Source organism: Spinacia oleracea, chromosome 2, assembly GCF_020520425.1.
Source record: "Spinacia oleracea cultivar Varoflay chromosome 2, BTI_SOV_V1, whole genome shotgun sequence".
NCBI lineage: Eukaryota > Viridiplantae > Streptophyta > Magnoliopsida > Caryophyllales > Amaranthaceae > Spinacia > Spinacia oleracea.
The window spans coordinates 97,428,096-97,500,184 of NC_079488.1; the positions used below are offsets into that span (position 1 = coordinate 97,428,096).

Genomic DNA, 72,089 nt, shown 5'->3' on the forward strand with positions numbered 1-72,089 from the left:
GTATGGTCCTTGATCTTCCCTTCAAAAAAAAAAAAAAGTTGCGAGCTTAGCTAGTTAGGCTCATTATGACCGGAAACACCAACACCCCCTACTATTTTTCTTTTTTCTTTTCTTTTCCAAAAGAGTTACAAGCACCGGGGAACCAAAAATTTTAAGGCGGGTTATCGGCAGGTAAATAAAATAATTATCTAATTCGTATTAAAATGTATAAACATTTTTTTGTAAAAGATGGGGTGGTCAGCCAGCCACGCAATTTAGATGTCTCGTAGTAGCTTCGTCACTGGTCACAAAGATATTACAAATAAAAAATGAGATTCGAGCTTGTGACATAGTATACACATACCTTCGATTTTAGCCATTACAACAAGACCTTATTAGGGTGAGTTTATCCCTAGTCTCGAAGGGAGTCTCGAGTTGAGTCTCAAGCCTAAATCTTGGAATAATGTGGTAAAAGATTACACTAAGTCTCGAAGTGAGTTTGAAAATCCAAGACTCACTCAAGACTCACTTAAGACTCCACTTTTTTTATTCCTCCAATCAAATCATGCCACATCATCAAACTTAATTTATCTTATTTTACCCAACTAAATTATTGATGGTTTATGTATTATTTTATTTCATTTGCCTTTAAGTTTATGTTCTACATCTTTTGAATTTAATACTATGTTGTATTATTGTTTCTAATTTGTATAGAACATATGTCAATTTCGAAATTAACATTTTCTTTTATTTTTTCATTTTTTTCTCGAATTATAAAGTACTTTGTTTTAGAGCCGATCAACATGGGCTTGGCCCGCTGGCCCGGCCTGACCCGATCCGAAAATTGCCGGGTGTTGGGCAGAAGGCCCGACCCGACCCGATTTTTTAAAAAATATACGGTCTTTGGACAACGCAATACAACAATTTTTGTTATAAATTTGGCCCGGTCCGAAATTGGCCGGAAAGCCCGCTATTTTTAGCCCGAAATAGCGGGGTTTGGGCATACAAAATTTGCACGAAGCTTGGCCCGCCCGCCCCGACATAATGGACAAATTTTTATGTTCTCGACCCCGCCCACCTTTTGATCGGATCTACTTTGTTTATATATAAGAAAACATAGTTTCAATATTATTTGGGAAATGTACCAAAAAAAAGATCACAAATTCTTATTTACAATGGGTGTACAATAAATATTGTACACCGGAGTAAAAGTTAACTCAAAATGCTTAAAAGTTAAGCTTATATATATGTAAAAGTTATGTATTTTTTAGTGATAAATTTTTTAATTTTAGTAAAACTTATTTCTTTAAAATGACAAATAATGTATAAAATTAATCATTTAACCCTTTAAAAAGTTTATCTATCAATTTTTTTTATTATTAATATAAAAGTTAATTAAAACTAGGTTAAAGTTACAAAAAATTAGGTAAAAGTTATCTTGGTGTACAATAAATTTATTGTACACCTAGTGCGTGCAAGACCTTTTGAAAAAAGATATATACATAAAATATTTTAAGAGTTAGGTGAGTCTGAGGTGAGTCTGGGGATAATGTGTAAAATTAGGGTGGGTTTTGTGTGAGTCTGGATAATGAAAAAGTTAGTGGAAAGCTGATGTGGCAGAGTCTGAAGATTGAAGGTGAGTCTGAGGATAAACTCACCCTTAGTATCGGGGTGCTGCACCACTATATAACAAATATCATATAATTACGTGGCAAGCGTTTTAATAAGGAGACGAATATTATTTCAGTTTATCTGCCAACACATATAGTAGTATAGTACTACACACACATGCTATCCTATTACACAAAGCACTGTCTATTTCACCTCACGCCAATTAACTCTCACATAACATTATAACACCCCACCCCCCCTTTCTCTCCTCTGTCATTCAAATTTAATTTAATTTGGGGGCTTTCATTCATTCAATGTAAATAAGCACAAAACTATGGCAAACTACCAATGTGATCTCCAAATCCATGTCAATGGCCAACAAACATTCTTCCTCAATCAGGTAACTTAACCCCCCATCATTTAATTCGATTTCCAGATAAAATCTTTGGGTTTCATGTAGGCTACCCCATACTATCCTATCGTGTTAATTTAAGGCCTTTGACATCATTAATTGTTGTATCAGAAGAAAATCATTAATATATTATAACATCGTTTTTAATTTCCTGCAGAAAATCCTTTCATCATTCTCAGGGAAGCTGAAGAGACTGATCAAACAAGAAAAGAAAAGAAGTCATAGCAAGAATTTGAGCTTTACCCTTGATGGTTTCCCAGGAGGTTCAGATGGGTTTGAGCTTGTTTCAAGATTCTGCTACAACAAAGGCCGAATTCCGATCACAGTTCATAATGTTTCTCAACTCTATTGCGCTTCGATTTTTCTGGGTATGACTGATAAATTCTCCAGTTGTAATCTTCTGCAACAATCTGAAACTTTTCTTGAAGAAATGTTTCATTGGTCGTGGGGTGATGTGCTTTTCTGCTTAACAACTTGTGAACCTTTCTTTTCTTTGGCTGATTCTAGTACCCTAATTGATAAGCTTATCACCACTTTGCTTGCTAAAATTGCACAAAACTCAGATATTTCCCTAATATTTTCTTCGAATTCCTCCTCTTCGTCTTCTCCTGATAACACTATGTCACGAAGAATTCGGCTTTCAAGTTCATCAAATAAGACTAATACACCCGATTTGAGCAAACCACTGTCAGGTTCAAGCACCAATTATACAAGCAGTAACACTAAAGCATGGTGGTTTGATGACTTAGCAACACTATCACCCATGGTTATAGAGAGGGTAATAAGGAATTTGGGTGCTTTTGGAAGTGACAATAACAGCTTATTACTCACCAAATTCACCCTTCATTACCTTAAAACCGCGCTGCAAAGCAAGAAAAAGAGCTTAATTTACTCGAAAGCTGATTACAGCGGACTTGCAGATACGGCTGTGTATGGGGTGATTCTGATGGGAAGGACTGCATTCTCTTGCAGAGCATTGTTTTGGGTAATGAGGCTTGTAACAGGATTTGGACTTAGCAAAGTCTGCAGCAGTGGATTGGAGAGACTGATTGGAAGTATGCTTGATTCGGCGAAACTGGATGATTTATTAATATCTGGTGGTCATAGTAGTAGTAGTACTGATGGGAGTAATAATGTTGGAGGAGTTTATGATGTTAATCTTGTAATAAGATTAATTAGAGTGTTTGTACATTGTGAAACTGTTTCATTACCAAGAATGAAGAAAGTTGGGTGGTTGGTAGATCAGTACTTGGCAGAAATTTCACCTGATCACAACCTTAAGATCTCCAAATTCATTGGTGTTGCACAAAGTTTACCAGATTCTGCTAGAGATTGCTTTGATGGAGTCTACAGAGCCATTGATATCTACCTCGAGGTAATTCCTTTTTCTTTTAATTTTACCTCCTACCAAATATAGCATAAGCATTTTCTTACTATTATTGCGCCGAATTATGCATTGGTGTGTGCACCGCTGTCAAGACGTCAGTAGTGAACATTTACTATTTTACTATGATTGCCTTCGCTACAATGAATATTGCTTTAGCAGTAGTGAATATTTACTGCGATTCCCTTGGCTACAGTGAATATTGCTTTAGCAATAATGAATATTTACTATTTTACTGTGATTGTCTTGGCAACAGTGAATATTGCCTTAGCAGCAGTGAATATTTACTACTCCCTCCGTATTTATTTAAGAGATACACTTAACCGGACACATGTATTAAGAAGAAGAATTAAATGAAATAAAATAATAAAACAAGTAGGATTCAATAGATATTTTAAGAAGCAAAACAAGTGGGGAATGTCATTTTAGGGGGTGTAGTTATGAAATTATTTGTTTAATAGGGTGGTGGGACATAAGATATATTAGATAGATTATTTAATTAAATAGTGGGATTGAAAAGTTATTAAAAATGACAAGTGTATCTGTTAAATAAATACGGCCGGAAAAGACAAGTGTATCACTTAAATAAATACAGAGGGAGTATTCTACTGCGATTTTTTTGACGACAATGAATATTGCCTTAGCAGTATTGTTCTACTGCGGCTGTCTTAACACCCGTGAATATTGCCTTGTAAAAATCTACCGTGTTTTGTTATTGGGTATAGTTTAATTGGAGTTGATGTTTGTTTCTTAGTTGTGTTCTTATCCATAGATAGAGGGGGTGATAGATGTTTTCTTGGACTAAAACTTCAATTCAAGACTACAAAATGAAAGGAGGTCGACATAGTGGGGGGTGGTGGGGGGGAATAAGACAAAGGATTCCCTGCCTATGAGCTATTCCTAACCTTTTCCTATTGTTACATACTTACATGTTGTTCTCCTTACCCCCACAATCCTTCCTTCCCCTACCCATTTTCGGAGGCTACTTCAATAAGTACATTGGTATAATTTTACTGTGTAAAAAGTAAAAACCCCTGTCACACAAAAATTACATTGTTATGGTTTTAGTTTAAGTGCAGTATATACTTGCCTTATTCCGAAATAAAAGATTGTGCCTAATATTTTACATAGCCTCACATCAAAAATAAATAAATAAAAGCTCACATGCTCGTGATCAGAACAAAAGAATGGAGGTGGGGGTAATTTGGTAAATAACAAGGATGAAGGATATATAAATAAGTGAAAGAGTGAGAAAAGCCAAAGCAAGTGCATTGAGTGTTTGAATATGTTAATGCATGTAAACTGTAAAGTGATTCCTCATATAGTCATATTCCAAAGATCACAATTTAAAAAAATAGTGGAGCAAATGGTCCATGCTCTTTTCCTTAGATGGTTCACATATATTGTTAGATGGAGATGTTTTTCTAAATTGTCAACTTCTAAAATCATAATTAAAGCCCGTTAGTATCGTTGTGACAATTACTTTTACTTGTACTACCTTTTTACTTTTTGTAAATGCATGGTATTAGACTGAAATTCGGAGTTGATCAACATATAGAACTTTAAGCTCTGCTACTTAGGCTCTGTTTGGTAGGGCGTAAAACGTTTTTATGGAAAACGATTTTCTCCTTTTAATCATTTTACGTTGTTTGGTTGGGTAAGGGATGTAAAACAATTTTCCATTACTTTCTCAAAGATGGAAAACTCTTTTCCATTTGAAAGGGAGGGAAACCACTTTTCCTTCTTTCCTCCTTACCTCCCTCTCCTTTCTTCCCCTCAATCTTCACCATTTTCTCCCATTTTCCTTTAAGTTACCAAACAAAGGAAAACTAGTTTGGAATTGTGTTTTCCCTTGAAAACTATTTTCCATGAAAAATCGTTTTACAATGAAAATGTTTTACGCCTTACCAAACGGAGCCTTAGTACTTACTGTTGTCGCAATGGTATGTACATAAGAACTTGATGTTTTAATTTTATTGGCATGCCTTGTACCTATACAATATAAGCACAATCATATTAACTTCATTGGCATGCATTGTCCTTCAATTATGCCAGGATTACTTTATTAGCACAATCAATGAACATGATCATATAACATTTGGTTATTTAATCAATGAAGATACTTGTCTTTTCTCTAGGGACCACAATGTTAAATCAATATGTGGGTCATAGTTAGACTGATTTAGTAACTACACAATCTAGGCATTAGCCTCATGTGGACCCCTAAAGGCTATAACCCCAAATATCAGTAACAAAATTGTGTGTGGCTGCTAAATGAGCTTCGTACCTTAGCCACTGAAATTAATAACAAGGAAATGATTGCAAAAATACAAAAAAGAAGAAGAGCAAATTGAGGTTAATCCGTTATTGCGCAGTATTAGAATTTGAGTCATTAATGCAACCCAATAACGGTGGGCTAAAAATCACGTCGAAAATACCTTTTGTGATGGGCTAATAATTAAATAATGACGGGAACAACCGTCGCAAATGCCTTTTACGACGGGATATTCCATCAATGACGGCCTCTTTTTATGACGGGTTAGAAACATGAAATTCAGTCATTATTAGCCGTTAACGATGGAATTTCCCATCATTAGTAGAACAATTTCTTGTAGTGTTGGTTCTTAGAGAATTAGTACTCGTAATATTGTGCTTATACATACATATTCCCTAGATTTCATAATTATGCTCCCGTTTAATATTTTATACACTATTTATAATTGGAGATAATCTTCTAACTCTTTATAATATACGGAGTATGAGCCAAAAACGTATATACATAGGGTCTTATTTGATTCGCATCAATAAATAATTAATGTAACTAGTATGTAACCCGGGCGTTGCCCCGGGTTTTGACTTTTATTCGGGTTTTTTTTTTTATAAAAATATGTGTACGTAGAGATGATGTCATCATCAAATTACAGTGGCGACATATAAGATTAGTGGCCGATCAAGAACCTCCCCGATTAAACCCCACATCCAAACATCTAAACAAAGTCGGATCCTTTTCTTCAAAGTAATAATTGTACATTTATGAATTAAGTAATCATTCCTTTTTTTTGCATTCACTTTTATTCAATGTATTTGTTTATTGTAAAAAGAATATATAGGCTTATATGGAAAGATATTACATAAGTTGTAGTGGGTTAAGATGGTAAGAAGTGTAACTTTTAACAAAGAGGTTTGGTGTTCGATCCTTGTTAGATGTTTTTTGATTGTAATGACGTGTCATGATGCTAATTAGTGGTGACGTGGCGTAATAAGGAGATGTCTACGTGATACGTATACGTTTTTCAAAACGCAACGTGAAAATTAGAAATTGAAACATCATTATGAAAAGGAGGAAGATTTCGTAACGGTATTATTAAGTTTCTTTTATGTTCTTTAATTTTACATGTGTGTTCGACAACGAATTAAAAGTTAATTAAAAGTTATACGGAGAGTAATGAATGTATTTGGTTTTAGTATTTGATTTGAAAGTCAAGAAATTGTTTATAATGGCCTAATGTTTTTTTTTTTTGTTCGTTTCCGAATGAGTTACAAGGGCATATAATGTGGTAATGTTAATTACATGATAAATTATAATTTTGACTTGCAGTCTCATCCGACCCTCTCATTTGAAGAACGATCAAGGTTATGTCGATGCCTAAACTACGAAAAACTGTCATTGGAAGCATGCAAGGAGTTAGCAAAGAACCCAAGGATCCCCCCTAGAGTAGCAGTTCAAGCACTTGCTTCTCAAAAACACACAAATTACGAGCCCCCGTTGAAATCAGACCAATTAGAATACTATTGTGAGAGTCCTAGCATAATCAAGAGCAACAAACATCAAATTGTTGTGTATGGATCAAAACAACTAACAACACAAAAATATGATCATCACGACAATGCAGAAGATGATGATGATGATGATGATGATGATGATGATGATGATGAATGTGTATCAGAAAGAAGTGAAGATATGAAGTTGAATATGCAAAGAATGCAATGGAGAGTGTTGGAATTGGAGAATTTGTGTAAGGAAATGAAGACTCAAATGACCAAAATGGTGAGCCATAACAACAACAAATCATTTACCTCCCCTACAACAACATACAATAGACCAACTAGACTTTGTTAATATTATATTCTTGCCCCCTTTTTTTTTAAAAAAAAAAAAACTCTCAACAAGTGTATAAGATGATTTTTTTTTTTTGTCTTTCTTCTTTTTATATTTTCCTCCCAATATTTAAAATTTTGTGTCTTCAATATTGGTATACTAATTAAGCTTGTAAATTTGAGGGTGTGTATGTTATTAGCTTGAGAAGTTACTTCTATAATTTCCAATTTTTTTGAATGTGGCAAATCTATTGGGCTTATAAGTGGATCAGACTCTCCTCCTTCTTATTGTGTTTTCCAGATCATTTTATATTATTTGAAATTTATCATGGTATCATAGTCAACGATTTTGTCCCCCTATTTGTCCTTAAAAGGAGCGCAAATTTGTTGCACCCGGGTACCACCAAGCTGGTTGTACCCCCACCAAACGTCGTCGTATCATACCCCCATCAAAACGACGACGTTTTTACTTGTTTTCATCCCTTCCTAACTTACCTTCTTTTCCTAACTTACTTTTTTTTTTGTTACTTCTTCCTCAAGTTGCTTTCATTACATGCCAGTTGTTTGTTACTTTTTGTGAAAATTTAGGGTTTCTTTTTATTTTTTCCTCCCTATTTTCCCTCTCATTTGTTTCCATGGAGCTTTCAATTATGGAAGATTTTGAAGCTCTACTTGAATCTAAAACTAGAATTCTTAGTGAATTGATGATAGAATGTAAGTTTTATGTTTTAATCGTTATTTTTTTTGATATTTTTTAGTTTAATCGTTTTTTATCCGATATTGTGATTTTGATTTAATCGTTTTTTATTTTAATCATTTTTGATCCGATATTGTGATTTTGATTAAAATATTGTTATGATACGGCTATTTTTCGTGTTTTTGCAGGATATTTCGATTTTGATTATTTGTAATTCTTTTATTTAAACTATTTCGTAGATGAACTTATTTTGACCAACTGTACGTTCAGTTTTTGTTCATTATTTATTTTATAATTTTATTTATGAACAACACATATATTCATAATCAATATTAAGGCCAAATCTTATGATTATGTATCCATTTTATTTGGTTCATGATCAAGATTATGGGTGCGTAATATTTAAATCGGAGTTTAGAGAGTACCCAACCAGGATACCCTTTCCAAAAATTTAAGAATGTAACCAAAATCGAAACCTGTTATACGAATTCTTAATTGAAACATGCTATACAGATTCTCAATTTTATTACCATAAACTAAAACTTATTATCCAAATTCAGATTTCGATTAAGAATACCCTTGACATTTTACTCACCCCCATTCGAACTAACCCACTCTTTCTTAAAAGTCGTACTTGTAGTAGTTAAGTAGGACAATAAGTTGCAACTAGTAGAACACAAAAGTTGAGATCCAATAACAAATTAAACACATATGTTGAAGAGTGTGACAATCCCACTTTTAAATGTGTGTCTGGTTAACCAAAGTTCGGTAATGACGAGACTTTCATTAGGTAGAGATTTTGTTTCACGCGGAGCTGTCAAAAACCGGTCCAATCTGAAAATCTAACCTGAACCGACCATATCTGTAATTGATCGAAATCCGAAATATTGTTAAGACACGAAACCGGTAACCCTATCTGTATCCGATCCACTAAATCAATAACCGATTTTGACCTGATATTGTAAGACCCGAACCCGAACCCGACACCTGACTTGAAGATGACCGATAACCGAATTAACCCGGTCGGCACTAATCCGAACCCGATTAAACACCCTACCCGATGCAACCCGAAATCGATTGTAAATCGATGAAACTTGTTATTGACCCGACCTGTGATAACCCTTTACACGATTTCACTCGACATGTTGATAATTCGACCTGTCATTAATTTTTTTTCGAATTTCATTTGTCTTGGCATATACGTACGACTTCTTATGTACGATCGTAAAAGTTGTGTTTCACCTACATTAATTAATTCGAAGTACAATATAAATAAGCGAGTATCAAATCATAACGAAATCTTAGTTATTTGGAGTTTTACGATTTAACAGGTTGCGATAACCAAATCGATTATTGACTCGTAATCAAAATTCACTTAATATATGTATTGAGTTGACAAGAACGCACGATGACTCAGTCTAAATACATCTCAAATTTAAAATAAATTTATAATAACTATTTACAATGTAATAAAAAAATAATTATAGGTTAAAACTTAACTATACCTAATAATTTTCTATATTAACCCGTGTTCGAGAGTGAACCCCGACTTAAATTTTAACCAACCCAAAAATTATCCGATCCGAACTTGACCAGAACTCGAGATTAACTGTTACAAACCCGACTATATATGACTTGAACTAGAAATTGAACCCGGCCTGAACATGACTCGGCCTGAACCTGGCTTGGGGAAAAACCCGACATAATACGACCGAAAAATCAAAAAGACCGAATCCGACCTAAACCCGAGTGACAAAGTAACCCGACACGACCCGACCCGACCTGATCTTGACCCGAAATCCCGACCCAATAACCTCCTTTGACAACTTTCACGTGGAGACTTGTGTACAATGTAACCTCTACGCTTTAATCCTTTTCAGTTTTGTCAGCATTTGTGTTATTGATCTATGTTCACTTATTATAAACTTATCTATTTATACTATATATTAAAAGGTGTTTCTAAAGAAATGTATGTTTCATATGACGCTCTGTTTATGAGTATTTTCATTTCATGTAAACTTCACATATTAAAAATTTAGAAAAGGAGCATGTATAAGAGTTGAACCTACGACCTCACGTATAAACATTAAAGTGTTTACCATTGAGCAACAACACATTACATGCTTATTATTGTGTTAAAATACTAATAAATATAATAAAAAGGGTATTGATTAATAACATTTTCAAATAAGAATAATATAAATGTTACTGCAGTAACCCGGGGCATCGCCCGGGTCTAAAAACTAGTTTTAACTTTAAACCATGATCTTTTCTGAACTCATCTTATGTAATTTTTTTTTATTTCTTTTGAAATAAGTAGAAATAATGTAAATAAAATAAGGCTTTAATTACGATAATAACTCGTCTCTTATCAATTTACATGCTATTTATTTAATTGTTAGATCATAATTAGTAATAAATTGTCTCTTTATATATTCATCCATAGCTAGTTAAGAGCATCTCCAAAGGAAAATTAATTGTCAAATTATCTTGTCATTCCACCTAAGATTTTAAGCTAATTAACTTTTTAGACAGTTTGTATTCCAATTCTAAGCTAATTTACTAAACTAGCTCTTGAGCCCATTCAAAGAACGGGCAATTATATGATAGATGTTTAGCGTCCTTTTAAAGTCCTAATGTTATTGGGGGTTTGTGATTTTGTATGAATAAATCAACACCTACTATTTAAAAATTGAAACCATAGATGATTAGATGACATGTGTCACCATCTCCTTTTATACATAAATTTTTGATTTATTTTTTTAATTTTTAATTTTGTTGTTTGTTATATATTACTAATCTAACATCTCTTACGACGTACAATTCATCTTCCTTATCCAACATCAAATCACCATTTAATTCATATATTCATTCAACCTCCTCCACTTCATCTTCCTTTTTTATATTCAATATTAATTAACCATTTATTTTATACATTCTTTCAACATTCAAATTTCACTTCTATTTAAATCATATATTCCCGTTAAAATCACAAGCCCTCAATAAAGTTAGAACTTTAAAAGAAGGCTAAACAACCACTGTATAAATGCCCGTTCTTAAAAACTACTAGTTATTTAAATAATATAGGTGGATTTTGAAGGTTGAAAGAATATATATAAATTAAATGGAATATTAATATTGTTTGGGATGAAGTGAAAAAGGTTAAATAAATATATATAAATTAAATGATGAATTGATGTTGAAAGAGGAATATGAAGTGGAAGAGGCGTTAGAAATATAGCAAAAAAAAAAAAAAATGATGGGTGAAGGGAGAAATGACGCATGACATTTAATTATGTATGATTTTGCTTTTTAAATACTAGGTAGAGATTAACTTGATATTTAAATTGGTCCATTTTTATAATCAACCATTTGATTTTAATTTTAATTTTATTTTCATTATTACTTAAATTCCTATTGCACCAGCTTGCCCAAACTAATTTGCTTGGCCAAACTAATTTATTAAAATCACTCCAATGATTAATTAAGCTAGTGCTCCCTACGTATTTAATTAAAAAAAATACATTTTTCATAATCGACCGTATTTAATCAAAAGGTATATGTTTATGCCAAATTTCGTCTAGGGGCGACCTTTGGCTTGGGTCGACACTAACTAAGCAAGAATTAAATAAAGGAAGACAAAAGAGACACGACACAGAGAAGTGTTGACGCGGAAAACCCAGGAATAAGGTAAAAAATCGCGGATAGCTATGAGGCTATCAATCCACTAAGTTTCCTATCTGATTGTTTGTATATTATTCTAGAAATCAATGTAGCAAAATTAAAAAGTGAATACAAGAGCAATATGAATGCTTTAATAGCTTGAGAGTATGAGAGCTTGAGTTAACGTGTCTTTGCTTGTCACCGTCTTCTTTTATACGCTGGTCTCTTCACTTAGTTGGTTAGGAGAATCCCTAAAAGATAGGGGTTATCCGTTGCCCATGATTTTCTATTCCTTTCAACTACTTCCGTGATCTTCTCACCGTCTCTTGGACCTTTTCTTCCCTTATGACGGCGCTGTGGATCTTAGGCTTTGGGCCTGGCTTTTGCCCTAGTCCCGTTTGTCCCAATCATTGACGTCGTTGGTCCTATGTCGCCTATAGGCTATCGCTTATCCTTCGTTGTTCGACGTCGCATCTGACATGTCCTCTTGACTCGACCTCGACCTGCGACACGATCAAACCTAGTTGACACGACATGATCAAACGTCAGAGCGGTTAAGTCGTTAGTCCAAAAAGTGGGATAACAGTTTGCCCCCAATTGTGATTTTGCGGAGCCATTCAAAGCAAAAGAAACAATTTCAATTTTTGAAAAATAAACCGTCTATAACTGTTTAGTTCGTGGGACAAAAACCGCTCGAAATTTCAGAGCAATAAATACTAATCTACGACATGCAATAAAGTTTCTTCACACAGAGTTTCCAAAAAAGTTTCCAGATCTGAAAACGAGAGAGAGAAAAGGAGAAAGAAGAATTCGGTTTTCGCACTGAGTTCGTCTGAATTCAGGTAAAGTTCACTTGTTTTTTTCGATTTTCCTGTAGAATTTCATAAATAAGATGGTTAGATCTAAATCCATTGTAGTTAGAGGGAAGGGGGAGTCGGTATCTGTTCGGGTTAAGTCCCTTAATCCGATATACTCTACCGTGCTGGATCCGGCGGCGTTTATCGAGCTGGCTGGTTTACCGCCGTCGGCGGAGGTGAGGATTCCAGCTTCAGACGAAGAAGCTCTTAACTGTCCTGAGGGGTATGTCATCATGTACGAGTATCCGTTCACAATCGGTTTTAAATTTCCTTTCACTCCGTTAGCTAGGTCCTTCATTGAACTTTTTCATTTGAGTCCGGGTCAGTTGATGCCCCAGATTTGGCGGGTGTTCGCGGTGGTGCAAGGAGTTACCGCAGACTGGCAAGTGCCTTTTGACTTGTCTGACTTGATGTTTTCTTACGACCTGGCGCTGAAGGAGTGTTGTAGATATACACTAGTCACAAAGAAGGGGAAGAAGAATTTAGGCGTTGGCTTAGCTGTGAACGACAGGGGTTGGCAAAGTCGTTTTGTCTATGTGAGCAAGGATTCTTTGGGAGATAAAGGGCAGTTTTTGGTTGAAGGGTGGACGATGGAAGGTAAAGGTGGTTTTTTTTGTTTTTGTTTCTCGTTATTTTACTGAACCTTGCCTTACTTGGTTTTGTTTTTCAGTCGTCAAGGCATCGTCGCTGACTGAGTTGAACGCTGACTCGATCGACAAGTACAAGAAGTTTTTAAGTTATCCTGTAGAGGCTAGATCTTTTAGTTGCGACGGTGGTTTCCTAGACGGGCAGGAGGAGGCTGGGCCAGACGACGTCGAAGGTGCAGAGGAGGAGGTAGAAGAGGAGGTAGCTCCCTTGGTTCGTCGTCGCAAGAGATTGGATTTGGCTGAGGAGGTGGTAGCAAATTCGTCGTCTGCTGAGGAAGAAGAAGATATGGCTGACACTTCAGGTTTGTGTATTTTTTGGCTTTTTGGTTACGTGTTTGGGGGTTTGTGTTTTACGATGTTGTGTTTTTTTTTTTGAAGAGCACACGTTGTCAAGTAGGCCAGTGTCGCGGATGTCGCAGAGTGAAGTGATGGAGAGGGCGAGGAAGCGTCTGAGGTCGACGGCTGCCGCTGGTGGGCAGGGCTCGTCTGCTGCGTCTGGCAGTCGGGCCATGTCTGTCATTTTTCGCCATTCTAAGATTGGGGCGTCGCCTGATACGCCCGTCGTTATAGGTGGTGAAGGTTTCCATCCTATTGCTTCGTCGTCGCCTCCGAAACCGTTCAAGGCGCCGTCGCCTGTCGCTGCTGCTGTTGGTGGTGTGTCTGCCGGGTCGGCCAAGAAGTGTCCGGTCGAGAAGAGCGCTGTCGAGACACGGTTATTTCCTTGCCCCCGGACTTCTTGGGCGACGGTGAGGCGACCGTTATTTGGCCTTACGCTGATCGTTTGATTCTGCCTACGACAAATCAGCGATACCACGAGGTGGATCCTCTTCCTGTTGCGTCGGACGCTGCTGAACTTAGCTTGCGGGTGAGTATTATGTTATTTTCGTTTGTCGTGTGTAAAATGTTCATTGTGTTGATTTTGTTTTGGGTATGCGTTGTGCGCAGGCATCTCAAGCTGCGTTGGCTGTGCGTAGGCAATGTTCGCTACTGTGCGACGAATTGACCAACGCTGGAAAGCAGTTGGCGGCGACGAAGAAGGCGGCTGCGTCGTGGGAGGCTAAATGGAAGGTCGCCGAGAAGAAAGTGGTCGATCTGACTGCAGTGGTTAAAACGAAGAACGAGCAGCTGAAGACCAAGGACGAGCAGCTTGCTGACGCGGTCAATGAGTTGAAGAAGGTGAAGGAAGAGTTGGTCTCGACTTCGGAGGAGATGGAGGGGCTGCGGAGTTTGTATGAAGCTTTGCAGGAAGAGGCTAAGGATGTCGAGGCTCTGGCCATATGGAGGACAAGGGCGCAAATGATGTACTCTTGCATGATAGGGGAGACCAGTATTTGGCCATGTCAGAAGGAGGTGGATGACTTTCTGGCTAACGGTGGTACCATGGCGGAGTTATCAGTTCCTGTGGTGGACGTGGACGAGGTGGAGGCGGATACTGCCGCGACAGTCGCGACCGACGCCGACGTTACTCCTCTGGTCGAGGACACTCCTACGTTGGAGCAAGGGGGGGAACCTTTAGATGGGCGGCATGAGGGAGACGCACTTGTCGTCGCTGCTCAGGAGGTGTCTTTGGAGAAGACGTTGGACGTGACTGACGTCGTCGTGCCCCCAGGCCAGACTTCTACCCAGGAAGAGATTCAGGTGGAGATTCAGGCGGAGATTCAGGCTTCCACCCAAGAAGAAGGGATGTAATAGTTCGTAGTTTGAATATTTTTTGGTTTTTTGTGTTTTGTTTGTGAATTTCTTTACTCGTCGTCGATGGCGACGACGAGGTGGTTTGGATAACTTGTGTTTTATTTTCGTAACTTGAATGTTTTTACTCGTCGTCGGTGGCGGCGGCGAGGTGTTTGGATGATATTTGTGTTTGCATTTTGTAGGTCGTGGCCCCAGGGGTCGCGCAGTTTGTAATTTGCGATATAAGTGTGTTCTTTTTTCTCTTGTGTGTGACTTTTGCATTTGTGCTTCACATTTTTTGTCGCGTGTCGTGCAACGTGTGTTTTACGAAAAACATATATTGAAGGTGGTAGAATTATATGCATGTAAAACAGTACCTGTGTCGTTTGTCCATCGTTTTGTTACTTGGGATTTACTTTCCGTCGTACGTCGTCGATTCTAGTTGACATTCGTTGGGTGTCACTTTCCTGCAAAAGGAAACATGGGTTGCTAGGAGGATTGGCCGTTGGGGATGCCAACGGCCCTCTGATGCCTAAGTCAGTAATGGTTCCGAAAAAATAAAGCGATAAAAAGAAATGACAAAGGTAAAAATGATGGTACGACAACTGATAAAACTGGATACGACGAACGTTTAGAAGTGATAGAGTTTAAGATGTGTAGCGTTCCAGCTTCGGGGGACTGACTTGCCGTCTTTGGTGGCGAGTCTGTATGCCCCCTTTCCGACGATTTTGTCGATCAAGTACGGTCCTTCCCAAGCTGGTGCGAGCTTACCTGCGTTTAGTTCCTTTGTATTTTGGAATACCTTGCGCAGCACCCAGTCGCCTTCCTTGAACATTTTTACTTTGACGTTTTTGTTGAAGCATTTTGCCACGATCTGTTGTTGCGACGCCATTCTTATCAACGCTGCTTCTCGGAAGTCTTCTGTGTTGTCGAGATTTTCACTAAGTTCGACGTCGTTCTGTTCTGGTGTCATGAGTCCATATCGTGCACTGGGCAGTGTAACTTCAGGGGGTAGTACTGCTTCGCACCCGTAAACGAGTGAGAAGGGAGTCTGTCCCGTCGCCGTCCTAGGCGTCGTCCTATTGGCCCATAGGATGGATGGCAGCTCTTCTGCCCATCGTCCCTTCTTATCGTCTAGCCGCTTTTTTAGCGATGCGATGATTGTTTTGTTGCTGGACTCCGCCTGTCCATTTGCTTGGGGGTATCTTGGCGTCGACGTCTTTAGCTCGATGTTCCACGTCCTGCAGAAAGCCCTGGTCTTGTCGCTGATGAATTGGGATCCGTTGTCGCATATGATTTCTGATGGCACTCCGAATCTGCATATAATATTAGTCCATATGAACGAACATACCTCTTTGTCTCTTACTTGTTGGAACGCACCTGCTTCTATCCACTTAGAAAAATAATCTGTTAAAGCTAGCATGAAGACCTTTTGTCCTGGGGCGACGGGTAGTTTACCGACGATGTCCATCCCCCATTTCATGAAAGGCCACGGAGTTAAGGTGGGGTGTAAGAATTCAGATGGTTTATGTGTCATACCTGCGTGTCGTTGACATTTGTCGCACTTAGCTACGTACCTCATTGCGTCTTTGAGCATTGTTGGCCAATAGTATCCGTTTCTTTTGATTCTGGTTGACAGGCTTCGTCCTCCTTCGTGTCCGCCGCATTCTCCTTCGTGGTATTGCTTTTGTAGTTTTTCCCATTATGTTTTTTCTGCGCATCGCATCAACATTCCGTTCGCTGATCTTTTAAATAGTATACCCTGCAAAATAACATATCGTGACGCTTTGAAAAGTATTTTCCTGGCCTCGAGCTTGTCGTCGGGTAGGGTTTCGTGTGTTAGGTAGTCGAGGATGGGCTTGGTCCAGCTGTCTGTGTTTGTGGCTGATAGGACGAGGCTGACATCTTGTGATATGTCTTTTTCAATAGCGGGTGACAATAGGTGTACTAGAGGTATGGTCGAGAATGGTGACTTTCTGAGTGCGGATCCTAGATTGGCAAGGGCGTCGGCTTGCGTGTTCAAGTCTCGTGGCACTTGTTTAATGGAGAGGGGTTTGAATTTGGAGGCTAGCTTTTTTGCTTTTTCGAGGTATAAGGTCATTTTCAGGTCTTTAGCCTCATAGTCGCCGTTGATCTGGTTGACGATTAATTGTGAGTCGCTAAATATGTTGAGTCCGATTGCCCCCAATTCTTCAGCTAGCGTCAATCCGGCGATTAACGCCTCGTATTCTGCTTCGTTGTTTGTCGCTTTGAAATCGCAGCATATGGCTTGTGCTATCATGTCCCCTTGTGGTGACTTTAGCACGACGCCTAGACCTGCACCGCGAAAGTTAGACGAACCGTCGACGAAGAGCGTCCATACCTCTTCTACGTTATTGATGAGTTTGACTTCGTCGTCCGCTATTTTCTCCAAGTCGGGGCTAAAGTCTGCCACAAAGTCTGCTAGGGCCTGCGATTTTACCGTTGTTCTTGGTTGGTATTTGATGTCGAAGCTTCCTAGCGCCATCGTCCATTTCTCCATTCGACCTGTTAGTTCTGGTCTACGCATCACAAACTTGATTGGATAATTAGTCATCACCACTATTTGGTGAGTTTCGAAATAATGCCTTAGTTTTCTAGCTGCAGTAACGAGTGCTAAAACGAGTTTTTCGAGGGAGGAATACCTGGTTTCCGCTTCTAGTAGCGACTTACTTATGTAGTAGATAGGTAGCTGTTGCGTTTCGTCTTCTCGAGCTAGGACCGCGCTGACTGCTGTGGAGCTGACGGCTAGGTAGAGTTGTAGGACTTCGCCTTCTTTGGGCTTGGACAAGAGGGGTGGCGACATCATGTATTTTTTGAGGTTTTGCAAGGCTGTTTCGTGGTCGTCGGACCAACTAAAACCTTTGTTTTTGCGCAAGACGTCGTAGAATAGACGACACTTGTCCGACGACCGCGAGATAAAACGATTTAGTGCCGCCACTCTTCCTGTCAAGCGCTGTACCTCTTTTATGTTCCTGGGGGATTGAATGTTGATGATTGCTCGCACCTGGTCGGGGCTGGCCTCGATTCCTCTTTGGGTGACGATGTAACCTAAGAATTTCCCTGCAGACACTCCGAAAGAACATTTAGTTGGGTTAAGTTTCATACCGTATTTCCTCAATATGTCGAAGGATTATCGTAGGTGCTCGACATGGTCGTCGGCCTTCCTTGATTTTACTAGCATGTCGTCGATGTAGACCTCCATCGTGTCTCCAAGTTGGTTTTTGAACATTTTGTTGACCAATCGTTGGTACGTCGCACCTGCATTTTTAAGACCAAAAGGCATGACTTTATAACAATAAATTCCTCTGTCTGTCACAAAAGATGTTTTCTCCTGGTCGTCTGGGTGCATAAGGATCTGGTTGTATCCGGAGTAGGCGTCCATAAATGTTAGTAGCTCGTGTCCAGCAGTGGCGTCGACCAGGGCGTCGATGTGCGGCAGCGGGAATGGGTCTTTAGGGCATGCTTTGTTGATGTCTGTGAAATCGATACAGACTCTCCACTTTCCGTTCTTTTTATTGACGACGACGACATTTGCTAACCAATCTGGATACTTGACTTCTCTGACATTCCCGGAGTCTATCAGTTTTTGGACCTCTTCGTCTATGATTTTATTTCTCTCAGGTGCGAATTTTCGTCGTTTCTGCTTCACTGGCTTAAAGTTGGGGTCGACATTGAGTTTGTGGGTGATGACGTCTGGACTGATTCCTGTCATGTCCTCGTGCGACCAAGCGAAGCAGTCCGAGTTTTCTCTTAGGAATGACACTATCTGACTTTTGATGTTGTCAGGCAGCGACGCTCCGATCCTTACTACTTGGTCTGGCTTTGTCTGATCTAGTATTATCTCATCGATCTGTTGGTCGTCGGGGTCGTCTACCGTCGACCCTGGCTGTAATTGCTAGATGGATGACTTTGATGGTTTCAGCGCCGTTTCATAACATTTCTTTGCGTCCCTTTGCTGTCCTTTGATTTCCATGACTCCCCATTTGGTTGGGAACTTGATTGACTAGTGGTATGTCGACGGCACCGCTTTCATTTTGTGGATCCATGGTCGTCCCAAAATGACGTTGTATGCTGATGGGCAGTTGACGACGTTGAACTTGGTCATCACATTAACACCTTCTGCGTACGTAGGCAGCGATATCTCTCCTACTGTTCGTAGCGATTCTCCACTGAATCCTACTAGGACTGTCGACCTTCTGATTATACTCTTTTCGTCTAGTCCCATTTCTTGCAGAGCCTCTAGGAACAATACGTTTGCTGAACTGCCGTTGTCGATCAATATTCTTTTGATGAGAGCGTTGCCCATTGGGAGCGATATGACTAGCCCGTCATGATGTTCCTGTTGTGTGTCGGTTGAATCTGAGTCGTCGAAGGTTATTATCATCGCTGCTAATGACTTATCGAGTGCTACTTCGTCTTCGATTTGCCCCTCTTTGACGGCTTCAGATTCGCCTCTGTTGATTTTTTTAGCTGCAGAAGAAGTTAGTCCACATATATCTGAACCACCAGAAATAACGTTTACCACTTTTTCGAACGTGGGCGGGGCCGGTCGGTCGCCGCTTGGTGCTGGGTTGGGTTGGGAGTTGCTATCCTTGTTGTACGTCTCCTTTCCTTTGTCGCTCAGTAGGTCCTTCAGGTGGCCTCTTTTCAGTAGATACGCTACCTCCTTTTTGAGGGAGATGCATTCCTCGGTTGTGTGGCCATTGTCGCGGTGGAAGTCGCACCACCTGCTCATGTCCTTCGTAGAGTCTGGTATGTCGCTCTTCTTAGGCCATCTGACGGTACCACCTACACTTTGAAGGGCGTTCACCACGCCTCCGATGTCGACGTTGAAGCCATACTCGGAGATGGGGGGATAAACGACCCGTTCATTCCTGTAAACATTGTTAGTATCATCATATTGATTGACATTTTGTACCTGATTCTGGCGGTTGTATGGTTGGTGTCTCCAGCTGTTATTCCTTGGGGTGTACGACCTCCTGTCGCTGCTGCCCCCTGCTGGTCGCTGAGAAACAATTCGTGTAATCTCGTCGTCTTCAATCCGCATCTGGGCAGTGGCCCTCGATCTGACCTCTTCGAAGGTTGCACAGGGATATTTGGTTAGTTCCCGGTACAGCTCCGAGTTGGGGACGAGGCCTCTCTTGAATTCTTCGATGGCTGTCCTGACATCACAGTTTTTTATACTAAATTTCTCACAATTAAAACGGTTAAAATAATCGCGTAGGGGTTCGGTAGGTCCTTGGACCAACCGATAGAGGTCACTTGTTTGTTTCTCCAACTGGCGACTGCTGGCGAATTGTTGGTAGAAGGCGTTGATGAGGTCGGACAGGCAGAAGATGGATCCAGGTGTTATGTTCATGAGCCATTCCAGGGCAGCTCCGTCGAGGGTTCCTCCGAAGGATTTGCACATGACGGGCTCGACCAGGTCGTAGGGGATGTCGATCTGCCACATTCGCTGCTTGTAGAAGTTGACGTGTCTGTATGGATCAGACGTTCCGTCGTACAGGGTGGTCCAGGTAGGGAGTCGGAGCTGGTGTGGTACCGTCACCCTAGCGATCGCTTCACAGAACGGCGACGCTGCATACCCGTCGGTCGGTTCGGTTTCCACGGGCGTGGGTGCCCCTGACAGTTTGGTCATCAGCTTCATCATCAACGAGCATCGCTTCTTCATGTGAGTTTCCATCTTATTTAGGCGCTTGGTGACGGGGTCCAGTGTTGCTTCATCCTCTTCCCCATGTGGCTCCTCGCCGTCGGACAGGTCCTCGGAGTCGTCAGTCATCTCGAATATCAACTTCTTCGGTTTTGCACCTGGCTTGTAACGCGATTGATACTTGGTGCTTTTCACAGATTCGAGCTCCTTCTGGAGGTTTTCAATGGAGACCCTTTCTTGGGACAGCTCTGCTTGGGCCTTCTCGTAGGCCGCTTTCATCTCTGCGAGCGTCATCTCTTCAGTAGTCATGGTGTGTAGGGTGATTTTGTGTGAAACCTAGTTAATGTCCCCACAGACGGCGCCAAACTGTTTATGCCAAATTTCGTCTAGGGGCGACCTTTGGCTTGGGTCGACACTAACTAAGCAAGAATTAAATAAAGGAAGACAAAAGAGACACGACACAGAGAAGTGTTGACGCGGAAAACCCAGGAATAAGGTAAAAAACCGCGGATAGCTATGAGGCTATCAATCCACTAAGTTTCCTATCTGATTGTTTGTATATTATTCTAGAAATCAATGTAGCAAAATTAAAAAGTGAATACAAGAGCAATATGAATGCTTTAATAGCTTGAGAGTATGAGAGCTTGAGTTAACGTGTCCTTTCCTTGTCACCGTCTTCTTCTTTTATACGTTGGTCTCTTCACTTAGTTGGTTAGGAGAATCCCTAAAAGATAGGGGTTATCCGTTGCCCATGATTTTCTATTCCTTTCAACTACTTCCGTGATCTTCTCACCGTCTCTTGGACCTTTTCTTCCCTTATGACGGCGCTGTGGATCTTAGGCTTTGGGCCTGGCTTTTGCCCTAGTCCCGTTTGTCCCAATCATCGACGTCGTTGGACCTATGTCGCCTATAGGCTATCGCTTATCCTTCGTTGTTCGACGTCGCATCTGACATGTCCTCTTGACTCGACCTCGACCTGCGACACGATCAAACCTAGTTGACACGACATGATCAAACGTCAGAGCGGTTAAGTCGTTAGTCCAAAAAGTGGGATAACAGTATACTTTCCATTTTTTTCATGTCATGGTCCCCACTTCCAGTTATACTTCTTCTGTCCCTGAATACTCGCGACCGCTTTCCTTATAAATTCGTCCCTAAATACTCGTCCCACTTTCCTTATAAAGCCGTCCCTTAATACTCGCCCCGTTTCTATGAATGACATACTTCTACTTATATTATGTCACTTCTTTCACTTACCATGGACCCACATATATATTCTTACTTCCTAAAAAAAACCATTAAATTATTTTATCTACACCCACCCTACCCCTTTATTTGACAAATATCCCACTAAATATATAAAGAAAAAATACCCCACTATCAACTACCACCTAATAAATTAATAAGTCAATTAAATTACCTAAAACTCTATGTCGGTCAAACCGGGACGAGTATTAAGGGACGGAGGGATATTAAACTGTTTCTCCCTCTCGTGGTCCTAACACTTACTCACATCCACTTTTTACTACGGAGTACTTTAAATAATCGACCTATTATAATTTCTTACAATAAATAATAACTTAATACCCCATTTTTATCTTATTTTAATAAATTTAACTCACCCTCCTAAAATTATGTGTCAGTCAAACTGTATCTTTTAATTAAATACGGAGGGAGCACTTGAAACTTTTGTCAAATTGCAAGCAAGTCATTAGCTACAAACCATTGGAGATGCTCTAAGTAAAAATTTAAGCAAAAGTATCTATACTATATATTAAAAGACGTCTATAAGAAAGTATACGTGACACGTGACGCTCTAGTCATTGGTCCTTCACTCCATTTAATGGAATATACATTCCAAAAATGTCAAACATGGTTTGCATAAGGTTAGAACCCCTGACATTGAGTTTAAACAATAAATTTTTTACCACTAAGCTTGTTTCATGATATCATTGCAAAAAAAAATGTAAATGTTATTAATGTAGTAACTCGGGACATCACCCGAGCCCAAAAACTGTTTTTTTTTTTTTTCAAAACATGTCATCCTACGTACAATATATTGTTCAAGGAAATTAATTTACAAATTAAAGACCAATTTTCTTTTTCTTTGGTGCGTGCAGGAAGAACCTCAAGAAGAAAACTAAAATGATCCTAGATCATAAATGCCATTTTTATAAGTTTAACTAGCTAAACTAGTTAGTACGTCAGTGGTTTGGTACAAAATACATACCGTGTTTGAATTTTATGCTATATACGGAGTAGTTAACAAAGATTATACGCTCAGACTACAAAAATCCCATGCTTATTGTTTGCAGACGATAGTCTCCTTTTATGTAAAGCCACTAACTCCGCTTGCCATAATTTACTAAAAGTTATCACTGACTTCTGTAAACTCTCAGGTCAACTAGTGAATTTCCATAAATCAGCTATTATCTTCTCGAAAAATATCAACCACTCCAAAAGAGACTCCTTGGCTAGTATTTTTAATATGACTAAATCAGGGTCTCTAGGTAGATATTTGGGAGCTCACTTCTCGAATTACACACCTACAAGATCTGACTACCAACGAATCATGCAAAAAAATGATCGCTGTATAAATTCCTGGCAAGCCAACTTTCTCTCCAAAGCGGGTAGAACAACGCTTATTCAAAGTAACCTAGAAGCTCTCCCTTCCCACATATGTTCTTCCTTCCTGCTTCCACGGAAGACTTGCCATCAATTGGACAATGTTCATCGACAATTCTTTTGGAACCAATCCAGGTCAGGTAATGCGCTCCCTCTCATCGCCTGGAATAAAGTTTGTCAACCTAAAGACTAAGGGGGGCTAGGTTTAAGGCGAACCTACCCCTTGAACAGAGCATACATTGCAAAGCTAGGCTGGAAAATACTGACAGACAACAATAACCTCTGGACAAAAATCATGAGGAAAAAGTATCTTCAGAACACAAATTTTTTCTCAGCTAAGAAGAAGATTAAAGATTCTCCTATTTGGATTAGCATTTTAAATCAACGGGAAATATTACGGAAAGGAATAAGATGGAAGGTAGGTAATGGGAATCACATCAATTTTTGAAAAGATAACTGGGTTGGTCAATATGCCCTATCTGATCTCCCGGGTAGCTATCCCAATAGTAGTATGGGAGATTGCAAAGTAAATTCGTTCATTGATGATACCAAAAATTGGGATATAAGGAAACTTTCCTTGATCTTTTCACCTGAGTTGGTACAAAAAATTAAAGGGATTCCTATCCCTGTTAATGATGTGCCTGACAACCCTATTTGGGGATGCACAAACTCGGGAAAATTTTCAGTTAAATCTGCTACCTGGCTCGCCCACGAGCTTCCAGTTTCTAATGGAAAATGGGAGTTTAGATGGATTTGGAAACTCAATATAGCGCCAAAATTAAAAAATTTCCTATGGCAAATTTGTCACAAAAGTATTCCAACTAAGGAGACTCTTTTTCATAGGAAAATTATCCCTTCAAGTTTCTGCCCTAGATGTAACCATGCCAGTGAGAACTTTGATCACATCTTTCTCACTTGTGAACACTCAAAGAATATTTGGACTCATAGGCTAACAAAAAATTGGCTCGATTTCTCTTTCCCTATGACTGATTTTTTCAAAACTTTAGACTACCTTAGACGTAATCAAGTTGCTCTCCGAAAATTCATTACCGTTTGCTGGACTATTTGGAAGGAAAGGAATGCCTTAGTGTTCTCCAACATCAAGCTTTCTCCTTGTCGCTGCTATTTCAAAGCTCTTAACACCTTCAAAGAATGGGAGTTTAGACTTCAGATTGACTCACAACAACTTAGAGGTAACCATTTCAACACTCATCATCCTTCCACCTCTCAACCAATCACCTCACAACCCATCCTTGTTCAGTGGTTCCCACCCCCAACGGGCGCCTTCAAGCTTAATTTCGACGGGTCACGCAAAGATTCGTCAGCAGCAGGTGGCATCATCATCAGGAACAGCAATGGGGAACCGATCATTGCCAAATCTTTTAACCTGGGGAACTCTCAAGTCTACATGGCAAAAGCCCTTGCTCTTCATAAGGGCATCCAAGAGGCCATCAAACTTGGCATCAAAGACATTTACATTGAAGGTGATAACCTACTTGTGATCAACTCGCTAAAAGGAACCTGGAGCCCCCCGTGGAAGCTTCAAAACATTATTCAAGACAGCAGGACTCTTCTTCAGCAATTTCACTCCACCCATATCAAGCATATCTTCCGAGAAGCAAACAGAGCAGCAAATTGGATAGCTAATGTAGGTCATCTTATTGTTGAACCAATGTGTATTACCCCGAACTCTAGCCCAAACTTAGAAAATATTGTTCAGAGTGACCGCTTAGGTTTCACCCTTGTGCGAGGGGGAACCTAAGTTCTTTTTTCTTACTTTATATATAAAAAAAAACAAAGTTTATACGCTCAATCTTTAAGATTACAGACGTACAATTGTATTATTGTACTCCCTTCGTTCCGGAATACACGCATCGCTTTCCTTGTAAAACCGTCCCGGAATACTTGCGCCATTTCTATTAATGGCGTATTTTTCTAATTTTATATTGTTTCTCTCACTTACCTAAGGTCTCACTTGTATTTATAATATCTAAAAAAAATATTAAAAAGATCACCGTACCCCTACCCCCACCACCCTCAAAATTTGACACATATCTCACTAACTATATTAAAAAAAATACCTAACATCAATCAGTGGCGGAGCCACGTAGGTGGAAGGGGGTCCAAAAAAAAATTGGAAAAAAACTTATAGTTGAGATCTAAGGGATCTGTTATTATATAGAACCGATCTCTTAGGTTATACTTATTTATACTACAAACATCCCTACGAGACCAGCCTTCAAAATAACCGGTCTCTTAGAGTTTTGAAAAACAACGGGAGATAATCCTAAGAGACCAGTCTTTAGAAACAACTGGTCTTTTATCAATTAAATTATCTTAAACTATAAGCCGGTCAAACCAGTGTGAGTATTACGGAATGGAGGGAGTATTCCCTAACATTGTTTAGATTAAGGAGATAAAAATTTGATTATAATACAAGTGGGATGAAAATAAAGAAAAGCAAGATCAAATATTTAATAATGTGAATAATAAAGCCAAAAAGGCATAAAAAATTGGAGAAGAAAAAAGTGCCATGGAAAGGTACTAATGAATCACAGGTATCTTTAAAAACAAGCTGTAATGTTGAAAATTTATTGTGTAACTTAGATTAGACTGATCAATTATTATTAGCCCGTGATTACATGTCTATATCAACTTGTACATTTTGTATATCTAAAAAACATGCACTTGCTTTTTCTATTAGGAACCTTTACTAGCTAGGGTTAAGGTCAACGGACAATGACCATATTAATTAAAAGGTTGTAGTGTTGTACTATTAGGATAGGTTTATATCTGTGAGAACTGATCTTGGCACACATTTTTTTTGGTTATACTATAAGTAGTTCCCACCGCCTTCAACGAGTGGATTAATCTCATGCGGGAGTTTACATGGGTAACTCGATGGACAGCATCCCTCCCAGTTGAGATATTGGCACACATTTATAATAGTGCATAATTTATTATGCTCCCGTGAACACTACGTAATGAACATTGTTGAAATTGCCTTAAATGGCTACTAGGGCCATAGATAGATAGTTGACTATTTTAACGGCAGGGGCATGCGACGTTTGGGGTGGGGTGGTGGGGTCAGAGGTGAGGTATTACGGTGGTCAACGTTTTGTGGTGTAGAGAGAAAAAAGAAACATTTTGTCCAAAAACCATATATGTATCCTATCCCATTATGAGGAAAATCTTCCCATGTTGTGAGGGTATATTTCATTATGCCTTACATCTTCTTAGATTTCCTAAAAAAAAAAAAAACTTAAACAATAAAGGCGTGTTGATAAATGGTTTTACATCCTCATTTTGCATATTACTCCCTCCGTTTCGTAATAATGAGATAGTTTTCTTAATTGAGTATTTCAAAATAATATGGACAATGTGCTTTATTCTAAATTTGGTATATGACTCATCATATTTAATGAATTCATACTAATCTTTTTTCCACTTTACTTATAACTTTCCACTCAATCTACTTTTATATATTTTTTTACTCATAACTTTCCACCCAACCTATTTTTTTATTGTTCTTTTCTAACACCACTCCACTCAACCTAATATTTTATTATTCTTTTCTTACAACATTTCACTTTTCCCATACTTATTTCTTACATTCTAAATTTCCAATCATTCGTGAAATGCGTAAGTGTCCTCATTATTTCAAAACGAATGTAGTATATCTTAGTGTTGCCTAGTTTATATTATTCGCAGTGTTTGTGTTTCTTTTCTGTACTTGTGTTTCTAGAAAAGATCAGGTCTTGTGCAGACCATTGCATACATCAAGCTTCCTATTGCACTAGCATAGGGAACGCGAGACTTATACTCCTTCTCCTCAGCAAACTAAGGTGCAAAAGCAACAGGCAAATGTGCATTTGCAGCACTAGGAGTATCTATGTTGTAGACATACCAAATCTTGACAAAATCTTCTGAATGTATCCCGTCTGTGATAAGAAGAGTTTCTCCTTGCTTATATCCCTATAAATCTCCATCCCTAGAATTTTCCGAGCCGCACCCAAATCTTTCATCTCAAACCCAGCACTAAGGAGATCCTTCAACTTCTTAACATCAGACTTGTTCTCTGCAGCTAACAACATATCATCTACATACAGGACCAGATAAATCAAGGAACCATTTGATGCCTTGCTGTAGTAAACACAACAATCATACGGACTCCTGGTGAAGCAAATCTCTATCATATAGCTGTCGAATCACTTATACCACTACCTCAGAGACTGCTTTAGTCCATACAAGGATTTCTTCAACTTGCAAACATAGTCTTCCTTACCAGGAACCTGAAAACCATCTAGCTGAGTCATGTTTATCTCCTCTTCCAACTCTTCATGCAGAAAAGTTGTCTTCACATCTAGTTGTTCAAGCTCCAAATCCTTATGTGCAACTATTGCTAGTAGTACCCTAATGGAAGTGTGTCTAACCACTTGTGAAAAAATCTCATTGTAGTCTACTCCCTCTTCTAAATGAACCCTCTAGCTACTACTCCAGCTTTATACTTGATACCCTCAACATATGTTTCTCCTTCCTTATTCTTATAGACTCATTTACAAGTGACGATCTTTCTGTCTCCGGGTCTCTTGGTTAATTCCCAAGTCTGATTCTTATGAAATGATTCCATCTCATCTCCCATTGCAGCAATCCATTGGGTAGACTCAGTATATGTAACTTCTTCTTTGTAGGTGGATGGCTCATCAGAGTTAGGATCCACCTCTTCAGCAACCTGTAGTTAAGGCGAATTTATATGGTTGCCCCTAAATAGATGTGGTTTTTAGAAGCTACTTTTTATATTGCCTCTAATTATATTTTAAAGAAAATATTATATGATTGCCTCTAAATGTATGTGATTTTAGAAGCAACATATATATTAAAATGCCTCAAAAAGGGGCCGTCATTTAAAGGCAACCATTAATCGACATAATTATTATAGGCATCCAATATTTTGCTTCAAAAACTCATTAGAGGCGGTTTTTAAAGCAATTACATCTTTCCCTTGTAAGCGATTTTTGTTGTAGTGTTAATCTAATACTTCATAGCTAGGTAACTTTTTCACATTTTTTCATTTTGTTCATTAATATTAATATTAATACAATATTATATGTTAAGACGTTTTATTTTTTGAATAAAAAACATTTATATAAATAATTCAAGTTCTATATAAATAAAAAGTAGTTAAATCATGAGAATGGTCACAATAATAATATGTAATTTCTTTTTGAGTATGTAATTTACAATAACAATATTATAAATATGAATGAAATTTGTTTTACGTGTAATATATTGATTATGACTATAATAAATTAACTTATTAAATTAATAATAATTTAACCTATTAAATCTTAATTCTTAATTAAGAATCAGATAAAATCATATCAGAAACAATAAGTTCAGATTAGACCATATCAGAAAAATAAGTTCAGATCAGATCAGAAGAAATAAAGTAAACTAAATAGGGCCTTAGTCAAAATAATTTCAAATGTGTATGGTTTCGGAACTACTCTAGACTAACTAATTAAGTCAAGTATTTGGATATGAATCAGCAAAGGGCTTGCACGCACAAGGTGTACAATAAATTTATTGTACACCTTGGTAATTTCTCCCAGAATTTGTATCTTTTACCTAATTTTTTGTAACTTTTAGTATGTTTTAATTAACTTTATATTATTAAAAAAAAAGGTTCATAGATAAGTATTTTATAGGTTTAAATGATTAATTTTATACATTATTAGTGATTTTGAAAAAAATAATATTTATTTAAATAAAAAAAATTATCATTAAAAATTAGATAAGTTTTACATATATAAGACTACCTTTTAAACATTTTCAATTAATTTTTACTTGAGTGTATAATAAAATAATATTTATTGTGTACCTCTTATATATAAGAAACTAGTCTTATATGCACGCTATGCGTGCGAATATAAGAAATAGATTTGTGTTATTACATTTAAACCTGGAATAACATGTAAACATATAAAATAAATTTGATGTATGCGAATATAAGAAACATATAAGTTACATAGAGCCGAACGCATATAAACAGATTGATTAAAATGGTAAGAATTTATTTAAGGGGCTAGATTGATTAAAATGTTTCTCTGGGCTTTTCCTATTGGGTAGGTTATCATTATATTCTCTATTCTATAAGTGTGAATGATATTTTAGTAATCCAAGGTGACACCAAAAGTGGATTTACTAAAATAAGATCAGCTAATTCACTTATATAATACTATTTTTATTCGCACGCGATGCGTGAAAATATAAGAAATAAATTTGTTTTATTACATATAAACCTGAAATAACATGTAAATTTTTTAATATATATGCGATTCGTGCGAATATAAGAAACATATAAAGTTAGATAGAGTTGAACGCATATAAACAGATTGATTAAAATAGTAAGAATTTATTTAAGGGTTAGACTGATTAAAATGCTTCTTTGAGTTTTTCCTATTAGGTAGGTTATCATTAAATTCTCTATTCTATAAGCGTATAGGATATTTTAGTAATACAAGGAGATGCCAAATGTGAATTTACTAAAATAACCCCTATATAAATAAAGATAATAGAGATTAAGAATGTGTTACGACAACCAAATTGATACTTTAATTAAGGGTAAAAAAACCAATAGAATAGTGAGAATGAATAGTAAAGTACGAGAATAAATAGTAAAGTACGAGTAGAGTCCTTTATCCAGTTTTTTTTTTTTTTTTTGATTCCAATGAGTCACAAGGGCAATATAAATTACAAATGGGAGTGGAGGGATTTGAATCTGAGACCTATTGTACACAGACCCTCAGTCTTAACCACTGGGCCAAGACATCATTGGTTACGAGTATATCCAGTGCATAAACAAGAAACTCCCCCACCAATGCAAGTAATGCAACAGACAATACATCTGATTCGAATATTTTTTTCGACCGTTGGGGGAACTTTTTAGACAGAGATATAACGGTAAAAAAACGTCTCTATGTCCTAAATAACATTCAAAAGAAACATCCTCCACTCTATCCCACCACCTTTTCACTCCCTTCAATAAACCCAGATGAATTTTTCTTAACAAAATTCAACTCCAAATTCTATCTGTTTTTTGTTTAATCAAATTAATGGGTTGTGTTTCATCCAAATTATTGAAGAAAAATCTCAAGCAAGAACTCCTGTTTGGGAGTGGAGATTTGCCAAATCATGTGGTTTCTCTGAAATCTAGCACTCTTGGTGTTCTTAATCAAAATCAAAATCAAAATCAGAAGAAAATCCAAGTTGTTTTTCCCTCTTCTTCGCCTTTTAAAACAATTAACAGTAATGAAGAAGAGAAATTGGAGCACAAAAAGGAAGTTAAAGGTGGTGTACTTTCCGGGTCGAAAAGATTGCAGTCTGAAGAGGAATTAGAGGTGATTAATACATGGGAGCTTATGGAAGATTTAGAAGAAGGGGTACCCGCGAGCCCGAATTCGATCCAGGAGAGAAGCCCCTTGAAACGATTGGTGAGTCAAGTGGGTTCACCAAAAGGAGGTAAGAAATTGGGAGGTAAAGAAAACAGAGGAATTGATAATACCAAAAAACAGCAATGCTACACTACTCCAAGATCAGGAGCGTTGAAATCATGGAAGTTATCTTCGAATTCGACTAATAAACTGCGAAAGGCGAGTTGTATGGATAGTCCCAGGAGGAGCAATGCCAATGCCAATGGCAATGTCAATGTCAATGCGTGGAGGAGAAGTTTAGGGCCGCTGATTGATTCAGTTGAAAAAGAAGAGATTAAAGAGATGGTGTATTCGAGTTCGAGTTCGAATTCGAATTCGAAGAACAGGTATTGTAGTCCAGATTCGTCAATGGAAAAATGCCCGCCTGGAGGAGAGAATTGTGTAGTGATGTACACTACAACATTGAGAGGAATCCGGAAGACATTCGAGGATTGTAACATAGCAAGGAAGGTGATGGAATCATACAACGTCCGAGTGATTGAACGAGATGTATCCATGGATTCTGGGTACAAGGAAGAGTTAAGGAAGTTAATGGTGGATGTACAGACACGGCCACCGACACCTCCGGTGGTGTTCATAAAGGGGAGGCTAATCGGAGGGGCGGAGGAGGTAGTGAAGTTAGATGAACAAGGGAAGTTACAAGGGTTGTTAGAAGGGATATCAATATCAAAGGGGTTAAGTGGTTGTGAAGGTTGCGGTGGGATAAGGTTTTTAATGTGTATGGATTGTAATGGGAGTTGCAAGGTTTTGGATCTAAATAACAACAAAATTATGTTAAGGTGTGGAGAATGCAATGAAAATGGCTTAATTCATTGCCCTATTTGTTGCTAATAACTTTAAGGTTCTTAATTCAAGATCTTAAACCTATTCTATTGTATCATCTCTCCCTAATTACAAAGGTTTTGCTAGGATTAAGATTAATCTTACTTCTTTCCTAATTTAGTGTAGTGTATGATCTCTTATTCATTTGGATGTTTCAAATCTCTTCTTTTGCTTACTATTGATTATTGATTATTGATTAGCTTTTCGATTGGTTTGACTTTGTGTGATTGTAAATGTGTGATCGAGTCTAAAACTGGTCAATTTTGACTTTTTTTAATTGTCTGTCTTTGTGTGGGAAATTAAAGCAAATGTCTTTGTGACAGCAATATCCTTGACTTGGTAATAGACTAATAGTGGGTTTGGAAAAAACAAGCGTAGCTGGCCAAGGTTCAAGGGTACACAAGTGCCTGAAAAGCCCAAATCACAATATTGTTTTCATTCATTCTTTGATTTTATTCATACATATCATTTCATAAAGCAATCCAAATCATTTCACAAGCAAGCTACTGATTTTAAAAGTACAAAATGCTAATACACTGATAATTTAGCTTGTCTATACACAACTCTAACAGCAAATTACAAGCTACCGTGATGTGATTTCCACCTAAATCAAAATCTCACCCACAACTCACAAGCTAACGACAAATCAGGTAAGACGTAAAAACCGACTAACTTTCCTTGAGACGCAAAAATGTTGATGAAAGAGTTAGAGATGGAGCAGTCAAGAGTTATGTTCTCTCTCTGCTACGGAATACTACTTTGAATAGGGTCCGATGCACATCTATCCTCACTTGTCTGAGAAACACTTAGCTTTCGCAGAGACCTATATTGCAACCGAACATTATCACCGCTTCCAACAATTTTAAGCAAATACCTGAGTGCCATACAAGAACAAATTCAACAAACTAAATGTTAGTTGACACAATATTACTAAAGATTCACCAAAATATTCTACTTAACAACATATGGTTTACAAGGACATTAAAAAATAAAAATGGTTTAGTTAAAATAAACCATCAACAACAGGAAGTGAAGTGACACATCTTCTTCCCCAAGATGCCTTCCATCCAAATAAATAGCAGACAAGACTCGGATGTACATTTCCGAATCCCATCATCTTCAAATAGATAGACACTAGATCTAAATTATTAAATAGTTTTAACAGCATAGTTCAGTATATTAGGTGATACAGTACTCCGTATGATAAAATTCGCTCAGAGACAAGACAACTCACCATCCGTTGAGACACTGAGATGTTATTATAGCTTCTTTTCCCACAAATTTATCTGGCGTTCTCCTGTTTCCCTGCACACAATTTACTAACAGTCAGCACCAACTACGGATACCTTGAACAAAAACGGTAGAAGAAGATAATTCACCTTTATCACCACTTTCTCATTTACTGAAAATGGATACTGAACTCTTCGCAGCCCATTATCTGGAGCAGTATTTCCATCTTCCTGAAAAATTCCGCATGTAAGTCGGTTTAAAAGGATTCAACTAGATACCACATTTCCAACATTCCGGAAGCCCCCACCCCGATATAGGCAACAACTAGGTCTGTAAGCCTCACATGTCACAGCTGGAAAAGGTACAAACTGTCCAAGCCCACCTCAACAGCCATGATATGATGAGATTAAGTTAGTTGGGAAGAAGCAGGTAGCAAGACTAATTGACTAAACAAGCCAAGACAAGATGACAGCTCTATTGAAGGTAAAATGTACACAGGCTTGCCCAAGAATAGCAATGAAATTGTTATTAAAAAAAACACTGTTTAAAGAAAACCTTTCTACAAAAGCAAGAAAAAACAGGTGTACGTAAAATAGTACTCCGTAGTACCTTGTTTATCCGTCTTCCCAAATCTATCTGATCACCAATTTCTTTCCGTCGTTTTCGAAGTGCTGCATTATGGAAGAGTCTTCGGTCATCCTCTTGCTTCACTGTTGCAGCTGCAGCTCTTAGAGCTGTATGTCACAATAAAAAATATAATATAATAAAAACAATAAGCAAACCCAATGTAAAACAAAAGGCAGTTAGATCAGTATTGCACAGGACAACAAGGGTCCTTAAATGAAAGGGAGTCCATTTCCAATGTTATGAAAATCGGTGGGTAAGGGAACAAAGACTGCAAAGTGAAGGGAAAAAACAAATAAAAGAAAATTACCAAGGTTTGGAATCAATGATCGGGTATCAATTTCTGTATGGCACAGCATGCACCTGGACTGTCAGGCAAACAATCAGCAGTCACGAATTCTCTTTGTATGATTATCAATGTCAAAGATCCTTGTGCTAGTTAAACAATAACTTTTGCTGCTGTGGAACCATCATACAGAAATGACAGTCATACTGTCAGGCAAACAAATCTAAAATTAATGGAATTCTCTTGTGGAATCTTTACCCTTTCACCATTTGATCATCCCATACCCTTAAAAGCATATATGAATAGCAACAATACACAATCACAGCAATTAGACGAGTACTTCGCTGCAATTTTAGTGATCGTGTCTCATTCTTCACATTAAATCTTCCACTCTTACGGATAGAAAATCTGGCACTTAGACTAGTGAAAGTTTCACATACCCACAGCAATATAAGAATCAAGCAATGAAGATTCAATTCTTATCCACCAAAATGATATTAGAGGGTTTACGTCAAAAAACCATGATGTTAAGAGTCTGATTTGGTGATACGTCATTTTACTTGCCTTTCTCCCCTTCAAAAAATTTAAGAAAGAGAAATTTCCACTGGTTCTTACTTTATATAGGGCATTGAGGGCCTCTTTATTTCTCTTAGTCTTTTCTAATAAATGTCCAAAGTCCACAGGTGGAAATTTTAGGCTTTTAGTGTGTTGAGTTTGTTAGAAATAATTGGCTCTTAATCGAAGGGTTCAAGCCGCTAAAGCGGAAAAATATATCTCCCCAAATCGCAACGAACTAACGATTCTTCTATTCAACAACTGGGATTGGCTCTTTCAACTTTCCTGAAAAAGAAAGGTGGTGGTAGGCCGAAGAACCGTTTTTGATTTATTGAAATTGTATACCAACTAATTACGACTTCATTTCCCGTCCTACAGAAGGTTGGGAGAAGTGTCGTATAAACTTGAGTTGCCGACCTTGCCAAGACAGGCGGATTAAGCAGAAGGGGGATGCGTCAGGCGAGGGCATCAAACAAAGTTATACCCTCACAAGTACCAGCAAGAGACAAGTTCCTTCATATAACAGACTTAATATTCAATCAGATGATATACAAAAGCTATCAAAGCACATATGATACAAAACTTTTCCCTTCACATGCATGCACTAACAAAATGACACACTGAGATTAAGAAACCATCAAAATAGCATAATCCTGCACAAACTCAACCACCAAAACACCATCCGTTCAGGAGGTTAATAAGGATGCAAATGAAGCAGACTGCAGCCTCTTATTTAGATACAGTGAAGCAATGTCGCAAGACAAAAATGAACGGATATTCTAAGGTATAAAGACAGTGCAAAAGATTTAACACCTTGCAGAGTGACACCCCGCCCCAAACTTATATCTCAATCCATGAACTTGTGCATAATCTAGAGGAAAGCAAGTCGATGAAGATCCACAAACATTAGTCAAGGATAACTTATTTTGGCAACTCTTCTCAAATTATATCTAGGGTTTATTGAATAATCTCAAACGCTTTTTAGCCTCCTGCTAAGAGGTACTCGCTTGGTTAAGTTGATTGAAAGCACAAGAATTTTAGCAGAAACCAAGATTAAGGTGTTATCGAATACCTAAACAAGATCTAGTGTTACAGAAAAGTCTCTCATCGTAATCTCCAAGGATAAATAAGATAGTTCGTAGGTAATTGAAAATATATCCAACAACTAAAGAAAATAATAAATATTTCTTCCGTTTTTCTTTACTTGCACCATTTTCCTCTTATAGAAAAGTTGCATATTAGTTGCACCATTTCTTTTTAGGGTATGTTTCACCTTTTTTTGTGTTCACACTTCACACACTAAATATCCACTTTACCCTTGCTTACAATTCACATTTACCATTGTTACCTAACCTTTTTCCTCTCTTTTGTTTGTTATCATATATTCATATGGGCAATTTTGAAATTTACAATTTTTCTTAATTTTTGTGCCCAACCCAAATGACGCAAGTAAAAGAAATGGAGAAGTACAAAAGATATAAATAACCACAACTAGATCCAAAATGCAATGACCATATTGAACAAAGAATTCTCTCATTAATCATGGATGCAAGGCAAATATGCAAAAAAAAAATTACCAAGAAGCTGTTACGAACAACTATTGGCAAAATAATTAATCAGACCCAAGCAAAGGATGTCCTACCGCTTCAATAACCTTTCTCAACATGAGACCCCCAAATGAGTGTCCACAAGATATGACCATGGCATCTTCAAGGAATACACCACTGCACATCAACCAAGTAAAAAAAAAAAAAAATTAGTCTGTACATAATGTTTAATACCTAAGTACAGGATTAAGAAATGTAAACATGATGGAACTTAGATAAAAAAAAATTGAAGGGAATTACGTAGGAAACAAGCCCCTTCAGAAATCTAACAAATTCAAATCATCACCGTATCCAACAGACTGAAAGCTGCAGTTATATATTATCACTAATGTTGAAGTTTGTTCACTTCTAATCAAACATCTAACATAGTTATTGACACCATGTTATTCATCACCGAATAGTCAGCCTTTCTTTTTCTTTTTTACTGAAGGTCTGAAATGCAAACTTGATAAACATAGATTGCACCTTCAACAAGAACTCACTGGAGTTTATAATGATGTTTGTCATTGTTTTCGGCGTTTAACTACCGAAAGTCAGTAAAAATCTAAAGAAAGCTTACCAAGTTTAAGGTTCAACGGAAAAAATATAACACCAAATGCCTGAACACTAAGTTTAAAATGTTATATCAGCAGAAAGCCAGAAAACACCAAAAAATAAAACTGGAAAGAAACAGCAGAGAAACAACAAAGAATATAAAGACAAAGCAAAATATTGTGTGCACATTAACATTATTAGTAAGACAATGCAACGGAATGCTTAATACCTTTTTCAAGTGTTTGGTTGGCAATTTATTTATTACTCCAATATTAGCTTTTACACTTCTAGTTTGGAAAAGGCCTCAATATTTCTCTTTCCACTACTAGGAAAAGAGGGTTTCACACTATCTCACATTCATTAAAAAAATTTAAAAATCTCATTATCTTCCATCACATCTATTTTTTTCCCTACTATCTCTTTCACATCTATTTTTCCATTAAAATAACAAGTGATTACTTAACAACTTTCACGTTAAACTGTGTTGCTATTGCCAAGTGTCAAAACTAGTGTGGCACAGAGGGAGTAATTTTTTTAAAAGTAAGTTAAAATGACTTAACCGGTTAACCCACTCCTCTGATTTGTTACGCCCACTATCCCAGTGGTTTCAGATCCATTACTTAAGGGTAATTTTGGAACACAGAGAAGATAATGGTTCATGGTCGCTCAGAAGCCAGAGATATGACTCGCGATTGAAAAATCAAAGCTTTACTAATTTAACTGTGAAGGAAAAATAATTAATTGAAGAGTCCTTTTACTGTGTTCTTTATCTCGCAGTTTAACCAAATTCTATGTTCTCCTGATATTTTCCATGATATTATAGCCTTTCGAAAGTGATTTTCCATTTTCCCACCTATTCAAAAAGGTTCTAGCTAGCTGTCATTTTGTATTATACCAATCAAATTCTAGCAGCTCACTAAATCAAACAAAAAATAAACAGAATGACAAAAACACTGCATAAACATTGACGGAAAATTTACAGTGCATGCCTGTGCACACTAAAACTATGCTGGATCAGATCAAGAAAAAGAAGAGTGTAATAACCAAACATCTTTCTTAGGGGAATGAATAAAGTAATTTATATTCCATTCCTCCCCTTCAACTAATTCCACTTCGTTTCTTTAAAGATGATAAACTTCTGATAAATGAAAGGATAGACAAAATATAATGAAACAGAAAGAAGGATAGAACTTACGATAAAGGATCTGAAAGTACACTTCTCAATGATGGCTCCTTGTTTATATTGTTCTGCTCCACCTGAAATAGCACCACACAACAGACTATTACAACAGTTTTGCTTGACATAGGTACCAATACTACCATTTTAGCTCTATCCACGTGAAAATGACTGGTCATAAGGAGGTTCAGAGCAGGTTTAACCACGTGAGATTCCATCAGCCAAATGTTTGACATCTGGCCTTTGGAATGCAATCATTTGTGCCTAGCACTATTGCTCTTTAATGGAAACACTTCTCCTCAGAAATTACTCAATTTATGGCTCAAAATGTAGAAAATAAACTTTGAAACTATGAACATAAGTAGAACTGATATTTTGAACAAAACTTGATGAAGAGCAAAATTGCTAATTTTGATTAATAACATAAAGTACATAAATTAAACATGATAATTCACTTCCGAGAGGTGGATTCTCTCCCAATATCAGCTTTCGAGAGGCTCACTCTCTCCCACTAACAAATCATACAATTCTCAACATGCTTCCTCTAAACCCTGATGTGCTCTTATTTATAGCATCTCTACTCTACCTATTTGTCTTCTTCCCAAGATTCTAACATTAATATTACTTGCACTACCTATTATGACCTCCAGCACCAGTTCATCACTGAAGACAAAGAACATATTCCCTGGTTCAGAATGCAGTTCAGACATAACATTCCAATCCAGTGGTAAATGGAGATTATGTGATGCCCTTATTTATAGCATCTCTACTCTAACTACCTATTTGTCTTCTTCCTAAGATTCTAACATTAATATTACTTGCACTACTTATTATGACCTCCAGCACCAGTTCATTACTGAGCACAAATAACATTTTCCCTGGTTTTGATTGCAGTTCAGACATGACATTCAAAGAAACTAGATAGCCTGCAAGCTTTTAAACATCACGAAACCAGCAACCAACAAAAGCAGGCTGCTGTTCAGTTACCTATAAAAGGCTACTGTATGTCTGCCACTCCGAAACTCATTCTAATAGTACTTCCTGGTCTACCAATCTGATCAAAGAGGCTTATTGTCTAATGATTGTGTCACCAATGGGTACAGGAATGCAGTTTGCCACTTTAACTTCGGTTTCATGGATAGTTGTATATTTGGATGCAAATTCAGGACGATCGACAAAAAGAAATTTACGAGTCCCTAGCTAAAAAAATTACGAGTCCCTAGCTTTAACTGATCTCATGAAGGTGAAAAAAATACTCCGTATAAAAAGACAATAAATAAAGAAAGGCTCTTTGCTCTCTGATACGATAAGAGACATAAGACATGAGCTGAAACTCAAGGGCCACGAGATTGGAGGATGACCAAAATATTACTCAATTATCGGGAGGGGAGAGCCAAGGCAGAAACAGAAGAAAACAAATTAACAGAAAGTGAAATAAGAACGTAAATGGACACAGGGAGGTCCGTATAACCCTTTGTCACGAGGTGTAACTAGCAGACAAACGCCACAAACTCCATGATTCATAAATGAAACTTTCATCTGTACATGCTGGTAGTGGTAACTAACATCCGAAAATTCACCACCATTTCTGTTCTTCTGCAGCTCCAACTTAAATATTTAGGTTACTTGAGCCTCACACTAATGACTGACAACCATCAGAAAGTTCATCTTCAGTTAATTTAGATCAATCATTCATGAGGAAGGGAGTAAGGACTAAGGAGAATGTTTATTCATCGAATTGGTGTTCATGAGGTTTCTTTATCCACCAATCCAGTTCCAGAGGAATGCAAATTCACCTATCAGCCATAATCCGGGCCTTGCTACCTAAATATGGGACAGATATATGGTATATTCTTTAGTCATTGAAACTTAAACAGAAGATATTGGCAATGCCAGCTCCAACTTCAGTTCTATTCTAAATCAGTGAAATATTTCTCATTTAACATGGTAAAACCTTCATATATTTGCTGGTTAGCCAACTTCAGTTCTATTCTAAATCAGTAAAATGCTTTGCAAAATGACATACTTCTTCCTTTTTTTAATTGCCCTGGTATGGGCACATGAATTAAAGAAGGGAGTAGAAGAGAGGGGGGGGGGGGGGGGGGAAACCAAAATACCCATGTGCTTATAACAAATGGGAGAAAGAAAAGGTGGGGTCAATGGTAAATATCAGATGTCTATAAAGGTAGAAGAATGGTTGTTTGTGTGGGAAACATATCAACAACAACAAAGCCTTAGTCCCAAAAAAGGAAACATATCAAAAATGGAAATAGTGTAATTAATATTTAACTGGCAAAAGAAGCAAATGGACACAGGGAAAAAGTATTTATCTTTGGGAGTTTGATTATAAAACAATTGAGAGCTGCAAAAGGCAATGTAACACGTGCAAATTACTTGAATTTCCCTTCAATGTTTGATCACAAACAACTCTTCTAGTTTAGGTACACTGTACACATGCTTCTTTTACGAAGCCTAAGCTATCTGTAAAAAAGACTTACATAAGTACTGTCAATGTGATTGCACAGAGTATCTTCTTCTGCAGAGAGATCATCCATGAATTGGCTTACAGATATGGGGGCATAACTTTGAGGAACAAAATGGCCAGCAGCGCCTACAGGTGAACAATCCAGAATGGCATTGCTCTGCGGCATAAGTCTAAAGGCTAATGAAGTCCTGTAATTGAAGAGAAGTAAGCCTTCTTCTAGAAGAAAACTATGTCCTAAACTGTAACAATAATGCCAAAATTGTTGGAATACCTTCCAACACAACCAGCACTTAAGGAGACATCAGATGCTGCACGATATGTGGCGGCAGGATGAAGGCCCGCCGTAGCATGACTAAGTGCCTTTCCTGTCAGCAACAAAACAGAACCAGAGCCTAACCCACTATCTGCCAGGTACCATCGACCATTGGGATCACAGACCTATTGAGACAAACAGCTGATGGAAATCATTTCAAGAACACGGCTTAAAGAGGGGGAAAGCAACCAAATCAAACCAGCAACAAGTGAGAAAAAGAACAAGTTATTGTAATACACAAAAGAACAACTTGCTGGAGTCACAAAATCTGAGTGCACGATTACCTGAAGGCCGGGAGTATCAGAAGTTATCAGAGTTAACAACCCCTTCTCAAATTCACCATTGATGGATGGTTTGCCTCCTCCAATAGCCCCTTTTCCATTTTGCATAGGAGCGTGAAGATAGGTTGCGACAAGCACTGAGGAGGATGCCTCATAGGCAGGTAGTGGGTTATCATCAAGCATATGGTTAAAAACACTGTTCAAAACAGATAACAGCCGTTAGGCAAGAGCAAGAATCATACTGTTTAAAACAGATTACAGCTGTTTAGCAAGAGCAGGAACCATCAGACAAGGAATTAGGCATCAAAAGAGCAGTGAATAGAAAAATCAAAAAATATAATCTTTACATACTCGCTACGCAAACGGAGGTGCCTTGCAATAGCAGACAAAGCAGCACGAGCAGCTTTACCCAGGCATCTAAAAGTTTCAGCCATGCATGGAGGAGATGAATCACTATCCTCCAAAGCCCTTCAAACAAAAGCTGATGGAGTGTCAATTTCTCAATGATAGTTGAGGGTAAATATGCACAAATACATTAAAAAGAAGGCATGTCTTAAACTAATAAGAGTAGCAATAAAAAGTTAAAGATGAATAAGCCACCAAAGTGAGCCAACTTTAGTGTCATTCACTCATCCACAGTCCTGAACTCCTGATTACTTGATTCAGACAATTTAAGTTCACCATAAAATTGTCTAACACTTAAAATTTATATCCAAGACAACCCTAGAACTCAGAAGTTACATTTTCCCAAAACATGGGCATGTCTGTGGAAGAAATGATCCCTCGAGAAACTTTAATAAAAAGTCACAACTCCTACAAACCTGACAGGAATACTCTATGAAAGACTTGGGACACCACTGTCTTCATGTATGCGAGTCAGATTTGTGATTGATGATGAATGACGCATGATGGGTTAACACCATATTTGGAACTATCTTTAGTGTTGTTTACAAGGCTAATTAATTTATTTCATTTGAACTGCAGTTTTACAAGTATTAAACTCATTTGTGTTTTGCTAACATTTTAATTGTACTTTGGTTGTATTGTTCTTGCCTTGTACTCTTTCGTGTATGACATTTTTAATAATACACCCTCGGTCCCTTAAATTTTTCCCCATTGCACATTATGGAGTCAAACTTTAAAACTTTAACCATGAAGTATCACCTATAAGAAATAATATAGTCATCTGGATCTTGTTCGATTCATTTCATTGTATATTTTTAGAATATCAAATTTCCATTATTTTTACGCATATAGAATTGGAGATATGTACGTTATAAGTCATGTCTTGGAGACCATGAAAAGTCAAATAGGGCAATGTTCAAGGGACGGAGGGTGTAATAGTTATCATTTTGATAAATAATTTTGGATGTTACATTATTATTCCCTTGCATTAGATTCTTATATTAAAAGAAATATCAGCTACTTCTGGCACCACAATATCATGTCTTTGGACAGGAAAGCTTAGATGGGTTAGAGATTAGGATATCAAGCTACCAACACCTTGTCCCCCCACCCACCCCACCCCACCCCAAGAAAAAGGAGAGAGTGGGCAAGGAAGCCATGCAGCTATTGTGGTTTCTTGTTGTGGCTTCTTTTTGCCAGCTTACAATGCATATTGCACCCAAAAACAGCTCCGTCACGGTAAGCAAAAGGACGAGTCATGCCCTCAACAAAATTAGTAATGTGCTTTTCCATATATATAGTGGATAATTGCAGCAAGATCCTTCCTTTATATCTATGGAATTCAACAACTTAAATCCTTATTCCAGCAGCTTCAAAAACTACTCCTACTCTACTAGGATTGTAATCCAAAATCTACATTGTTCAACCCTGGGAAAAAGACAGTTGACAAATCAAGGTAGAATCTGGTTTTCTACGTCTAATTTACAGCATCCCAGGGTCATATACTCATATCGCATTCTCATCCTCAAAGATTAAAATGTGGATATTTGTATCGGAATGGAAAGACCGGCTTACTTAGATATAAATTAAAGCCTAAAACACAATATTACAAAAGCACTAGGAATATCCAATCCAACAATCGAGCCCTCGCCATTCTTTACTCCATTAAGCTTCAACAACATTATCAATACCAATGATTTACGGTATTCACTAAGCTTCCTAGTTCTGATAATAATCCTTCCCTTTACTCAATTAAGCTCCTATTTCCCAAACTAATCCTACTATAAATATCAATTTAATGCACTTATGCAATGGGAAATTGAATCAAACTAAAAATGAGAAATTGAAAAGAGCACTTAAGAGCAATAGCAAAAATACCTTCCTGCCCTATACTTGTAAACACCTCTGCTACCTTTGCCAACAGTCCCAGCCCTATTTCTGAAATACAACCTCGCTGACTCCAACCCACACCTCATGATCGCGGCATCGCTACTTCCAAGCTCAAGAACGGCGGCGTTATGCCTCACAAGAGACCCAGAAAGGGCCTCCACCGCCTTCAAGTAAGTCCCACAAGGTGCCCCATCGTAGGGGGCGATATCCGAGACCCGAACCCTTGCCGGGTGGACATCCAATTGGAATGCAGAAACGGGAACGGCATCACGGTGGGAGGAGGGAGTAAGAGGCGATAGAGATAGCGGAGGCGGAGGTGGCTGATTATGGTGGTGGTGATGATGATGAGGGTTGCTGCTGTTGTTGTTATTGTTGCTGTTACTATTGTTGTTTTGGGAGTGTAACTGAGACATCATCATCACCAGCAACAACAACAATCAAATGACTACTCCACGAACAACATCCGCAGTCCACTATCATTATTTTGCGGGTTTTAGGGCGATGATTCTGCCGTATTTAGAACTAGAACTGCGGATTTTGAAATGAGCTTAAAATTGAACCATTGAACTTCCAACTTTTTGCAATTTTGTGTAAAAAATAAAGAAGGTATATATGATGATTTGAATTAGCTCTTTCACCAGCAAAATCTTCAGAATTGAAGTGAAATTTGATATTTATTTATTTTTGGAGGGTTTTGAGGGGGTTTTGTGAGGGAAAATGGTGTGTTCTTGCTTAGTAGGAGTAGTCAAGAAAAACCAGAAACAAGAGAAAGGAGAGGACTGAGAATAAAATTGGAGCAAATTTTTGGACTTTTGTCAAAAAAAAAAAAAAGTTGAATTGTTTGTTTTGATCACAAAGGCCTTATTTTTTGGCAAATAATTTTTTTTATTATTATTAACCAAAGGAAGATTATACACGCCTCCGGCTCACCAAAATTAAAAGGCAAAATGTCTTAGCTAAAAGCATCCGTGTTTACTCACAAAGATTTTACTCTCTCCGTATTTATTGAAGGTATACACTTGTCTTTTCCGACCGTATTTATTTAAGAGATACACTTGCTATTTTTTAGTAAATTATCAACCCCACCATCTAATTAAATAATCTATCTATACCTCATCTCCACCTTCCACCCCCAAAATAATATGGTCCCCACTTGTTTACTTATTAAAATATCTACTCAACCCCACTTGTTTTATTATTTTATTTCATTCAATTCTTCTTCTTAATACCCATGTCCGACCAAGTGTATCCCTTAAATAAATACGGAGGGAGTATTTGATTGGGAGGAATTGGAAAAGAAAGGAAAGGAAAAATAACGTTTCTTGTATTTGGTTTAAAAAATAACTTTCCTTTCCTCCCAAAATTGGAGGAATTTGAAAGGAAAGTGAAATTCAAATTTGTCAAACAAAATATTAAATTTTATACTCACGTTTTCCCTTCCCTTTCCTTCTCTTCCCTTCCTTAACTATTGTTGTACCAAACATTGGATTCCTATCACTTCCTCTCATCATACCAAACATGGGAAAATATATTTTATTTCCTTTACTTTCTCTTCTTTTCTCTTCCATTCCTTTATCATCCCTTCCCTTCCTTTACTAATATTGAACCAAATGAAACCAAAGTGATTATTGGTACCAAAATATTATCTATTGGTACTAAATTTTCTAGTCACTTGAGGTCAAGACTTTCTACTGCATGTCTGCCTCCGTTTCGAAATAAGTGGGACGGTTTTTATTAAATGGGTTACCAAGCATATTTAAGGGGCGTTTGATTGGAGGTTTTAAAAAAGGGGAAAGAGAATGACGGTTTTTTATTCCTTTTGTTGTTGTTTGTTGGGTGATTTTTTTCATTCTCTTTATCTATTTATCTCTTTTCTTTTTCACTTACCCCAAACACCTTTACAATGATGGGCCATTTGCTTCAAGGTCTTTAGGAAAGGGAAAGGATATCAAAACCTCTCATTTCCTTTGTTGTTGTTTGTCCATTTCAATAATTCCCTTTACCCCTATCATTCCCCAACATTCCTCTACCATGATTCCCCACCCCCCCCCCCCCCCCACCCCAACCCACACGGTATTAACCTTACCCCAAACCTCCTCGTCAACTCATCTTCCATGACCAACATTGACAAACTTATACACCACACCACCACCCAACTCCAACACCACAACTGTCACCCTCCTCACAACCACCACCATCTGCAACCACCCTGAAACCAACCACCACCACCCGCAACTATAGTTGTCAAAAAGTGACTCAATCCGAAAAACCGACTGAAACCAACCGACATTTGAACCGAATATATTCGAAAAATAGTCAGACCAAAATCGAACCCAACTGATCCGTTGTTGACCCGAAATCATATTTAACCCGTGAATTGTAGACCCGGATCCGAACCGCTGGCAACCCGAGGAGACATGTAACTCGATTTACATCCGATAACTTTTAACCGAACCGAACCCGCATCCGATCCGATTGCAATCCGAAAACCGATGTTACCCGATAACAACCGCAATCAACCCAACCGATAAAAATCGATACCCGATTTAACCCGAACCGCTTTTATTCGAGTTCAAACGGATTTTTTCAAATTCGATCCGTTTAAATCCGATATCTGAAAATAACCTGACTCGCGTTAACCCGATAAACAAAAGTCGCCCCAGTTTTTTTTAAAAAAAATACCTGATTTAACCCGAAACCTATTTAGTTACTTGTCATTAATCTAACTCAAGTTAACCGAATTGAACTATTAACTATGTAAATCCAACTCGATAAATGAAGATTTAATCTATTTTTTATTTATATTAAATAATTTGGAGACAAACTTATAGAAGTCTAAAAAAATATTTATTTAGCATTAAGTCATAGAATAATAAAATTATCTGACTTTATCACAAACTCGAGAGTCATTCGATTAATAGAACACAAGATTGCAAACTTAACTCGGTCTAAGCTTGAACCGCAAACCTAATCTATAATTAACCCGAATCCAAGGTACGTCTTATCCGAACTTGACCCGAAGTCGAAACTTACCGACCCATACTTGATCTGAATCCGAGACTTAGTCGATCCGGACATGACTCGTACCCGAATTATACCGATCAAACTATACCCGAATCTGACATACACACGAATCGAACTCAATCCGAACCAAATAAAACCAATAAAAGACCGTTTTAAACCCGAACCAATTCCAACTGAACCCGAGATTGACTCAAACTGAAGTTACCCGACCCGAAACCGAGTTCTATTCGAAACAGTTAATGATTCGACCTCACCCGAACAAAAGTTATCCGAACCGATCTGAATCGACCCGAGTAGGATTATTGACCCGACATTAACCAATTTCGAAATGACTCAAATTGTTTATAACCGATCCGAAACCGATCTAATGACCCAATTTGACAACCCTACCCGCAACCACCCCAAAACCATCCACCACCACCCGCAACCACCCCGAAAATCAACCTAGTCCTAAAACTTGAAGAAAAAACAAGAAATAGAATGTAGCAACTCGACGGAAGGAGGAGAAAGAAGGAGAGGAACGACGGTGTAGAAACTGGGCCGCGGGAGGAGGGAGAAGTAGAGGAATGGCGATGTAGCAACTGGGCGGAGGGAGGAGGGAGGAGGGAGAAGGAGAGGAACGGTGGTGTAGCAAAGGAGTAAGAAGGAGAGAGAAGTTAAAAACTAAATCCCACCCAAACAACCTATCAAATCAAAGAGATTTTATTTCCTTTCCCCATCTTTTCCTTTGTTGATTCCATTCCCTTTACCCCGTTCGAACCAAACTCCTCTGATACCCTATTCTCCCCTCCAGGATTTTCTATTCACTTTCCCTTGACCACCCTTGACCAACCATGAAACACCATCCACCACCTGCAGCGTATTTGAAACCACCGTCGACCCACCACCCTACCATCGTCGACCCACCACCCCACCACCGTCGACCCACCACTTATCAGATCGCCAACAATACCCCCGAAACCACCCTCCCAACACTGTAAGCTGCCCCTACCACCATAAAATCATCCCGAAACCACTCAAAATCACCATAAACCACCAAAACTACCACAAAACCACCCTCAAGCCACACACAAACCACCTACAACTCCTGAATCTCACCCAAAAACCCAACAACAAACCATAAGATTTAAAAAAAAACAATTTACAAGAATGGAAAATACCTTTTATTCTCGTTAATTACTTAATTATGTCTTTAAATGGTCAAATTCGACCATAAAACTTCAAATCTGAAATTTTTATGGTTGAATTTGACCTTTAAAACACCAAATTGGGCGGTGGTGCGAGGAGAGGGGGTGGAGACATAGGGGAGGGGGAGGGGGCGGCGACAGAGGGAGAGGGAGGGGGTGTTGTTGGCAGCAAATAGTGAAGTGAGCGAATAGTATGAAAACTCAAACAATATTTTATACCACAGGGTTTCATTCCATTTTCCTTTATTCCCTTTCTCTTTCCCCTTCTCCGACCAAATGGCCCCTTATGCATTCACCTTATTCTTTTTCCCACTTTACTAACAACATTTCACTCAATCTATTTTTTATATTCTCTTTTTACTCATAACTTTCCATTCAACATATTATTTTAATCGGTTTTTTCATGAAATGCCCCTGAGGTTTGCAATAATGCACCAAATACCCCTGCGCGTTTCAAAATTCATAGAATACCCCTATTTTTCCGTACTGTTCATTAAATGCACCTGTACTTAACGGACGTTAGCCTGCCGTTAGCTGTGTTTTACCATTCTACCCTTAATTCATATTTGGGGCTATTAAGGATGAAAAACCCTAAAGAAAATCAAAAAAAAAAAAAAAGAATCTCAATCTTCTTCGCTTTCTCTCTCATCTCCCCTGTTCTTCTTCCTTGAATTCTACTCAAACGCTACAAAATCTGGGTGTTCTTTGGGTGAATTCGGGACAAAAAGGGGATATTTGAAGCGATTTCGATCTCACCCCCAATTCATCAATGGCAGATTCACCTCAAATTACTCAGAAACACAAGGCTCCATGAGGGTTCGATCTCACCCCCAATTCATCAACAGCCATTGATCTTCTTCCAGTGATTTGGTGGTGCAAGTGGTGGGAAGTCCGACGAATCCACCATTGTCGCCGACGAAGGTTGAAGGCTGGCCAATTCCGCAAACTCCAAGAAGAGGAAGGAACCCGAGAAGTTGCAGAAGGTTGAAGAAGTGGGTCCTGTTTGGTGGGTTGAAACCTCCAAGAACATCTCCCTTCATTTTCAATTCGATCCAGATGGTCAATTCTCTGCTAATCTCTCTTTTTTCTCTTTCTCTTGGTTTCGCGTTTGTAATTGTGGTTGCAAATTTGCAGGGAATAAAAAATTTAGGGGTACTTGAGATGCAAATTGCTTTTATTATTTTGTATATTTATTGAGATTGGTGGGATTATTGGAAATTTGAAGTTTAGTTTTTGAGAATGAGATTTTTGGGCTGTGTTACTTTGAGATGAATTTTTGTGGAAATTTAATTCAATTTAACATGATAATTTGATTTTGTCTATTTTTCCTTCCTTTTAATGATAGATTCCAGAAATGAATTTGTTGTCTACAGATCCCTTAATATTGATATTGTGGATTGTGGATTAAGCCTAATTAGTAATTTACTTGTGAGTTATCAGGAGTTCGTATTAATGTTTGTTTATTCAGAGATTTAATTGGTTATTTTGAGGCCTCTAAACATGGAGGATCTGAGGCAAGCAAAGAATCAAGTAATGAATTGTAAAATCCAAGAATATGAACTTGAAAATTTATTTCAAACACTATATAAAATGTTAAATCTTACAACTTTGCACTTCCTGTACTGCAGTTTCTGATAGTTTTGCTTATGAGGGTGCAGTATTGAACGAACTAAAGCAGTGGAAGGAGCTCTATGGAGAAGGAGGGTCAAGAAATGAGCAACTTACTTACTTCTTATAGGAAGGTGGTATGGAGAAGGCGGGTCAAGAAAGAAGGATCAGTTGTAAGAGAACTCTGAGTCCTCTTTGGCAATAGATACATATCATAAGGCACTGAAGGAAGCTTATGTAATTTGTATTTCTTGTTAAACACTTATGGTGGGCGAGTGGGAAAAAGCGAGTTTTAGATATAGATGCAACGAGGGCTTACATATATCTACTTATATCGTATTCTGTATTAAGAGTTTGCTCATGTTGTATAAGAAAAATAAAGCCTAATTTAACTTACAATTAATTTATGTACTACCAGTTACTGCGGCAGTAGCCATTTGTATATTATGTCTTATTTAACTTACAATTAATACTTGTTCTATCTCTCTCTAAGTACTTGAATTTGAAACTGAGTGTCTAATGGTTAATTAAAGTTGGTTTGCATTGCAAACTTCTTCTGTTTATTAATGAAAATTTGTTACAAACTGCTCTACTTCATTGTTACTTTGCTAGGAAAATTAGAAATGCAAAATAGCCGTTAGATTCAAATTCTGCAGTTTAAAAGCAGTTTGGGTATTTGGTGCAAACAACTTTATAAATAGGTGTATACTATGCAAAAACTTTATATGTAGGTGTATTTTATGAATTTTAAACATGACTTAACGGAGGACTAACGGAAAGTCATAATAGGGGTATTTGGTGAACAGTTTTGAAAAAATAGGGGTATTCTATGAATTTTGAAACGCGCAGGGGTATTTGGTGCATTATTGCAAACCTCAGGGGCATTTCATGAAAAAATCGTATTTTAATTATTCTTCTTTTCTTAATTACACCACTCCAAGTTTTTATTATTATTTTCTTACAACATTGGTCACCAACGGGTATTTATGCCCATACCCACCCAAAAAAAGGTAAAAGAAAAGAAATTGGAAAAGGGTGGGCCACACTTAATGAATGGGTAAAGGTGTTGTTAACTTGTTATATACTATCTTCGTTTGTATACGTATAGTCATTGTTGCATAAATATTGTCATTGTTGTATTAAAATCTGTCATAATCACGCAAAAAATGAAACGAAATGACATAGAAAAAGTAAGGGACCACTTAAATGAAGAGGGTTTTTATTCGACGCCCTCTTTCGCTAAAAATGCCCTCATTTTTAATGGTGAAAGTACATTACTACCCTTATAAAAATTGACCCACTGACAGGCTAAAGTCGTATCACCTAATCAAAAATAACCTAAGGTCCACTAGCTAGGTAGCAAGGGAAGTCAGGATCGAATCCACAGGGAAACAGGCGTTCTTTCTACTATCAATTAATTAATCTAGACTATTGTGAACAAGAGTTGGTTGGTGGTTTGTATGCTAAGACTACGAACGATAATTAAACAAGAATGAATCAATATATTAAGGGATCTAGGGCATAGGTTCGCCAACAAATAATAATCCAGGACATTGAACAATCACGGTAATCAACAAAGTAATTAATTAGACTAGCATGCTCTCTCAAGTCGATACTAATCATAGACTTAGAATTAACGGGCTCTCGCTACGTATTAACTCTAATTCCACCTATTGACACAAACCTAAACATCAAATTGCATCTCTCGAATCTTAATTTGATATTGCATAACTACCACAATTAAACCTGCGCAAATCTAATTGTATAGTGAAATAAACCAATCAATAGGAATCAATTACAATGCCAACAATCAGAATCATTCAATCATCCCTTCATATTATTCATGGATCCCCAACCCTAGAAATTAAACTACTCAAGCATGTTGACAATAAACAAAGCAATAATCATAATTGAAAGCATTATTAAAGCAAGACAAAGAATTAAAATAAGAAACAATACCTATTTGAAGAACAAAGGGAAATGAAAGCTTGAATTTTTATTGAGAATTAAACTAAGTGTTTTTTGCATAAATTAGAGAGAAAACTAGGCTAAGGAAAATAATACTAAGGTTCAATACTAGAAAAATAAAGTGTCCTCTAAAAATAATTAAAGCTTGTTTATATAGTTTGTCAAAATAAAGCCTAAAAAAACGAAAAATAAATGCGCGGAAACTGCTGGAGGTTGGCGTCGCCCGATCGGGCGACGCTTCGCCCGATCGGGCGATCCACTCGATAGTCGGCCCGATCGGGCCAAAATCCGCCCGATGGTTGCATTTCGCCCTCAGCTCCCAGGGCGATTTGCAATCTTCAATATAACTCGCCCATATCACTGAGTCTAACTCTCGGGGCTCAACCATAAGCATCCAAGGCTCCCGAAAGTCGACGATGGAGGTCCCGAACTTCCTCGGGCTCATATAGTGGCCTAGATCAACATGAAACGGGTCTAAAAAGACCAATTTCTCATAATCAAACCTGAAACTCAAGGCACACTCAATAACACACATTAGTACTAGAAACGGCTCCTAAGAGAACGTTTGACACATAAAAGTACTAAGGGATGGGGGTAAAAATACTATATAAAACATGCATATCAAACCTCCCCAAGCTAGATCCTTGCTTGTCCCTAAGCAAGGAAATCATCGATGAACACAAAACCAACTTCACCCCCAACATAATTCAAAATGAAAAACATAATTCGAGGCAAAATCCAACAAGCATGCATCAATGTCAACCAATCAAATTCATTCAATCGCCAATCCACCTTAACAATCGTCACGCAAAGCGAACCACAAATGTACAATGGAATTTGAGACTAGTGCTCACACACTCGTCACTCATTTATGTGGCGGATAAAAAATGTACCCGTTCTCTCCCCTCCCAACATATAAGTGTACAATGCCCTCCCAAACTCACAACACTCGTGTGTCTAGAAAAACATACACTCAACCTAGTAGTCGCCTCAGAATGTGTCATGTCATAACTTGCATTGATAAACAACTACTTTCACATTAATACAACTCTATGCACAAAGGTCGGAAGGTCTTTCAAGCTTGTAATGATAGGCTTAGGTAAGGGTGCGGTAAATTTGGGTAAAATGTGAGGTTTAAGCCTTGGCTTTGGGGAGCATAAATCCTAGCAAATCCATGATCAATCACAAATGATGACCACAACTCTCCCACTTAACACATGAATAAAAACAACAAACAACCACACTATACTTTCTTGCCTTGATTTCACAATTATAACCAATCACTCATGAAGATAAGAAATTGTAATACCGAAGTGACAAAAGCTTGAATTATTTTGAGAATACGATTTTTTTTTTTTTTTTTTTTTTGCTCAATCTCTTTTTTTTTCTTCTTCTTTTGGAACCTTCACATTGTTTAATTTTTTTTTTCTATTTATTCTCCTCATCTCATTTTTTTTTTCAACAACAATCATGATAAGAAGAACTTCCCTTTTCAATACTCAATATGCTCAAAATGTACCACACTACAACTCCCTCACCTCACTACTATTAGCTCCCCCAAGCTAAGCTTGGGACTAGTAACCAATGGGGTTTTCATGGCTTGTAATATGGTTAGTCACCGAATAAAGGGCACAAGCACAACATGGGTAGAAAAAGAGGGAACAAATATATCTAAATTCATCTGAAGGCTACCTAAATAAAAAAATGCCTTCCTCCTTCACAATGTGCATGTATATGAGTCATAAAACACTACTAATAGTTGCAAACCAATACTCAAAATCAATGACACACCAGGAAGCTATCACACATCCTAACCAAGTCAACTAGTCAAGCACCAAGTCCACAAGTAGTTAGTCGGAGTTGACTCATGTTTAGGCATCAAAGCAATCGAATATCAAATCATGGCTAACACATCTACATTGCCCATCATCAAATACCAAGAATCAAAACAATTTCCGCTCAAGGGGCACAGGGAAGCATGATATTGTATTCATCGGAACGTATTTTTGTATTTTTTTTTTCAAAGCAATAAATTACTCTACAAAGCAATAAACACACCAAAGAAACACACCAAAACAAAGAAATGCGAAAAGAAAAGAAAAACATACCTACAATGTACAAGTAATGTGAAACCCCCTACCCCCCCAAACCAAATCAGACAATGTCCTCATTGGCTCAAGGGTATCGAACCAACTCGATCCTCATCTCCATCATTGACGGCCATGGCCGCCATCATCATCATCATCATCACCATCATCTCTGCCACCATGCCCGCTAGGACCCGCTCCCCACCCTCCGTACTGGGTAGGTGTGAAGGTGCCCATAGAACCCGGAGCTCCATATCCCTCCGCGGGATAGGTATACCAGGTAGGGTGCTCATAATCTGGGGCAATGTAGCCCTGCCTGGCATACTGATCATAGAATAGGAACATGGTCCTCTGGTGATCAGCTGCGAACTCCTGGAAACCGAGCTCAAGTCTGCTCAGCCGCTCATGAATGGACCCCTGCTCCTCATCTACTACCGGGCCACCCTGGGGCCTCCCCGCGTCTCGACGCCCCCTCCTAAAGTAGGTGCGAGGCTCTGGCTGGTACTGGTGGGGCTCTGGCTGTGGGTCAGGCTGAGGCTGGGGGTCAGGCTGAGGCTCTTGCCCAAATCCAACATATAAGTAATGAGCCTGACCGGGTCTGAAACTAGTGCCCGCAAGGGAAAGGTTCGATGATGAAAGCATAAAAACTCCACTTGACAACGCATCTCCTATAAAATAAACGAGTCTCGATTCCCCATTTCACCCGAAACCTGCTATTTATGGATACCTGCTAAAAATAGTAACTGCCGTAAAAGGTAGCTTCTAAAAGTGGCAAATCATAAAAGATAGAAACCTGTCAGAATTAGGTGTTGCATTCCAACATAAATCCTAAATGAGATAGAAAACCGCGAGAATCCTATTCCTAATAGGATTCGGAAATAAGAGTTACGTATTAATTAAAATCCTAGCGAGCCTAGAGTTCGTAACGGGCCCAGACGCATTCCGTCACAAATTGATACGCGTTAAAAGACTCAAATTAATCTCAAACTCTACGGATTTTAGAATCCGAATCTGACTAAGAAAAACTGCCCAGACCCTATTTTCAACGCCTGGCTCTGGGCGCCGAAATCTTCGGCGCCCAGGCCTGGGCGCTGAAAATCCCTGGGTACGTTTCTTTTCCTAATTCTTTGCGGATTAGAACTCTGCAATTCTATCTTTCCACGAACTCTTCCCTATAAATAGGCCCCTAGTTTCGACGTGAAACAACACACAACAACACATAATATATTCTGAGTATTGACTCTAAACCCCTAGCCTAAGCCTCTCGCTGCGAAACTGTTCACGCGTTCTGTCGCAATCGATCCATAAATCGAACAGAACGTATCCTGTCCCATAATTGAGATTCGTTAAATAAAAAGGAGAAATAGCAAAGTCAAAGTGGTTAGTTTTCTGAGAACCGTGACGCACCTCTCAAGGGTGCGTCGTAATGTGTCCCTTTTCGATGATTTAACTGCTTTCCTCGCCCTTTTTATGAACTGTTAAACTAACCTAATATGATTGTTCTATCACGCCTAATAAATATAATATTTTTGGGAAATCGGATTATCATGCTAGGTCCCTTAATGCTATTTAAATCAGATAATCACGATCGAATTAGTATTATATGCTGCATATTGCTAAAATCAATTCAGATTAGTTTAATAGTTAACGCATGTCCCTTCAATTATTTATGCTGAGCTAGTAAGGATATCCTGCCTCTGGAGTTATTGACGAGCGAATTACTCCTCTCGGTAGTTACAGTCCCCTGAACCTTCAATCTCTACCTTGCGGGTGTATATTGAGAGATCCCCACACCAGGGATCACAAGGGAACCTACGACCGTCGTGGTCAAACATAATTGCACTCCCTTTATGTCACGATAACCGGGTTTTGTCAGTTTTTCTCATTGTCGTTAAAAACTGAATGGCGACTCCTATATTACTAGTCAAATGGGTGTATACTCACAGGAAATCCAATTACACTTGATTGAATAAAAATAATCGTCACACCCACGAGGGACAGGTCACGCATTAGCCTCGCGCTTTTTCGACCCCCTCACAGTGGCGACTCCACTGGGGATAGTGAAGGAAATACTCATGCTTGTAGGTAATCAAAATAGCCGCAGGGTGAAACGATCCTACCCCGCGTTTATTTTCCCATCAAGTTGGGACGACCTGAAAATCAGCATATTAATGTGAACGGGCAGAACATCATAACGAATCTCGGCTCCCTCGGGAGTTGGGACTAAGGATACCTTTTTCGCCAATAGGGGGGTGCATACGCCGCGCATGTTTCCCACTCGGTACTTGTGCAGGTAGTACACCTATCCCTAACCCAATCGCTCGCTCATTAGGTCCCTCTCGCCTACATGCCCCCTTGGCTTGCACTTGCGAGTTGGCCTCTTGAGCGAAATTCGTCTGTAGAAGACACTACCTCGACCGGGGCATGTGTTGGATCTACGATAGAAGCGGTACCAAGCCAGGCGTAAATAAACTACCCATAGAAACCTATCATAAACTACGTGGCATATTTAATTTTCAAATCCATGTTTGTAATGTAGTTATGTGTAGCGAAATATGTGATTGTGTGTGACAAACTATCCTAGAAAACCAATGACCTTAAAAATTACCCAAACATTCATAGACTAATTTGCCAAAAGAGTTATACCGAAACACGTGTTCCGCAAACCCGAATGATCGCCACAAAATAAGCGACGCTCGGGATGGCCTTTAACGAATCCCACAAACGCTGTTACGCGTAAAGGACGTTGTTAGGCAAGCACGCAAATCGAAGTCGCATAAACAGAAAACAGAAAACGAGAACCGGCCAGGGTCGAATTTTCAACGCCCCTGGCTGGGCGCCAAAATTTCTCACGCCCAGTGCTGGGCGCTGAAGTTGCTGCTTGGCTTTCTGGTCAGGCGCAGCAGCTTCGGTGCCCGAGCAAAAAGAAAGTACGTAGCACAAAAAATGTTCATCAAAAAGAATTGCTACGAGGGCGTAAGAAAAGCACTCGATTTGAAAAAGGCGACTCGCGAAAAATTAATAACTCTTTGTGTCGTCGTTAGGCCTCCTACGATGGCAATGCTCGGCACCAAGACCGAACATGCTAACAACTATGAATGTCACACAGGCAAGTGTTTCGAAAATCCAAAGAATGACCAAAATAAAAAACCCCCAAAAAGTGTACCGACAGAAGAAAGAGCGAAAAAGTAAAAAACCAATTTAGAGAGTCGAAGTCTAGACTAAGTAATGCTTGAAACTTTGGGAACCTAAACTTTAGCTTATCTTATGCCTAGGACTGGTCCTGCCACTTGGTGCCGATCAGGGAATCAACGGCTAGTGCGTCTCGAAGATACATCACCAACACCAGGTCTAGTAACTCCAAGCTCTGTCCGTCGTCCCTCATTTCAAGGATCTCCGCTTCCCCAACCTCGATTCGCACCTCCAAACATGTCCATCGAAGATTTGCGAGACCAGATGGTCCAAATGACCCAACTCATGGGCCAACTGAAAATGGAAAACGAAGCCTTAGCGGCTGCGCAAGCCAAAAATGACCTCGAAAACGAGAAGAGGATCGAAAAAATGGTCCTACATCAAACCATGGGGAGCAAATACTTCTCCCTCGAGCCTGAACCTTTTTCTGGTAAATTACCAAAAAAGTTCAGTTCATCTGACTTACCAAAGTTCAAGGCCACGGACAACCCCCGTGATCATCTACTGAGCTTTGTGAATACCATGAACTTGAAAGGCGTGGACAAGTCCATGTACCTACCTGCCTTTCCTTTGTCCTTGGAACCTGTGCCGCTCAAATGGTACTATCACCAGGACTCTAAGCTCTTCCCCACCTGGGAAGACTTTGTCAATGTCTTCATCAAGCAATACTCGTCGAACATGGATTTCCAAGTCACCATGCGTGAGCTGGAAGTTCTCTTCCAAAAGAAAAATGAGGGTTTCACAACCTACTTTGCTAGATGGAGGGACCATGCGGCCCAGCTAATCAATAGGCCTCCCGAAACAGAATTGGTCCAAAAATTCATTGACAACTTGGACCCGGCTTACAGACAACACCTTAGGTACCTGGGACTCGACACTTTCAAAAGGGTTTATGATGTGGGAATAAAAATCGAGGACGACCTCGCCAAAACCATACAGAGCTAGCAAACCTGCATATAAGACCAACACCTATAATCGGGGTAACACACCCCAAGCCCAAGAAGTCCATGCTGTAGAAGAGGCTCCCGCCCGAAGATACCCTGTAAGATGGGTCCGAGACCGAAAGTTTACCCCACTCGGGTCAACTTTGGTACAAGCCTTTGAAAGACTAACCAATCAAGGAAAGTTGAGACCTATAGGCCCCACCCGTGACCCTCCTGTCAAAAACAAATATTGGGTCGAAGGTACTTACTGCAAATTCCATCAAGGAAACGGGCATGACACTGAAAACTGCTGGCATCTAAAACATACGATCCAGGACATGATAGAGGATGAAGTAATACCTCTCCCTAACTTTGGCAAACCCAACAACAACAAGAGCCCACTCGGCTCTTGTCACATCTCTCTCGACCAACCAGAAAATTTCGACCCCACGGTGTATATTACACCTCAAGGTGCACCACTCGCTGTGGTACCTATGGATCGAATCGAGGGGAAGTGTACGGTGTGTGGAACGATGATGCTGAAGATATTTACCTATCTCAAGTCTCGGGTCAGGACCTCTTCACTGAAACTTGGCCCGGGAATGCTCTCATTGATACCACCCCTCAGGAGCCCGAGGTCGACAACCTCACCCGATCCGGAAGGATATACCAACCGGATATTCACCCACCTCCTATGGACGACATCCCGGTTAGACAAACTCCTGAGAACGGGCGGCACGCCACCGTCGCGGAAGTCATTGAAAATCCTCTCCTGAAACAACTGAAAAGAACCAAGGTTGAGATTACCATCTGGGATCTTATGTGTACTTCAAAGGAACATCGCGAAAAGCTTATTCGCTCACTTGACCTCATCTCAGTACCCACAGATATCACACCTGACTCATTGGTTAGCCATGTCACGAGAGATGCCGGAGAGAAGGCCATAGTTTTCACTGATAAAGACTTACCCAAAGAGGGGGGTGCTCACAATAAAGCCCTTTACTTAGTGGTTGGATGCAAAGGACAAAACATCCCCCTAGCGCTCGTAGATAATGGTTCGGCGGTTAATGTCTGCCCATTGCGAACCGCCCATTGCTTGGGGTTAGGAAGCGATGACTTCCAAACCTCCTCACAAGGGGTACGAGCTTATGATAACTCCCGAAGGCCTGTGTTGGGAAAAATCAACCTTACCATACAAACTGGGCCTGTGGCACGCACCACGGAGTTTCAAATAATCGACATCAAGCCCACTTTCAACCTCCTCTTGGGGCGACCTTGGCTCCATGACTTAGGAGGTGTGGCTTCAACCTTGCACCAAATGGTTAAACTTAACCATAACGGGGTAATACTAGAAATCTGCGCCCCTCCTCTCGACGTCAGTTGTACTATGGTTGGAACGGCCGAAACTGCAGATGACCTTTATGGGTTTCAAATGGAAGAAGCAATCCAGTTCATCGAAGATTATGATCCAGCATTCCTAGACCCGCATGCATCCCGAGTCATCCCTAGAATGCTGTTGGCTCAAGGTTATTTCCCAGGAACCCCATTGGGCATAAGGAAGAAGGAATGCACATTCCATCCTTTTCCCGGCAAATCTACTCCCTTTGGCTTAGGTTATGAACCAACGGAGGAAGATATTGCTGACCGCCTATCTAGGCTACGCCTTAACAAAGCCAAACAAACCACCCTCCTTCCCCCATATCAAAGGACTCTTAACGGGATGTTTGTTCGGGAAGGAGAAGAACACCCATGCTGTGATTTCCCTGAACCCTTCTTTCAGGATGGCTTGCTAAAACCCGGATTTGAAATTTTCCATGACTGCCACACCTTGGATGAGGCACCCCACCTCACCAAGACTAAAACAGCTGAAATATTGGACAACCAGGCTCTATGGACATTGTTTAACGAATCGAGGCCTATGGAGAACGAGACTGTGATGACTACCTTAGCTTTACAAGATGAAGGTTTCGATCCAACCCGGTTAATTTCTCCTGCATCAACACTAGAAGAGGTCGGGAACGGATGGGTGAAGACATGTCAGTGGGTCAACGCAAAAGGAATAGAATTCAAGATGAGTACCGGAGAAGGACCGAAGTTTTATGAGACTAAACCCCAGGCTTGAGCCATATAGAGCACCATTAGTAAAAAAACGCCTAGTAGTTCTTTAGATTGACAAAAAAAATAAAATAATAGAGACTTTAGATAGTCCTAAGGCCCTTTAGAATATGGGTCAGTTTTATTTCAGTATGTTTTCCTTACTTTCCAAATCAATAAAGGCGTAATATTTCTCCTAAAATTTTTATTCTAACACTAAATAAACACCAAATGTACTTGCAAAATAAAAAAAAAAAAATAATAAAAGCGGCCCGTTATAGGCCCAACAAACAAAACCCACTCGGTTTTGAAATAATGCCATGTGAACCAGTTCCCGAAACCCACAAAATAAACCACACTATCCCATCCTCAAAACCCAAAAAGCCAACCAATGTCATCATAAGAGCCAATCCATGCAACCCAAAATCAAAAAGAAATCAAAAATTTAAAACAAATGCAAATGTTACCAAAAAAATAAAAGGTAGAATCCACCAACAGCTTTCACATAGATTCCATCATACCCTCCACAAAGATCTTCATAAGTTCCGCACCCTAACTCCATTTTCAAAACTGTTTTGAATCACCAATAGAAAAAATTAATCTGGACAAAAATGCGTTTCACGCTAACAGTCAAAAAAGCCTCCAAAATAGCCTCAAAATTAACTTTAGCTACGAAGCAAAATATCAAGGCACAAAAAACGAATTGGAAATAAACGCAAGAACATGTGAAGCAAAAACGTCAAAATTGACCGCCCAAGTTATTTTCAGCGCCCAGGGCTGGGCGCCGAAATTTCTAACGCCCCAGCCTGGGCGTTGAAACTCTCTGCCTGCCAAAAGTTTTCCTTTTTTTCGAAAAGTGCTCGTCATTTTATCCGCACACAACGGAAAAATAACGAACACTTGGGGGGTACAGTACGTATCCAAATAGGTTTACCAACAAATTGGTCGAATTTAACGCAACCTATGGAAAACAGCAGATGAAAATAATGGCAAATACTTCACTCATTTGACCGATTAAGTAATATGTTTCCACTTCAGGACATATCTACCGAAATCCGGCATACTAGAACTTATTCTAAAGCTAAGAACTACGCGCGACCTGATTCTGACAAGATACATAGGCAATCCTTACCAAGGATTCGGTCCAAATAATAATAAAAAATTATATTCTTTGTGTAAAAAAGTGTTAGACATATAAACAAAATTGAATGGGAACTAAAAATACGCCTTTATTAAAATATAATAAGAAGGAAAACAAAGTGCTAGGAATAAAAACAAACACAACTGGAATAAATAGAGGGCACCTACACCCTAGCAAAGAACTACACTACTCTAGTTCTTCCGGATCATCAAATAAAGTCTTGAAGAGAGCAATGTTCGCAGGATCCACCCCCATAGTCTTCTGCGATGCCCCAATATCAATCTCCATAAGAACCGGCTCCTGGACACTAACTTCCAAAGATGCCAAAGCTTTAGAAACATTCTCAGTTATAGCCCGCTCAGCCTCGAGGGCACAAACAGTGGTGGGAGAAGGATTACTATCATCAATTGGACTAGCCACTGTTTCTACAGGCGGCTGAGCCCTCCTAACCCATACATTGTTCCGGCGACGATCTCTGCGAGAGCTTGCATTTCTTTTAACAACAGCAGGCCCCTTCATGTTAGGCATCTTTTTAGGCCTGACACTGGAACGGGGAAGAACTTCCTTTCGCTTTCGATCAGGACGAGCTTTCACAGTCTTAAAACTATAGGTACAAGGTCTGGCAGAATCAGGACCCTCATACTTAACACGAATACGAGGTATCAAAAGCTCAGCCGGCTCCCCATTACGAGCCTCGGTCCTCACATCCTTGTCATCGGAACTCATCCACAACTTATAGTTTTCAGAAAGACCCACAAACCCATTTGTAGCTACAGCCCAACGCGGGAGACCATCATAATACCTAGCCCACGCTAAGACCCGTGTTTGTGCAAAGGTCGCTACCCTAGGTGGTACCGTATCAGAAAAGGGGATAGTCTGCCTTAAACCATATTGACGCATGACTCGGTAAGGGAAAATATAAATGGGACAAGATAGCCCCAACAAAGAAATATAAACCGATACATCAGACCCCCCTGTCATAGTAGTCAAACCCCACCATGGTACCACCCACTTAATAGAACAAATGCCATAAGTAAAAAAGGAGGTCCATTCGGCCTCGTCCTGGCCTTGGTGCAAGTATTTTCGGTTACCCAAAGCTATAGGGCGATAATGTTTAGGATCGGCAGGAGCTTCCAAAAGTCTAAGCCGTTCCGCAAGCCAAATCTGCAAAAACAGGTACGATCGAATCAAAAGAATGAAAAGAAAGAAAAAAAAGGTTCCTGGGGCGCAGTTTCAACGCCCAGGACCAGGCGCCGAATATTCCAGCGCCCAGCCCTGGGCGCTGAAACTCAGCCCCAGGCAAAAAGAAATATATAAAAGTGGCGTATGTGTGCGCAAAGAAAAAAATAGATTACCTGCAGTAATAGGGGGCTTCCCTTAAAAATTTCGGATTTGGCATCCTTCTTCAACTTATCCGCACTCAGCAAAGTCTCAGCAACAACCAACGGCATAATAGAATAGCAACTTTCCATCTGGCTAATCAAGGGGATCAGCCTTATGTCACCGAACTCACCATTATTATTCGACAACAAATAATGATTCAACAAGCAAAATACAAGGGCTCGAATGTTCAATTTTTGTTCGGTCATATTCTTACTAGGCCTAAAATGATGCTTTACAAGTTTTGCCAAGTTAACCTTATCGTCTACAACAAGTTCAGCAAACATGTTATCATCTAGCCCTAGGAAAGCCCTTATGGTTGTTTTACCCTCTTCAATAGTGCCAGGGGTAACAGGAGTAGCATTAGTAGGATAACCAAGGATCGCAGCAAATTCATCAGGCAAAGGACATATTTCATTGCCCCGAAAGGAAAAAACATGATGATCGGAGTCCCAAAAGTTCAGGGCAGCATGCAGAAAATTATAATCAATATTAATTTTTTGTAAGCCTAAAAGTGCCTCTAAGTGGTATTCTTTTAACAAAGCTTTTTCTGTGGGAGTAAGGGCTCGTAGCCAACGCCTAACAGTCCGTTGGAGTGAGAAAGTAGGGATCGACATGGCAAAAGCAGTAAAAAATTAGAGCACAGCAAAAAAGAGAGAAAGAATTTGAGAGTGGTGGAAAATAAGGACGGACCTAGCCCCTATATATAGCTGAACGCACCCAATAAACATCCTGATCCCATTCGGAAACGTGTTTAGAAATCCGAAAATCAAATATTACCAGGAAAGAACTTTCAGCGCCCACCTCTGGGCGCCGAAATTTTTAACGCCTGAGCTTGGGCGCTGAAAATGCGGCCCAAGGCCCAGATTTCACAAAAAACACGGAGTAGGAAAGGACTTAAGACCGTGTTGCTAAAACACGAGGCCCTATTACAAGTAAGATCAAGCCCAAAGCACATTTAGCTCCCAAATAAGCAAAAAATAATAATAAACATTGAAACTTGGTCGAAACTTAGACTCATCTCAAAAAACGCTCATGTACACTTTTCAAAAAAAAAAAAGCAAGTTAAATATCATGGTCATTCTTCGAAACACCCAAAAATATGTGTCGTCAAGTCATTGGTTTTCCAAATAGAAAATATCTGTCTGTCAAAGGGATAATCCGGGCCAAGCCAAAACCGGATGTCGCCTGAAAGCTAAAGTCGCACTCCACGGCTTCACTAAAAATAGCACACTACTATAGGAGGTCGCTCGCACATACGAGCGTGACCCAAACATGATTACAAGACGCAAAAAACAACCGACGAGCCCCGACGCTTGGGAGCTCGCAAAAATGGACTCCAACAAGGAGCGCGCAATCAAAACCGCATTCCTAGACTGCGCCACGCGCCATATCATGTGTGGATATATCGTTAAACAAAAATATACACAATGTGGACCCACTTATAGGACACATCTAATCAGGAAATATTACGACCCACCAACAGGTTGTAATCACAAAAGCCCTTCTACATAGGCAAAATAAGAAATTCAAAATGGGCTCGCCCACCCACAGCGGGCGGGGTCTACGTCACTAACCGCATAGGTCCTTATTTTTAAAAAATTCAAAACAGATTCGTCCACTTCTATCGAACGGGGTGTCCACCCTCAGCGGACAAGGTTCGCCACCTTCAGCGGGCGGGGTCTACGTCACAAACCGCGTAGGTCCTTATTTTCAAAAAATTCAAAACAGATTCGTCCACTTCTATCGGACGGGGTGTCCACCCTCAGCGGACAAGGTTCGCCACCTTCAGCGGGCGGGGTCTACGTCACAAACCGCGTAGGTCCTTATTTTCAAAAACATCAAACAGATTCGTCCACTTCTACCGGACGGGGGGTCCCCCTCAGAGGACAGGCTCGCCCACCTTCAGCGGGCGGGGTCTGCGTCACTAACAGCGCAGGTCCTTAGTCGCTGTAGCGATAACTTTTATTGGTTTTCCCTTTTTCCAAAAATTAAAGGATTGGTTTGTTGGATTTTCCTTCGCTTTACATTCTATAAAAACAAGGGGGTTTTCTCGTTTAGCTAGCCCTGAAAATGAGAATCTTTAAAAAAAAACGTTTTACCTCGTGATTGGGCTTGGCCAGGCCCAATTACACTTTACAGCTTTAATTTCGAAAACATCTGTAGTTACTCCCAATGACAAAGTGAGGGAGTTTCTACGCATCTTTAGATCCTTCCAATGACAAAGTGAGGAAGTTTCTATACTATCAGTTGACAAATCCCAATGACACGTGAGGGATATGTCAACACTTCAAGTGATGACCCTTAAGTCAAATGTTATCACTCAGGGGCTCGTGAGACCCTCGCAAAACAGGTCACATACACCATGGCTTGTGTGACGCACTCCGTCTAATACTTTGACCATCGTCTTACTCCAAGACTCAGTCAAAGTGGGGGCTAACTGTAGACACCTACTTTTGTCCCCATTCTCGCAAGGGAAAGGTTCGATGATGAAAGCATAAAAACTCCACTTGACAACGCATCTCCTATAAAATAAACGAGTCTCGATTCCCCATTTCACCCGAAACCTGCTATTTATGGATACCTGCTAAAAATAGTAACTGCCGTAAAAGGTAGCTTCTAAAAGTGGCAAATCATAAAAGATAGAAACCTGTCAGAATTAGGTGTTGCATTCCAACATAAATCCTAAATGAGATAGAAAACCGCGAGAATCCTATTCCTAATAGGATTCGGAAATAAGAGTTACGTATTAATTAAAATCCTAGCGAGCCTAGAGTTCATAACGGGCCCAGACGCATTCCGTCACAAATTGATACGCGTTAAAAGACTCAAATTAATCTCAAACTCTACGGATTTTAGAATCCGAATCTGACTAAAGAAAAACTGCCCAGACCCTATTTTCAACGCCTGGCTCTGGGCGCCGAAATCTTCGGCGCCCAGGCCTGGGCGCTGAAAATCCCTGGGTACGTTTCTTTTCCTAATTCTTTGCGGATTAGAACTCTGCAATTCTATCTTTCCACGAACTCTTCCCTATAAATAGGCCCCTAGTTTCGACGTGAAACAACACACAACAACACATAATATATTCTGAGTATTGACTCTAAACCCCTAGCCTAAGCCTCTCGCTGCGAAACTGTTCACGCGTTCTGTCGCAATCGATCCATAAATCGAACAGAACGTATCCTGTCCCATAATTGAGATTCGTTAAATAAAAAGGAGAAATAGCAAAGTCAAAGTGGTTAGTTTTCTGAGAACCGTGACGCACCTCTCAAGGGTGCGTCGTAATGTGTCCCTTTTCGATGATTTAACTGCTTTCCTCGCCCTTTTTATGAACTGTTAAACTAACCTAATATGATTGTTCTATCACGCCTAATAAATATAATATTTTTGGGAAATCGGATTATCATGCTAGGTCCCTTAATGCTATTTAAATCAGATAATCACGATCGAATTAGTATTATATGCTGCATATTGCTAAAATCAATTCAGATTAGTTTAATAGTTAACGCATGTCCCTTCAATTATTTATGCTGAGCTAGTAAGGATATCCTGCCTCTGGAGTTATCGACGAGCGAATTACTCCTCTCGGTAGTTACAGTCCCCCGAACCCTCAATCTCTACCTTGCGGGTGTATATTGAGAGATCCCCACACCAGGGATCACAAGGGAACCTACGGCCGTCGTGGTCAAACATAATTGCACTCCCTTTATGTCACGATAACCGGGTTTTGTCAGTTTTTCTCATTGTCGTTAAAAACTGAATGACGACTCCTATATTACTAGTCAATTGGGTGTATACTCACAGGAAATCCAATTACACTTGATTGAATAAAAATAATCGTCACACCCACGAGGGACAGGTCACGCATTAGCCTCGCGCTTTTTCGACCCCCTCAAAGGAGGCCATATGATGTACAAGGTTCATTTTGTAGCCATCATCCCCTTCTAAAACGTAGCCACCTAGAATCTCAAGCTCCGTACTCCTAATATTTTGGGTCTCATCCCTACCAAAGATCGTAAATCCCAGAAACCTATAGAAGACAATAGGGACCGGGTGCTGTATCTTGGAAGCATGCAAATGTTGCATACTCCCGGGATTGGCATTACCCGTAAGCTTTCCCCACATGGTGCAGTTATTATGGGTTTCCTTAGGTTTCCTACTATAGGTGGTAGACAATCCAAAAATCCTACCAAAATCATCTAAACTCATGGTGTAAGTTCGGTTCATCACACGAAATTGAACCGACGACACGGTTCGATAACCATCTTTACGCACATTGAAACTACTCAAAAATTCCAGAGTTAACCGTCTAAATGTGAGACGGAGCATGCTATACATGTTTCTCATACCAACACCAACAAAGACACGCTTGACATCACTTTCAATACACATTTCATGTAAAGATTTTTGGCATATAAAGCGAGTAGGGATTACCTCCCTCAATTTGAGGTGGATGAATCGTGCTCGTTGCTCCTCCGTAACAAAAATGACATCCGGAAAATCCGTGTCGGGCTCGAATTGCGGCGGCGGAGGTGGTGGTGTCAGTTCCCGAGCTCGGCTCGTCGAAGTTTCATGCTGATTTCTTGGTACCCTTGTGCATTTCCTTTGTGGTCCGTTTGCCATTGATGAAAATCTGATTTTTTTGAGGTTTTTGAGCTTTTTGGGTGAATTTGGGGATTTTGTGGGTATTGGAGAAAACTGAAATTGGTTTGGTATAGGTTGTAGAGGATGATGAGAGGATGATTTTGATGAAAAAATTGTTGAATTTGGTGGAGATTTGAGGGAGATATGGTGGTTGGAAGTTTTTGGAGGTTGGGGTTTAATGGAGGAAGTGAGAGAAAGTTAGGTTGAAGATGAAGAGGAAGTGAAGAAAGAAAGAGGAATCCGTTGGTTTATCGCTGAAATCGCGTTTCGCCCGATCGGGCAACATTTTGCCCGATCGGGCGGTTTGCGGCCCTTTTCTTCTGATCCGTGCGCGCCCGATCGGGCGCACCTCGCCCGATCCGGATCGGGCGATTTGTGAATGCCTCTTTTCTTGACTTTTTCTTGCCCAGAATTCTTCCTTGACTTTTTCACGAACTTTTCCTCAACCGCCCGATCGGGCAAAATAATTTCGCCCGATCGGGCAAACCACTCGCCTTTTGTGTCGATCGGGCCACTTTCGCCCGGTCGGGCGATTTCCCAAATTTTTCTTTGTATCGACACGCGCCCGATCCGGGTCCGGCGAAATGCAAGCTGCTCCGTTTGGCTTTGATTCAACTTTTTCGAGCTTGGGGCCTTAGACCTGCATAACATTAAACACCAAAACCGTAAAATACACTCATCTCGCCTCTCCAATACCAAGGACTACACTAAATCACACACTTGATCAAAAATTATACTAAAACACACAAAACGAAAGCATAAAGTACACTATGGAAAGCAATAAATGGATAGTTAAGTACTCATCCCCTATTAGATTGGTGTAATGTCCCCATTACACAATCTCAGTTTATGCACAGACAACGAAAGGAAGGGGATGAGAGCCACGACAACTCATCGAATGGGGGCACCAAAGATGGTGCCATCTGGTGTCAAATCAATTGCCTTGGATGAGCTATGTGGCGCGGGGGGTGACAGACCACGACCCCAATCATGAATGCGATGCCCACCGTTCACCGAACTTTCGGCCTTTCGGGTCTCAGCATCATCAAATCGTGCTTCCCTTCGAACCCATGCCGAAGAGTTCATACTCCGATTACCTCCACCTGCAAAACAATTTGAAACATGCTCTTTTTCCGAAGGATTGTTGGAGTTAGTATGAGTCAATTTAGTATTAAAATAATCATTAGAAACATTGACTCCAAAACATGACTCCTCTACCATAGGGCTCTTAGCAACATGAGTTAAATTGAAAGTAACCTTGTCATCCCCCACATTTATGGTCAGCTTGTCATTCTTGACATCTATGATTGCCCCCGCAGTGTGTAGGAAAGGTCGACCTAAAATAATAGGGATCTGCCTGTCCTCTTCCATGTCCAACACAACAAAATCAACAGGGATAAAAAATTTACCTACTCTAACAGGCACATCTTCTAGAACACCTAGGGGGTATTTTACAGATCGATCGGCCATTTGCAAAGTTATGTTGGTAACTTTTAAATCACCCATGTTTAATTTAGTACAGACAGACAAGGGCATGACACTAACACTGGCACCTAAATCACATAAGGCTTTGTCAATAAAAAGGTTGCCAATATTACACGGGATAGAGAAACTCCCGGGGTCCTTCAACTTGGGTGGAGACTTATTTTGTAGTAAGGCACTGCACTCTTCAGTAAATGCAACAGTCTCCACCTCACTAAATGCTCTCTTCCTAGTCAAGATGTCTTTCATGTATTTAGCATATGCAGGTACTTGAGTAATTAATTCAGTGAAAGGGACCGTTACCTGCAGATTCTTTACCACTTCTAAGAACTTACCAAACTGCTTGTCTAGCTTGTTCTTTAGCTGACGATGAGGGAAGGGAAGTTTGATAGGTGGAACTTGTATCTCAACTTTATTCTCAACCCTTGTGTCAGCTTCCTTCTCTTTGACCACCTTCTCACTTTCTCTTGGCACAGCACCACTTACAGATACTTCAACCCCTTCCTCTATAGTCATAGGTGGCCCATCATACTCATATCCACTCCGCAAAGTGACAGCATTTACAGACTCTTTGGTCACAGGCTGTGAAGGGAGTTGACCCTTGGGTCTCTCTGCGAGAGTAGTAGCCATTTGTGCCAACTGTTTATCCATGATCTTGTTATGAGCAGTGAGGGCATCGATTTTGGCATCCTTTTCGCTCAGAGACTTCTGCAATTCTAACATCATATTCCGCATCACAACAAGCATGGGATCAGGCTGTGTGGGTTGAGGCTGTGGAGGAAAGCCAGGTGGTCCACTAGGCTGCGGGTTGTAGTTACTTCGCGGTTGGTAGGGTTGCTGTGGTGGTGGTTGGTAAGGTTGTTGTGGTGGTGGAGGGTGTTGAATCTGGTGGGGGTTCTGAACATTAGTACTCCTATATGATAATAGGGGGTTGTTTTTATACCCCTCATTGTATGAGTTAGAGTACGGATTGTTCTGCTTGTAAGCCTGGAATGCATTGCATTGTTCAATAGAGCTCCTACATTCCGGTGCATAATGACCTTGCATCCCATAACTATTACAGACATTGGCCAACTGAGCACTCATTGCGGCGACACTAGCTTGTTGGGTGGCTTGGGAAGATGCGTTTTGCATATTATCCAGCTTGTGATGTAGGGCAGTTAGCTGAGCAGTAAGCTGTTCAATAGAGTTCATCTCATACTTAACACCACGATCGGCAAAACCTCTAGGATTCCCATATTGGGCACTATGGATGGCTATCTCCTCAATCACCTCTAAAGCTCTAGGCACCTCCAGTTGCATAAATCTCCCACTGGCAGCTGAATCCAAAAGACACCTAGACTCATTACCCAGACCATTATAGAACTGCTGAACCAGGAACCAGTCCTCCAAACCTTGGTGTGGGCACTCTCTTTGCAAGTCCTTGAATCTTTCCCAAACCTCGGACAAACTCTCATCTGCTTGTTGAGAGATACCTAATATATGTCCCCTTAGACGAGCTGTCTTCTCAGGTGGGAAATATTTAACATAGAATTCAAGGGCCAAAGAATTCCAATCGGTGATTTTCATAGTTGCGCGGTTGAGACTATTAATCCATAGCTTTGCCTTCCCACTCAATGAAAATGGAAAGAGTATCTCCATAGTCTGCTCCGGTGTTAAATTCTTCTGCTTAATGGTGGCACAATACTGAATGAAAGACTGAATATGGAGATTAGGATCTTCACCCTTTTCCTCACCGAATTGGTGTCTCTCGATCATGTTTATCAGCTGGGGTTCGATCTTGAAATTCTCGACCGCAATGGAAGGCATGATTGCCTTGGGGAGCATAGACAAACTTGGTTTAGAGTAGTCTGTAAGCCTTGGCACAAGTGGGGGTGGCGGTGGTGGTGCTTGGTCACCCATCTCTGAATCTGTATGGAATAAATTGCTAATCAGATAGTCGGATTCGGAGTCAGAATAGTCTCTCAACTGTTTAACTAATCTACGCCGTCTACGAAAGGTCCGTTCAGGTTCAGGATCGAACGAAGTCAGATCGCTGGTATGGACAGTCCTGGGCATAAACAAGCAAAAACTAGAAAACAGTCGTGAGATCCGGTCTCAAGGAACGGGAGTCCATTGAGAAGTAACAAACAATAATCTAGAAAAACAATTAATAACAGAAAATAAAACCGTGTCCCCGGCAACGGCGCCAAATTTTGACAGGCTAAAGTCGTATCACCTAATCAAAAATAACCTAAGGTCCACTAGCTAGGTAGCAAGGGAAGTCAGGATCGAATCCACAGGGAAACAGGCGTTCTTTCTACTATCAATTAATTAATCTAGACTATTGTGAACAAGAGTTGGTTGGTGGTTTGTATGCTAAGACTACGAACGATAATTAAACAAGAATGAATCAATATATTAAGGGATCTAGGGCATAGGTTCGCCAACAAAATAATAATCCAGGACATTGAACAATCACGATAATCAACAAAGTAATTAATTAGACTAGCATGCTCTCTCAAGTCGATACTAATCATAGACTTAGAATTAACGGGCTCTCGCTACGTATTAACTCTAATTCCACCTATTGACACAAACCTAAACATCAAATTGCATCTCTCGAATCTTAATTTGATATTGCATAACTACCACAATTAAACCTGCGCAAATCTAATTGTATAGTGAAATAAACCAATCAATAGGAATCAATTACAATGCCAACAATCAGAATCATTCAATCATCCCTTCATATTATTCATGGATCCCCAACCCTAGAAATTAAACTACTCAAGCATGTTGACAATAAACAAAGCAATAATCATAATTGAAAGCATTATTAAAGCAAGACAAAGAATTAAAATAAGAAACAATACCTATTTGAAGAACAAAGGGAAATGAAAGCTTGAATTTTTATTGAGAATTATACTAAGTGTTTTTTGCATAAATTAGAGAGAAAACTAGGCTAAGGAAAATAATACTAAGGTTCAATACTAGAAAAATAAAGTGTCCTCTAAAAATAATTAAAGCTTTTTTATATAGTTTGTCAAAATAAAGCCTAAAAAAACGGAAAATAAATGCGCGGAAACTGCTGGAGGTTGGCGTCGCCCGATCGGGCGATCCACTCGATAGTCGGCCCGATCGGGCCAAAATCCGCCCGATCGGGCGGATTGAAAACTCTCCATATAAGCTCCAGGATGACCGCCCGATCCGGATCGGGCGAGTTGCGCCCGATCCGGATCGGGCGAGTTGCGCCCGATCGGGCGCGCGTTGATGAGTCCAATTCGCTTTAATTCGCCCGATGGTTGCATTTCGCCCTCAGCTCCCAGGGCGATTTGCAATCTTCAATATAACTCGCCCATATCACTGAGTCTAACTCTCGGGGCTCAACCATAAGCATCCAAGGCTCCCGAAAGTTGACGATGGAGGTCTCGATCTTCCTCGGGCTCATATAGTGGCCTAGATCAACATGAAACGAGTCTAAAAAGACCAATTTCTCATAATCAAACCTGAAACTCAAGGCACACTCAATAACACACATTAGTACTAGAAACGGCTCCTAAGAGCACGTTTGACACATAAAAGTACTAAGGGACGGGGGTAAAAATACTATATAAAACATGCATATCACCCACCTCCCTCCCCTTCCCCTTCCCCTCTCACCTCAACCCTTCACCCTTTACATGTCACCTTGCACTGTCGTCAACCACCACGGTTGTCAATCACCACTGCGCGCACCACACCATACCTCAACCACCACAAAAACTGCAGGCGAGGAGGAGGAGGAGGAGGAGAAGGATAAGGAGAGAAGAGCCCCATTTCTTCTGCGACGAGGAGGAGGAGAGAAGCGGCGCGGGCTAAAGATTGGCGGAGGAGGTTTATAAAAGCAGAGGTAGCACGACAAGGAAGGGGAGAGAAGCGACGCGGAAGCACAAGGAGTAGGTGCCCGAGATGCCGCCGAAGAGGACGACAATTCCACCTCCGTCCACGACGGCGCATGCGGCTCCACGGCAGGTAATATTCATTTTTTTTATTTTTCTCGAACAGGGGTGCCGCCCAGAGATGGCGGCCCCTACCATGTGAGTGTTGCCTAGAGACGGCGGTGGCGACCATGGTTCATCCGCGGCGGCTAACCCATGGTCATGGCCGCCATCTTTAGGCGGCACTCATATGGCAGGGGCCGCCATCTCTGGGTGGTACCTCTGTTTTTATTTTATTTTAAAAATTGGTTTATTTTTAAAAAAATTCCATAACCTCCTAAACGTTTTTTTTTTTTAAAAGTTTATTTTGTATCCCCTAATTTAATTTGTAATAAATGTTGATTTTTGAAAATATTTATGAAAATGTTAAGTTTGTTAAAAAT

The 72,089-nt window shown here is 39.5% G+C and overlaps 4 protein-coding genes across 5 annotated transcripts; 2 read left to right on the top strand and 2 right to left on the bottom strand.

Moving 5' to 3' along the window:
- Positions 1-1,756: 1,756 nt before the first annotated feature.
- Positions 1,757-7,705, top strand: LOC110802929 (BTB/POZ domain-containing protein At3g19850). Its single transcript, XM_022008384.2, has 3 exons — positions 1,757-1,990; positions 2,160-3,377; positions 6,985-7,705. The coding sequence occupies exons 1-3, from the start codon at positions 1,925-1,927 to the stop codon at positions 7,504-7,506; spliced, it is 1,806 nt and encodes a 601-aa protein (XP_021864076.2). The 5' UTR covers positions 1,757-1,924; the 3' UTR covers positions 7,507-7,705.
- Positions 7,706-19,043: 11,338 nt separating this feature from the next.
- LOC110802955 (uncharacterized) lies at positions 19,044-20,999 on the bottom strand. The gene has a single exon (XM_022008416.2). The coding sequence runs from the start codon at positions 20,997-20,999 to the stop codon at positions 19,044-19,046; it is 1,956 nt and encodes a 651-aa protein (XP_021864108.2).
- Positions 21,000-30,283: 9,284 nt separating this feature from the next.
- On the top strand, positions 30,284-31,829 carry LOC110802946 (uncharacterized protein At3g28850). Its single transcript, XM_022008406.2, has one exon. The coding sequence runs from the start codon at positions 30,431-30,433 to the stop codon at positions 31,637-31,639; it is 1,209 nt and encodes a 402-aa protein (XP_021864098.1). The 5' UTR covers positions 30,284-30,430; the 3' UTR covers positions 31,640-31,829.
- A 205-nt stretch (positions 31,830-32,034) lies between these two features.
- LOC110802936 (uncharacterized) lies at positions 32,035-43,866 on the bottom strand. 2 transcript variants are annotated; one of them, XM_022008391.2, is made up of 12 exons: positions 43,006-43,866; positions 41,074-41,190; positions 40,726-40,918; positions 40,400-40,566; positions 40,142-40,316; positions 37,662-37,723; positions 35,968-36,049; positions 33,795-33,852; positions 33,470-33,594; positions 33,010-33,090; positions 32,865-32,935; positions 32,035-32,504 (listed from the first exon to the last, which is right to left on the bottom strand). In XM_022008391.2, the coding sequence occupies exons 1-12, from the start codon at positions 43,434-43,436 to the stop codon at positions 32,375-32,377; spliced, it is 1,692 nt and encodes a 563-aa protein (XP_021864083.1). In that variant the 5' UTR covers positions 43,437-43,866; the 3' UTR covers positions 32,035-32,374. The 2 variants fall into 2 exon arrangements, with proteins under 2 accessions (XP_021864083.1, XP_021864084.1); XM_022008392.2 differs by having other exon boundaries at positions 41,074-41,203; positions 43,006-43,145.
- Positions 43,867-72,089: the final 28,223 nt, after the last annotated feature.

Excerpts from the sequence above, each read along its gene's own strand:
- LOC110802929 (XM_022008384.2), top strand. The coding sequence starts at position 1,925 with ATGGCAAACTACCAATGTGATCTCCAAATCCATGTCAATGGCCAACAA. Across the intron at positions 1,991-2,159 it reads AAACATTCTTCCTCAATCAG|AAAATCCTTTCATCATTCTC; the intron begins GTAACTTAACCC and ends AATTTCCTGCAG. Across the intron at positions 3,378-6,984 it reads CCATTGATATCTACCTCGAG|TCTCATCCGACCCTCTCATT; the intron begins GTAATTCCTTTT and ends TTTGACTTGCAG.
- LOC110802955 (XM_022008416.2), bottom strand. The coding sequence starts at position 20,999 with ATGACTACTGAAGAGATGACGCTCGCAGAGATGAAAGCGGCCTACGAG.
- LOC110802946 (XM_022008406.2), top strand. The coding sequence starts at position 30,431 with ATGGGTTGTGTTTCATCCAAATTATTGAAGAAAAATCTCAAGCAAGAA.
- LOC110802936 (XM_022008391.2), bottom strand. The coding sequence starts at position 43,436 with ATGATGATGTCTCAGTTACACTCCCAAAACAACAATAGTAACAGCAAC. Across the intron at positions 36,050-37,661 it reads GTACTTTCAGATCCTTTATC|TGGTGTATTCCTTGAAGATG; the intron begins GTAAGTTCTATC and ends GTTGATGTGCAG. Across the intron at positions 32,936-33,009 it reads ATGAGAAAGTGGTGATAAAG|GGAAACAGGAGAACGCCAGA; the intron begins GTGAATTATCTT and ends AATTGTGTGCAG.